The following is a 72,089-nucleotide window of genomic DNA, read 5'->3' on the forward strand; positions in this document are numbered from 1 at the left end:
GAAAGTATGATGTAATGCAGTCAGACAGCCAGCAGGAGGCAGCTTTCACTCTGTTCTCCAGACGATCGTTTCACTGGAAAGTCTCATTAACTCACTCAGCATCTCTATCAGAGCTCAAACACTGATAGTTTTCTAGTATGTTGGAGAAGAAGATAAATATTTCGATCCAACGACTTTGGATCTTGGGTTAAAGTGTCTCTTTGGAACTGACATTTGTCTCAGTGAGGGTAAACATTGGGGAATATTTTATTCAACAAGAATCAAAACATGGAAATATATATAAATTTTCATGCCATGGGACCTTTAATAAGAGTATAGTGTGATGGTGCAGAGAGAAAAGAGTTAATAAAGTAGACTGAAGTCAGTCAGTGCTCAGTGTGTTTGTCTGATCAGTTAAGATGGCTGAGTTCAAGCTGAAAAATATTTGGAATTAAAAACATCTAATGTTCGTCTTACAGGGACAGACCATGCAGTGTTCAGTGAGAGAAGGAGGAGATTATCATGCTGCTGCTGCTCAGAGACAGGCCTGATGTTAATGTGTTTCATAGGTAAACGCACTCAAAGGGTACCTTTCCTCCCACTTTGCACATTAAACAGTCCTAGCCCAAAACACGCTGCTTAGGGTGTTATTATGAAGGATTTTATTGCAGGATGGGAGTGTTATTGTGGCAGACTTCTCTATTGACTTGTCTGTGTGCAGCAAACTCATGGAAAAAAAGATGCACATACTCTGTACCTTGCATGAGCTGACCTGCTTCTGCAGCAGCCAGACGCCCTGAAACAGGAAACTAAATTAAGCACATTGCGTCTCTCTTAAAGCAACAGCACAGTCAGTATTTGAATCTCCAGATCAGATCAGAGTTTAGCCTCAATATTTTGAAGTTAAAATGGTTTTAATAGTAACTTGCTCAAACTGTGTTTGGGGTTAGGGTTATACAACCTGTTCAGGGCCGGACTGTTGCACTGGACAGATATTTAAAAGATTAGTTCATGTTTGACTCACTTCACACTGAATAAATTACCTTATGTGTTACAGGGTTTTGTTCCCCCTAAAGAAACCACTTCCTCTGTTTCAATCACTATTCTCAACAGCTTTGCAGTTTCTCACGCATCAAGAAACCATTACAGGAAGCTTCCTGGAAAAACCCCAGACAACCTGCAAGAGATCACAATGTGTTGTACAAGTACTCAATTAATGTTATGTACTTTTCATGCCACTTTCTACTTCTAGTCAGAGTGAAATACTCTGTACTTTTTGCTTGGTTACGTGTATGAAATTGTGAAGGTGTCCCTTTGGGCTCTGGGTGATTGTGATGCCATTTCCGTGTATATTTTTTTTTAAAGCATCAATACAGGTTACAGGACAAAGAAAGAATTCCAAGGTTGTGCACGATGGCTCTTATTTCTACCATAAACTGGACTGACCGGTGACACTGCTGACAGTCAGCACAAACCAGTGGCCTATGAAACATTGTGTTTATATGATTAACAGATAAAATGATTAGGTAAAGTCTGCCCGTCCACCCTGAAGCCAAGCAACCCCTGTACCTGGAGAAGCTCTAAAGAGACAGAGGAACAAGTTGTTCTGCAGGCACCCCAACTATCCTACACTCCCGAACAGCTCTGTGTACACGTCACAGGCTTAGGAAACACCTGGATCAAACGGGTCTGGAAGAAGCACAATGGGACAGACTGAAAAAACATCCAAGTAAACTTGTTGATATTAATGAACGTCCGTTACATTCAAGCCATTACCAAATGAGTTGCTATAAAGCTAATTCAGACTATCAGCTCCACACAACTCTCTCTGTGTTTCTCAGTATGACTATGTTCAGGAGATTGTGGCAACTTTCACAGGCAGAAATTCGAGTGAAGATAATGACCTCTTCTGAAGAGTCCATCATGTTTTTTCAATCCTCCGTGTCCTCCATGTCTACTAGCAACTGTCTGGAGGAGGGGTGGGGGGGTGTGATCATGGAAGGCTTGTATAATGTGGATGCTCCGATAGTGTTGTCATTACTTAGAATTCCTCATGGGGGCGACAGAAACTATGCACTAAAGCTTTAAAGCTCCATTGTGTAAGAATTTCTCCCATCTAGCAGTAAAATTTTATATCACAACCAATTGGATTTTACTTTGAGCAGCGCTGGGAAGGTGGAGTGTGCCCATTTTACCTACCCTCCTTCATGGCAGGGATAGCTGAGACCTGGACTCATGTAGGTACTCTCTTGTTTAAGATGGAGGCAACAGTTCGAATTTGTGGCACAAAGACGGTCACTGATGAGCCAGCATACTGGGTTTTGGCCAGTAACTTGACCAAGATTTACCCAGAAGAGGGATATAGGATCAACTACACCTCCTCAGTTGCACAATGGAAGACATTAGAACAGCGAATAAATACGAAGTCCACAGCAGCCGCCATAAGGAGTCGGGCACAGAAACAGAAAACTACTCCAGGTAATCTTGAAGATTTGTCACCACTACTTGATACATCACTGCACCATAGCAAGGCCGTTGGTTTGTCAGGGATGGAGAAGTACTATGCACAATACACACAACACAGCTGCTGCACCATCCTCAGCTTTACCTCCTTGTCTGGCAAAATCCCTGTATGATGAAAGCATAGATTTTTATTTATTTTTTTATTTTATTGGTTTATTTGATAGGGACCATGCATATTTATGAACATTGTTGTATAAAAACACCGTGTAAATATGCCAGAATTAGTTAAAGTAACTACTTTCCATCTGCAGTCCCTATAGACAGGTAACATAAAACTAACAGAGACAACCAGCAGTCATGCAGTGCTCATTCACTACTTTAAAAAGGTCCACATAATAGTGACATTGACAAAACAAACAAGTAAAACAAAACAAAAATACATAATGCATGATACATGACAAAGACATTATTCATCCACCTCTATACTGCATTCGATTTACCAGTGAAAGTGCATGGGTAAATAAATATGTGACTGTAAAACATGAGTGCATCCAGTGACCTGTCTGCAGTCCTGCTGACCTGTGAGAAGCACATGAATGCTGTAAGTGTGACTGATGAGCAGGCAGCAGCTGTAGAAGAGTACACCAGGCAACAACATCTGTCGTCTGTGTGGTATGGTTACAGAAGCAGGAAGAATTACAGCATCAAAAATGCATGCTGTATATGCCACCTTTCTGGAGAGGCCATCCCACACAGTTTTGAAAGCGGTGGTTTTTTTTGAACTTTGTTTTATAATAGATATAAAGAGAGAGAAATCAGACTTCACTTTGATTTCCTGTTATAAAAAAGACGTTGACCTGGGCCAGGTTCCACTATTTTTAACAACAGATTGGGCTCATTAAGCTCAATGATTTGGCTTTTGTTATCCATGGCTAATATCAGTGTGTACTTGGCCCAGGTATAGAGTCCCTTTGTGTGGTTTTACCTGGCCGGTTGCCTGGAGCAGAGGTGTGTTGGTCCGGTTGAACGGCATCAGACCTGCATCAACAGGACATGGACACTGTCCAGGTGAGTTGTGTTGCTTCTGCTGCGGTTACCTGAAGCACAGGCATGGTGGGAGTTTCTATATCAACAGTACATAGTAGATAGATTAGATAGAGGGAAATGTTTGCACATGTATGAACAGGTTCAACAGCTTCACTTCTACAGAAAACCAACTTCCTCTTCCGAATCCTCTTCACCTCTTCCCTCTTCTAAATCAGGTCCACCATGGGGGAAGCATCACCATATTGTTTTAAAGGGTAGTTTGGAGAGCTGAGCAACCTTTAAGCTAGGTTTCATGTTTCTTATCGTCGGAGCGCATGGTCGCCGTGAAATGTTTGGCCGTTTATACTGATCGTGGTCAAGGATAGAGCAGCTCAGAGAACTGAATTTGTCTCTTTTGGTGTGTAGTATTGTGTCTGCGTGTTTACAAAAACCTTGAAGACTCTCTGCGCAGTCGTCCAGGCTGCTTGATATATCGCCGTCCGCATCACCCCGACCGCGCTGACTGTAAGAAGCATTAAATAAGTTTGAGTGTGTTTGTGAAATACTCAACATGTTGGACAAAGGTCTCTTCAGCTGACACCAGATACCCTCCATCAGATTCAGATCTCAGGATCACATCTTTCCTCCAGTCTCTGCTCCTCCTCAACACATTTATCATATTAATATAACACACATACACACACACACACACACACACAAAATATGAGGTTGGATATTTGGAGCGGCTTTATTTGTTTAAAAATAATAAAAAACGCAATGAATATATAAAAGTAACAACTTGAAAATCCAAATGTAGCAAAGTAAAGTTTTTATCATAATAAGATAAAAGATTGAAACAATTTACATTACATTACATTACATGTCATTTAGCTGACGCTTTTATCCAAAGTGACTTACAATGAAGTGCTTTCAACTGTGAAGGTTCAAACTCCAGACAACAAGTAGTAAGTGCAAGTACATTAGCTTTAAATAAGCAAAGACATATGAAAGTTTTTTTTTATCCAAGGTGTAGTCGGTAGAGATGTGTTTTTAACCTTCGGTGGAAGATGTGTAGGCTTTCGGCCATCCTGATGTTGATAGGGAGCTCGTTCCACCATTTGGGAGGCAGGACAGTGAACAACAGTTTAAGGCCCATTAAGGTTTCTGAATGTCAAAACTGAGTTATAATCTTCCATCATGTCTCTGATCATTATTATTTCATCCAAATCATATTAAATATTTATCAACTGCTTTCAAAGATCATCACTTTGGTATAGTTCACATTTTATAACATTTCCTTTGACAAACGTCATGTAAATCTATTTCATAGATAATAAATCCAGTTTACGGTCTTATTTAGAGACAGACTCGTCATCAGATTTTATAATTACAACAACAACAATATTCACAATGTAATCAACTCCTCAGTTTAAACCATTCAATGTTAGCTGATATTATATCATTAGCTGAAAATATATTATTCTTAGAAGGCACCATGAGGCTTTATATTACCCAGCAGAAAACAAGCATTCAAAATTCCCTCCATATAAAATGTATTATTACCAAAGCACACAAAGAGATAACATGTTGAAGATCTCTCTACACCTGATTAGAAGATATCTGGTGAGTGCTCCGTCTGCTGATATTTACAACTAAAGAAACATAATTTTCTGTTTAAAGCTAGCTACAGCCTAATATATTAGCGCTGAGTACAGCTGGGCTGAAGTAATGGATTACATTTGTCATTTAATGGAGAAAAGTATTTCTGTGTACTGCTGCTGAGTTTATATTGTCTGAGCATCTCTGTGTTGGCTCTTAAAGAACATTTTAACTGACTTATCTTTTATCTGAGCATAATTTTCAGGTATCAAATAAGTAGACTAACTTTGTTTTTTACTACAATTCATTCATAGTAAAAGTACTTTTAGTTAAGTAACTGTTTCTCTTTAAAGCAACAGTACTTTTTAAAAGATTATTTTGGTTTTTTTTTTCCCTTTATTTCAGAGTGACAGTGCATAGACAGGAAAGGGGGGAGAGAGATGGGGACGACATGCAGCAAAGGCAGTAGGTTGGACTCGAACCCGGGCCGCTGCAAAGGACTCAGCCTACATGGGGCGCACGCTCTGACTGGGTGAGCTAGAGGTCGCCCCAAGTAACAGTACTTTTACTCAAGTAAAATGTTCTAGTTCTCTAAAGGCAGTGACGGACTTTACCATAATGCATTTATTATATTTATTACATGGCTTGGTTGAATTCTAACGTAAAATGCGCTCTGTTATTTCTTGATAACAGACGCTGCTAAGGATAACACACCGTTGCCATGCATAGCAGAGCGTTGCCATGGACACAGTTCTGTTCACTCTGGAGGGCAGCTATCAATCAATCCGCTGAAACTTCTGTCCTCCAATTCAAGCAATGACAATAGATCTGGTGAGCGCCTATCGCCACATCTTTATATACGGTCTATGATCGCTACGCAGTAACTTCAGCCGCTAATTAGTTAGCTTACATTGCAACTTGTTTAACTTTAACTTACAGGTGTGTCAACATGCAGCGGCTATGCAAAAAGGAAACGAGATGAATGAGGACATAAACGTCAACATAAATATTCCCAAAGAAGCCATTCACCGTGTCTCACTTCACCGTCAACGGAAATGTTCAGTTTAATGTGAATTAGAGCAGCCGATAGCCCGCTAGCTCACTACAACGCTTCAGCTAAAAATGTTTTGTCAATTCCTGCAGTGATTAAAACAGCAGCTGGGTATTTTGTCCACCACGGCAGCACCCCATAAAATATACATCTACTACCACAGCCCGTAAGGTGGTGTTGCGTAAGAGACGAAGGGTTGCATTAAACAGCTACAGAGTTAATGTTGCTATGGACACAGGATTCCTACCGTAGAGACGGAACGGACTATTTTCTTTAACACAAGAAATACAATTGTTTTTAAATAAATAAACTACTTTTTAAATCAACATTGTGTGTCAAATTATTGATTTATTTGGTAGGTAGCCATGTAATAAGCGGGATAATGTAGAATGAGGCGGTTGTTATAGCGAATACAACCCAGACAGGGTGATCAGGACTTGAATCAGGTCTTGAATCAGCCTACATTCTCTACATTATCCCTTACTCATTCAAACCTTTTTCATTTCTTTGAAGCAATTTTTACTAAAGTAAATATTCTAGTTCTGTAAAAGGTAAAGTTAATTTGAAGAGAATCTCTCTCCTCCTGCGCTCCAGATAATACATATCACAGACTCAGATATACAAACCCCTCCACCACCACAATGGGTGGGGGGGGGGAGGGGGCAAACCACATAGCAGATCTGCATATGACCTCACACCCACAGAAGTAATGAAAATCAATTTATACATACAGGACATGAGAAACCAGTCAGCTGTTAAGAGCTCTGGGAGTTGTCGAGGAGCTGATCGGCCGAAGCTTCATCAGCAGCAGCAGGTTGTCCTGATCTCCTCTTCTTACATATTTTATATATCACACCAACTACTGCAACAGTTAAGGCCTTTTTATAGTTGTGCGTCGGCTCTTGCCGTAGCCTTAAAAAGTGGCCTGATGTTTATACTTGTGCGCTGGTGTGTGCGTCGAGCCGCATATGTGTGTGTGTAGGGAGTGTGTGGTAGAGAGAAGTGAGAGAGTGCTGGCGATTACCTTCGGGGCTTCCGAGGCGATAGCGACTCTAGAGTCTAGTGGGAAATACGTAGCAGGATAAGTTAACCCTCTCCTTGATTTCATGTTGTTTATGGAGAAGAAGAACCAGGAAATGAGTCGGGAGAAATGCAACACTACCAAGCCACGGCCGAGCTACGTGCGTCGCTGCGACGTGAAGTTACATTTTTCGAGAGGTGCACGTCAGGCTAACCTCTCGTACGCCGGACCCTGCGCCGTCGATTTGATGCACAACTGTAAAAGGGCCTTTAGAAAAAGACCGACACCTGCCAGAACGTATATAAGATAGTCTCCTTTCTTGGAACCTGAAGATGAAACAACATATGAGTCAGTAGATGTGTGGATAGTGGAGCAGCTTTCATCCTCTCTGATGTTTGAAACTGCAGCTACAACCTGATACTCAGAAAAACTCACTGAGAGAGACTCACTCACCTGCTGGCTCTCTAACCTGCAGACGGATGATTCTGATTGGCTCAATGCCTCTCTTTTTACGTGTTGAACCATCAGTTTTAACGCGACACTCGTATGTTCCGTTGTCATCGATGGTCACATTCTTCAGAATTAAAGACGCGTCTCCGTCCTTCAGATCTCTGTCCACCAGCTCCACCCTGTCCTTAAAGGATGGATGCTGGTGGGTTGGATCCAAGTGTCCATCTCTGTAATAGAGGACGTTATCTGGCTTCAAGTCAGGTCTGCTCCACTCTACAGCTCTGATGGAGGAATCAGCAACCTGACATGGCAGAATAACATCATCTCCAGGATCCACTGTTACCTCAATCAGGTCTGAAAAACAATAATGAACAATAGTAATCAATAAAAGTCATGGTATTCCTAAAGACCTCCATCAGGTGTAACACATGTTAATTATTAGAGATATCACAGGACTTTATTACCACGAGGTCAACACATGAAGAAGCTCCTCACTGAGTTACGTGCTAACATGACTCATCAATAGTTCAGATCTAATCCTTCAGGAAATGTTTAATATTAGATCTGATCTCTTTCATAGTCAGTGTCTCTCACCCCTAAAGACCATTTTATGTTCCTGAGTTAAATCTATGCCAATGCTACGTACGTAGGTATGAGATACCAAGCATGAAGTCACCTCTCAATAAATGTAACTACACGTTATGTTCCCCGTTATCTGACATTAAGCATGTTCTGCTTCATCAAGGCATATTGTAAGGAAAAAGCTTAACGTGGTTTTATTATCTAAACAACGATCAATCATCACCAAATTTCTCTCTCATGTTGCTCCTCATAACCACTGAAAACTGTCAAAAAAATCTAACCCAAAGTCTTATTATTATGGACGTCAGCACTCTACCACTATATTTTTGAATTAATTGGACTGTCTTCGATTTTTTGACAGTATTCAGTGGTTATGAAGAGCAATATGAGAGACCAATTTGGTAATCATTGATCATTGTTTAGGTACATTAATCAACGTTAAGCTTTTATCTCGCCATAGGCACCAATGAAGAAGACAACGTTAATGTGAGATAACTTCTATAATAAAAGTATTTTGAAACCCCTACAATGCTTTTCATTTTAAGACTTAGGGCAACCTCATTTCTCTCATCACGTAAGCCTAGCTTAAGCACACAAACCTAAATTGGGCTGGAACAACTGGTTACCTTTGCCTCAATAGCCTAAGCATGATCAAATCTTATGAAATTACCTGAACATTGTTAAATGGTTCAGATGTCAGACGCAGTTACCTTTACACTTAAGACAAATGTGTAAAAGAAAACACGTATTAAACACTGCTCCAAACGTGTTATTGTGATTTACTTTCTGCACTGCCTTGATAACATTTTGTATTGAGTTGCTGTGAAACAACTTTGGACTTGATCTAAAACAACTTACAAGAAAAGTATAAAAATAGGTATAAAAATGCGCTTTTTAAAATTGTGAATGTGGCTAGCAAGATAGTGGGTGTGAAGTTTAGTAGCCTTACAGACATTTTTAACAAACAGATTTGTGTCAGTTGCTGTTGATAGGTATACACGGCATCTGGACAGGCTTGGACACAGCTCAGAAACCAGTAGGTGGAACAACCAGAAGGCACACAACACTGGTGTATCCTTGTTTGTCAAAGTTATTCAATGCAGATGGTCTTCTAATTAATTACTCTGAATTTTTGTCCATTCACATATTTTGGCATTTGCAATGCATAATAAAGCCACAACCATCTTTAGGATTGTCATTCAGATATGAATTCAACAGAATGTAGGCTACAGTCTCTCACACAAATTATGTGAGGTGTCTGATGTGCAGTGGGACAGAAAATGGCTCTTGATAATGTAAACTGTTACTGTAAAGTGTTACTGATACTGCCGATGAAATAGAAAACTGTTTTGTAGTAGACGAAATGCTGTTGTAACCGTAGTATTAATGGACATGTACTCTTGTGTAAGGTGTATCACTTTGCTTTTAGTCCTGTAGGTAAAATATAAACATAAAATGTCATTATGAATGACATTATTGTTGAATTGTGTGAATTATTGCAACTCATTCTATTCTTTTATATTAGATATTTATCAAATAGTAAGTAATAAAGGGGGAGAGCTCTTTGGCTGCATGCTTTCAGTTTTAAATGTTTATAATTCTTTTCTTTGTTTGAATATTTTTTCTCTTTCTATACTGATCCTTTTTCTTCATATTTCTAAATTAATGTAGGGTCAATGCTGAGATACGTACAAGGAGGAGCACATGGAGAAGAGGAAGATACAGACGACAAGCAATCATCTACAAGCAGTTGAGGCACACATCAACCCCAGCAGGTCTGTAGACTCCACACAACACGCAAGACCACAACAGAACATCAGCTGCTAGGCAGCAAGCAGAGATGGTTGAAGCTAGGTAGCATAGGTAGCTAGCAGGTAGTTTGCTAGCAAGCTATCGTAGCTTCTGTATCTTGTGAAATTAACCACTTATAAACAACAATCCGTGTTGATACAAGCATCAATGTTCGCCAACAAAACATGTAATCAAACAAATGCACAAGTAGCCTAGCTGCCTGGCAAGGCTTTACATTGAAATCCAATGTCCGAACATGCTAGCGATTGGCCTGTCAGATAGCTGAAATGTTTGCGTGTTTAAACTAACATATACGGTGGTCTATTTAGTGGTGTATGTGCCCTGACTAAGTTTGTGTGTCATACAAATAACAATTTGTGTTGATATAAGTACCAATGTTCATGTAGAAACATTTTAATCACATACAAATTTTCATGATACAGCTCTGATAACGTCTTCATCAGACTTTTGAGTGGTCCTCATTTGAATAAAGTTAAACTTCCGTCAACTTTGTTTTGCTTGCCTTGGCGATTCGCTCTCTTTTCGCCCAATCAGGGCAAATATTGTCTCCATTCAACCTCAATGAGAGCAAAGTGAATTTTTGCTGTGTGGAAACCTACCGTTTAAACACTCTTGATATTTGTAATTTTTGTAATTGCATGAACTGCTAAATTATTAAGTATGTTATTTGTTATATTTTTAGTTTTTTTACTCTTTCATATTCTATGTACCTCCTAACACCTGGTATATATTTATTTTTGAATTTGTCATTGTACTTGATTTGCAATAAAAACGCACCAGAGGCCTGTACTACGAAGCAAGATCAACATGTCCTGGATTTCTTTCAGTAATCCGGATTCACCTAACCTAACAACCGCGGTACCGCATAAACTGTACTACGACGCTGGTTATCAACTAGTTCAGTCAACTTTGGGTTTCCCAATCCAGCGGCGCGCACGTTCACATAAAAGAGGCGGTGTTTGCGCACTACGACCAATCACAAACATCTACCAGAGCCGCATGTTATATATAAAAAGAGCTAATTATAATTCTCCATAAATATGAAGAACACAGACACGGTTTTACAGGCAAAACGCAATACAGTCGCTGCTTCCTAAAACAGGAAGGAAATCTGGCAAAAAAATAAATAAAAATAGCCGACGCTGTAGATGTTTAAATCACAACGCTTATTAATATCACTTCCCCATCAGTCAGGACCAAGATCTGACCATAATTACACTTGTTGCTTTCCATAAACTGTCGTTGCTTTAGCCTATTATTTCAGTTGCAACCCTGGCAGTGGGAAGCGATCGTTAGAGCAAATAAAACATTTAAAAACATAATTCAAACCGATGTGCGCATTGGCGACATCACACGGCTCAAGAAGCCGATACGTAATTCACTCCCATTAAAATATATAGGCTATATTTCATAAAAATACCCATGTTAACGGGGTTGTTGGTTGTGAGAGCCATTTGGGTTTATGCTGATTATGTGTTGCTGTTAAACCTCCCGCCACTAGGGGTAGCTGGGGCGCTGTCCTTTGAGTTGGAACAGAGGTGATTTAATCAATGCCGAATTGGGCACAGGTGGTGGAAGGAGAAGGGAGCAAACAGTTTTTGACCGTGCAACATATGGTATGAGAAGGAAAAGTGGAATTAATGTGTTTGTGTTTTAATGCTTACACATACAAATGGACTCTATGTATTGGAACTGTCTAAGTGTACAATAAATGCTTACTGGTGAAGCTTGACATTGGCTCACATAGTGCACGCGTCTTAAATAGTTCAATTATCCACCCAGCAATCGTAGTGGACGTTTTTTGAGTAGCAAAGGGTCCCTACATTGGTCTCTAAATATTTTAACTTTTATGAGCGCACCCCTCTCTCTCTCTCTCTCTCTCTCTCTCTCTCTCTCTCTGCACCGAGGTCCGCCTGATCTTCTTTAAGAACGGTGATGCCATTATCAATCGAGTATTGATAACTGCTTTAACACCGGTTGATATCTGATCTCCAACTTAACCTGCTCCCGACCAGGTTAGGTGTTCAGCATGAGTTACCACTGCGATTGAACCCGATAACAACTAATCCACCTTCGTAGTACAGAAAATCCTGGGTTGAGCCTGAAGTTAGCTCGTTAACGCCAAATCCTGCATCGTAGTACAGGCCTCTGGTGAGGTTATATTAATTCAGCCAATCACAACACTGCACTGACAATTACATTTCACACCCTCCCTCCCTGGCTTTTATCACCCTGCTCACCTCATCCTTCCTACAGTCTATGGTCGCTCCCTTTCTCTCTCTCTCTCTCACCTCCTCCACCCGTGTTCACGGATATCGGAAAAACATTTTTCCCAGTGAAAATGTCATCATTCATGTCATTTCCTGTGGTAATTAGATGTTGGAAACTCGGGCTAGATTTTGCTGACAGTTTCCCAGTTGGTGACTTGTTGTTGACAACTGATGTTTGGAGGCGATAATAAATAAACTGTTTATTGTGGTCATAACATGTTTCAAATTATTCATAAATAGGCCCATGTATAAAACAACCGCTTATCTGTGTTTTTTCCCATTGGTTGTCCTGCAGAAAACACACACACACACACACCTGTCGATGTGCTGTTTGGATGCTCGCAATAACAAAACAGCAGCAAATCTTTTGTTATTGTGGCCTCCATGTTTTCACACACCTGATGCTCTCGGCTATGGCCAACCGTTGGTGGCAGTCATGCAAAAAGTCTCTCTCTCTCTCTCTCTCTCTCTCTCTCTCTCTCTCTCTCTTTCTCTCTCTCTCCATGTTTAGGCAACAAGCCGTTGTAAAAAACTGCGCAGTTGGTCAAACAGTCTGAAACAGCCCGATCACTCTATTATATTTCAAGTTACTGACAAAGATGAACACAACACTTACAACAACACAAACCCATTACTGTGTAAGGAAATACCATTAAATGTGCACTATTCATACTTAAATACAAATACATACAAGCCTAAATTTGAGAATTATTTTTAGTCAGACATTTACTTACAAAAAACTGAACTTGACTGTAAATTAAACAGATGATCATAATGATAATACTTTATATCGTTTTAAACACATTCACATTCCTTTCAACAAGATGACATCATTATATATTCAAAAATCTTTAAAGTCTGCATGAATCTTTTCACAATAAAAGCTGATATTTACCCGAAGCAGCTTCAGACAAAAGGAACAGCAGCAGCATTAAAGCAGCCATGAGATCTGACAGAGAGGTGACCTGCAGTCGTCTCTGTATCCCGAGACTGTTCTCTCTGGCAGTATAATATAGTAATATATATTTAAATAATTTCCTCAATGCTAAGACTATCGTGTTTGTCTCCGTCAAGTCTTGATGCATCAAGATTTTGACGCTGCAATAGGGAGGGATTGGTAGACAGTAAGGTTTACATTTGCACAAGAGGGTGTGACTAAGCGCAGGTTACAGGAGGAGCTGAAACTGAAGGAGAATTCAAAGCTAAAGTACTTTAGGACTGACTTGGCACTCTGAATACTTGAATATATTTTGCAAGAGCAGAAACTGAAGGTTAACTTATTAACATAAGAGGGTTATTAGAAATAACTTCTGTAATACACATGATATGATATTCAGGCTCTTAAGAAAATATACGCATTACTACTTATTTATCTCATTGGTATAAACAAGGTTGATAAATACAAAGACCTGTCACTGTAACACAATTCAGTTAAACAGGCACACATACTACATCCTCCAAAACTATTACACAGTTGAATTAACACAAACTGAACATTATTCATGAAAGTTATGATGTTCGAGGATGCATTGCATTACTGTTGTATTAGACTTCATTCTAGCTGTACCTAATAAACTGGAAACTGAGTAGTGCAGTGGATCACTGCTGATAAGAAATACTAATGTTGGCTCCATCTCCATCCTATGGACAGATCTGAAGCTCTCCCTGGTCCACGTGGCCCTCTGCCCTTTCCAGGTTTGGCTCCTTGCACCCCGGGGCTAAGTCAGCTGTACAGCTAACCAAGCAGCTGACAAGTTCGGGATCGGGCTCAGGCAGAGAATCTAAACTCTACCGCTATGACATTTTTTTTTTATGTTGTCTTGGTTAATGTCAAGTTGTCATAGCAAAGACATCGGGGGCAGCCCAGGTGGTAGACTGGTCATCTACCACCTGGAAGGTCAGTGGTCCCTGCAGTCTACATGTCTAAGTGTCCTTGGGCAAGACATCAGTGTGTGAATAGTGTGTTAACCTCTTTGAGTAGTCAATAAATTAAATAAAGCACTATAGAACTGCAGTCCATTTACAGTAACATCTTCATAATGCTAATGTTGCATTACGAGTTTCATAATTTAGTAAATGACACTCAAGTCCAAAGACATGCAGGTTCAGTAGATTCTCAAAGGTGTGGATTCATTTATCTGCATTTATCTTGTGGCTGTCCAGCTGGGCCCCACTCCTCATCCAATAAACTAGATCAGTGATCTTCAACAGGGGGTCAGTGACTCCTACAGGGTCCTCAGAGTCATTGCAGAGGGGGGGCACCAAATTATTGTTGAATAACTTTTGGAAAGTTTCTTCCCCCAAAATTGAAATAGACCCGAAAAATACACTAACATGAATGCAACATTTTATTGGAATAGATAAATCGGCCTATTCGTAAAAAGAAAAACAGCCGATAACTGTTAGCCACTATGGTAGCCATCACTATGGTAGCCATCACTATGGTAGCCATCCACAGATACAGTTCAGCTAAAGGACTCACTGTGCCTTCCACATGTATGTTTGACATTAAAACAAGATGATATATGAATACATAAATAGTAGCTTAGTATTGCAGGGCACCATACTAAACATTATGGTAGGCCTAGTTTATCATGCAACATACAATATATGTAGTCGGAGGTCCCTGCTCGTGTCTCTTTCAGGTTAGGGGTCCTTGGCCTAAAACACACTGAGGACCCCCACTGAGCTAGATGATACTGAGATTCTGATAACAGCTGTTCACAACCTGTTATTGTGTTCATTTTGATGTGAGCTGTTCCATAAGTTTGTTTTTATCTAATATTTTCTGATGTTCGAATACACAATAAAAAAAAACATTTCCTGATAACTCGAACAGTGACACGTGACGAGGAAGGAGGTCGTTACGCTGGGATACAGAACAGACCCAAATGCAATGTTCAACAAAATCAGGTTTATTTAAACAAAGAAAAGGAAGGAGGTGTGGGGAGGAGGACGCCAAAAACAGGAGCGAGGACACAAGGGCTGGGGAAGTATGACGAAGGTTGTTGGTGGTGCTGCCTTCTCCAGAAGGTACGGCATGGTCCAGCCAGAAGCCCGGGGGTAGGGAGTGAGCAGGTCTGCGATGGCCGAACCCGTTGACTGCTGCTGTGGGTGGAGACAGTGGCGCAAAAAATGGGTATGCACTATATGCGGCGCATGGGCGCAGCACCATGGGGGCGCCAAAGCGATGGTAAAAAAAATAAATGTTAAAAAAAAATATATATTTTTTATATGTAGCTTCTTTTGTGAGTTTCTAAATCATATCTGTTTTTCCTCAATGTTACATAACATTGATTCCATCATAGAATATTGACATAGAAGAGGGAGCTAGATAGAAGATATTGAAGCGCAAATTCATAATATCGCGAGCGGGGGCTGTTGGGGGCTAAAAATAGAAAAATAAAGAGTAGCATGTCAATGGATGCAAACAGCAGTTAAATAAGTGGACGGTGAAAGGCAACAGGTAGGATTTAAAGTATGACGTCTGTGCTTGGAGGCTTGCAAATATTCATGTTATCAGACTAGCTAGCGTCTGCTAACACTGGGAATGTAGCAGCCAGATGGGGGTTTATAGCTAGCTTAGAATATGCAGAAGTGAGGTTGCTGAGCTGAAAATTATAAGGTAGCATGTACAATAAATGACAAGAATCTAGAAAACATAACTAATGCTATAACTCTGGTTTAACATGGAACCATTAATATATTTTGTTTTACTATCAGCTGTCAGACATACCGTATTTTCCGGACTATAAGTCGCATCCGGAGTATAAGTCGCATCAGTCAAAAAATGCGTCATGAAGAGGAAAAAAACATATATAAGTCGCACCGGACTATACGTCGCATTTATTTAGAATTTTTTTTTTTTTTCTGTCAACTACACAATAGCACACAGAACAACTAGCTACCAGGGCCGGGCTGGAGTATTAAAGGGCGTTGACCGTAAAGGCAGGGCGCTGCGGCCCCTCTAATTCCTCCAGCTCTGGCCATCTGGCTTTCAGCCCACGATTAGCCGATTAGCTTTCTTTGATTTCTTCATTGCAGTAAGAGTAATCTTTTCGCCAGTCTCCCTCACAAGTTTCTCCCTCATTTCAAACTTTCTTTCTGCTGCTCGATTGCCGTTTTCGGCTGCATATTTTACTACCTGCAGTTTGTTATCTCTTTTCTTTCTCAGTTGTCTTTAGGAGCAGCATTCTATTTGTCACAAGCTAGTATAGAGCGCCCTCTCGTGGCTGTAGACAGTAATGTTTTCAGTATGAATTAACATGTAAAAACATGTTAAATTATATACATTTTGATATATCGCACCTGACTATAAGTCGCAGGACCAGCCAAAGTAGGAAAAAAAGTGTGACTTATAGTCCGGAAAATACGGTACATGCTATAGTTACATCTTTTAGGTGACATGGAAGCTGTAATACAGGACACATCTCTCTCTCTCTCTCTCTCTCTCTCTCTCTCTCTCTCTCTAAAAAGGTCTGTGATAAGTTCATGTTTGTACTTTTCAAAATCCAAAATGTGACTGAAATTTCAACAGGAGCACAACCTTACTGCATAAAAGTTGTGTTATCTGATACCATCACTAGGCTGATTTAAGAATTTAATTTAGGCTGCTATATTTAACAGTGAGTTCATTTTATTCAGGTGTGAGGATGGTGGATCAGGAAAAACAGGGGAAGGCAACAGGTAGGTCTAACATTAGGTGGAAGCGTAGGGTGAGCCACTTGATACCAACTGATTAATTTCTTAATATTACTAATATGGAACAACTAATATGGAAAATCAATTACATAATGCTTGTTTGACAATATGTCTTAGTGGAGAAGAACACAGGCAAGGAGTGAATGAGACAGACATGAGGTCGGTAGTCGGTCTATCAAGTAGAGTTGAAACCAGTGATGACATCAGGTAGGATTTTTATTAGTTAGACCACACAAAACTAAATGTCCAGTATGGTTTGAAGTTCTGTTGACCAATGCATTCACCTCATTCAAAGTGAACAGAAACAAAATAAAACTACCAAAAGCCGTCTTGGTTCATCTTTCCACTGTTCCAACAATCACCACTCTGGTTTGGTTGAAATAAACCCTTAATTCAGTGGTTTCCAGCAAAGATCACAGGGGGGGCGCAAGTCTTTATCTGGTTTGAGGTTGAGGTAAAAAAAAAATTTGCTCATGTTAAACAAATTATGATAATACACTAGAATATATAATGTATACAAAAGTCTGTATAAAAACTATATATTTTTATTCTCGCTTAAAATTGTTGGCTGGCTACTAAGTAGGACAAACCTCCGGGACCTCTTAACCTGGGACCCTTGCTGTCATCAGGTCAGCTGCTAGCTGCTATCTGTCAGCTGTTAGCTGTTAGCTGCTAGCTGCTAGCTGTCAGCTGCTATCATCCTCGTCTTTCCTGCCGCCACAGCATCACTATTTTATGAATGAAACATGGCGGAGAAACGTAAAAGTGCTGATAACTCCTCTGTATCAAAAAAGAAAGTAAGGCTCTATCTCGAGAGTTTCCTCAACTTAAGTTTCAGGGGGGGGGGGCTCAGGTTTTCTTAGACCACTCTTGAACCACTGCCTTAATTCACCCATTTACATGTGGAAATATGCTGGCTCTATACACGCTAAAAGTCCTGATTAGATTGAGTCTGGTGGGTTTGGTGATGGTGATTTCTGAGTTGTTTAATGTTAAACATAAAGGATCTTACTCTTTAAAACTAACCCCCTCGATAAAGCAACAAAAAAGCGCAAAATGTTTGGGAAAAAGCGCCAAAAACCTTGAAAAAAAGTGCCTAAAACGTGTCACACACACACACATAGCAGAAAGAGACAGTTCAGCTTTTATTCTAAGTGCACATGGGCACACACACGTTTCCTAGCAACCTTCCTCTGAACAGTACCATCCATCACTGAGAGTGTGTTGTTGAACTCACCTGTATGAACCTGAAGTGGAGGATCATGTTAGCCACAACCAACATGCACCTGTTGGAGAAGTAACATGGCAGCAGGTGTCTTCTTCTTCTTGGCGAAATACCGCCACCATCTGGTGTGGAAGGTGGATTAGGATAGCTAATATTAGGCTGTGGACAATCGTCAAAAACTAAACTAAAATAATATTTGATTAAACCCATTTTTTTTGTTCTTTTGTAGAATATTTATTAAATCACACTGTATTTATCTTAAGTTTTGAATCAACTGCATTTTTTCTTTCTCATGTTTCTGAATGGTGTTTGATTTGCATCACTTGTGGCTAGTATAAAAGTGTCTAGTGTTAATAAATAAAGATGCCAATCGTGCTGAGGCTTTGAGAAGAAAGAAAGCATGGTGTAATGCAGTCTGACAGCCAGCAGGAGGCAGCTTTCACTCTGTTCTCCAGACGATCATTTCACTGGAAAGTCTCATTACCTCACTCAGCATCTCTATCAGTGCTCAAACACTGATAGTTTTATAGTATGTTGGAGAAGAATATAAATATTTCGATCCAACAACTTTGGATCTTGGGTTAAAGTGTCTCTTTGGAACGTACATTTGTCTCAGTGAGGGTAAACATTGGGGAATATTTTATTCAACAAGAATCAAAACATGGAAATATATATAAATTTTCATGCCATGGGACCTTTAATAAGAGTATAGTGTGACGGTGCAGAGAGAAAAGAGTTAATAAAGTAGACTGAAGTCAGTCAGTGCTCAGTGTGCAGGTTTGTCTGATCAGTTAAGATGGCTGAGTTCAAGCTGAAAAATATTTGGAATTAAAAACATCTAATGTTCGTCTTACAGGGACAGACCATGCAGTGTTCAGTGAGAGAAGGAGGAGATTATCATGCTGCTGCTGCTCAGAGACAGGCCTGATGTTAATGTGTTTCATAGGTAAACGCACTCAAACGATACCTTTCCTCCCACTTTGCACATTAAACTGTCCTAGCCCAAAACACGCTGCTTAGGGTGTAATTATGAAGGATTTTATTGCAGGATTGGAGTGTTATTGTGGCAGACTTCTCTATTGACTTGTCTGTGTGCAGCAAACTCATGGAAAAAAAAGATGCACATACTCTGTACCTTGCATGAGCTGACCTGCTTCTGCAGCAGCCAGACGCCCTGAAACAGGAAACTAAATTAAGAACATCGCGTCTCTCTTAAAGCAACAGCACAGTCAGTATTTGAATCTCCAGATCAGATCAGAGTTTAGCCTCAATATTTTGAAGTTAAAATGGTTTTATCATTGAGTAACTTGCTCAAACTATGTTTGGGGTTAGGGTTATACAACCTATTCATCGGGCCGGACTGTTGCACTGGACAGATATTTAAAAGATTAGTTCATGTTTGACTCACTTCACACTGAATAAATTACCTTATGTGGAGTCTAAACTGAGTTACCGTGACTGTGATACAGGGTCGTTTTTTGTTCCCCCTAAAGAAACCACTTCCTCTGTTTCAATCACTATTCTCAACAGCTTTGCAGTTTCTCACGCATCAAGAAACCATTACAGGAAGCTTCCTGGAAAAACCCCAGACAACCTGCAAGAGATCACAATGTGTTGTACAAGTACTCAATTAATGTTATGTACTTTTCATGCCACTTTCTACTTCTAGTCAGAGTGAAATACTCTGTACTTTTTGCTTGGTTACGTGTATGAAATTGTGAAGGTGTCCCTTTGGGCTCTGGGTGATTGTGATGCCATTTCCGTGTATATTTTTTTTTAAAGCATCAATACAGGTTACAGGACAAAGAAAGAATTCCAAGGTTGTGCACGATGGCTCTTATTTCTACCATAAACTGGACTGACCGGTGACACTGTCAGTAAGAACCAGTGGCCTTTGAAACATTGTTTATATGATAAACAAATAAAATGATTAGGTAAAGTCAGCCAGTCAGCCAATCTCCACCCTGAAGCCCAGAAACCCCTGTGTCTGGAGAAGCTCTAACCCCCTCCCCCCCCATTCCGAGCTCATTCTAAGTCCTATGGTGGCTGAACCCGAAATAAGCGATGACTTCGTCCGTGAGAGTTCCTTACAGTGTAATAATAGTTTTACATTATTTTGGTACCATAAAATTGCTAACATCCGCTATTGGGTTCCCAAATGTGTAATATGTAAGCTAATGATAGTAAAGTATCAGTGCTATTGTTATGTATATTGTACGAGATTAATAGGGTAAGGCAATGTTTACAGCGTAGGAGAGAAGAAGTGGAGGATTGTGTTTTTAATATATTTCTCTGAGCAGTATAAATAATGTCAATGAAACCGAAATGAGCTCTTGGTGTCGCCATTGTTTACTCGCAGCTTTTCTAGCTGTAGCTTGTCAGTGTTACAACTCCATTATGTGAGTTGTCTGCCAGGGAAATCACAACATATATGATTACGTTTATGTTACAAGGTAGACAATCCTTTTTCTTCATTGACACAAGGAAAAGTATGTTTGGCTTTCCATAATATATATAAAGGGAAGTGTATGTTAGTATACGACACATGAGAAAGCAGCATTACTGTAAAAACGTGTTGGACAAAGATCTCTTGAGCTGACACCAATGATTCTGTCATATTCAGATCATAGTCTCTCAGGATTATATTGCCCTGTACACATTTATATCATCCTGTACACATTTACTTTTTCCTGTACACATTTACTTTGTCCTGTACACATTTACTTTCGGTCAACTGTAACTTCAATATGAGGTTGGATATTTGGAGCGGCTTTATTTGTGTTCAAAGAATAAAAAAGCACAACAATGAATATATAAAAAGTAACAACTCAGGGATCCAAATGTAGAAAAATAAAGATTTATTAAAATAAGCTAAAAGAGTTTAAAGCGCATTAAGGGATCTAAATGTTAAAACTGAGTTATAAACTTCCATCATGTCTCTGATCATTATTATTTCATCCATTCATTCATATTAAATAATTATCAACTGATTTCAAATCTCATCACTTTGGTATAGTTCACATTTCATAACATTTCCTTTTGACAAACATCATGGAAATAATACTTCATAGATAGTAGGCTCGTTCGAGATGAACTGTGCCTCGCCTGTAAAGCGGACGAGAGCAGGCGGCAGCAGCCGGGGGCGGAGAAAAAAATCCTACCTGTGTCTACCTGTGTCACAGAACTGCGGACGCCTTGGTCTCGTGAGATTATCGTTGCCCACGTGTGCATGACATCAGAGCAAGTCGGGATTAAGTCGGACACAAATCTAACCGGCATGCATTGGGTGCCGATCGCCGGTGATCAATTCTGCGCAGATCTGGCTCATCTCGAACGAGCCTAGTAATCCAGTTTAAGGTCTTATTTAGAGACAGACTCGTCGCTGTTCCTCTGAAATATTCTGAGCTGCATCAGCTGATTTTATATTTACAATAACAACAATATTCACAATGTAATCAACTATATTCAAGGTTAATTTATTTTAAATCATTAGCTGAAAATATCACATTCTTAGCAGGCAATACACGGCATATGGCCGAGCAGAAAACAATCATTTAAAATTCTCTCCATATAAAATGTATTCTTACCAAAACACCCTAACAGATGTTGAAGAGCTCTCTACACTTGATTATAAGATATTTGGTGGGTGCTCCGTCTGCTGATATTTCAAACTAAAGAAACATAATTTCCAGTTGAGAGCTTGCAGGGATACAGCTCAGTGTAGAGTAGATTATTGTTACATACATAATATTATCAAATTTAATCTATTTAATGGAGAAAAGCATTTCTGTGTATTACTGCTGAGTTGATATTGTCTGAACATCTCTATGTTCTTCATTCAATCATCACTCCGCTGTTAAACATTTTAACACATTTGACTTTTATCTGAACACATTTTTGAATATCGAGTAATTTAGTTTTTACTTGAGGAAAATGTATTTAAAGTAAAAGTAATTTGAAGTGGGTCTCTCTGTCTGACCCTCCTGTGAGACCATCTCCTCATGGGAGACCCTAGAGGATCTCAGAGCTCCAGATAATACAGATCCCCGACTCAGATACACAACCCCCCCACCATGATGGGCGGGTGGGGGGGGCAAACTGACCAAATAGCAGATAAGCTCATGACCTCACACCCACAGCAGTAATGATAGACATGTTGTATATACAACACATGACAAAACAGTCAGGTGTAAAGAGCTCTGGGAGTTGTTAGATGAAGTTATCGGCTGATGCTTCATCAGCAGGTTGTCCTGATCTCTTGTTCTCACGTCTTCTATATATCAGGACACCAACCACTGCAGCAGCTACAAGAAGCAGTCCACCGGCTGCCAGTCCAACGTATCGGCCTACAGGAGAGGAATTTCCTGAAGATGAATAAAACATATGAGTCAGTAAATGTGTGGATTGTGGAGCAGCCTTCATCCCTCGGACAAAAAACTTCCACCACTAGGTGGCGCTATAGCAGAGATACGAGTTTGGCCCTATAACTCCCAAACCATACATCACACATTAAAAATACACATATCCACGCGTTACCTGAAATCCCATTTCCACCTATACTTTTATGCGTGAGAATTAGCAATTTATTGTAAACCTACTTTTTCTAACTCCACCTAGACCAAGCGACCGATCGGCACGAAACTTGGTAGGTAGCATCTCCAGACCGATCTGACAAAAAGTCAAAATATTTTTTAGCGGATGAAAATTGTGCAAATCACGGGCAGAAAAGTTTGTCATACTTTTGCCGTATCTTGGCCAAAATAAATGCTATCCTCGCGAAACTTTAGATTCTTGTTTGTCATGAACCTCTGCGGCTCCAAAACAAATTTGGGGGTGCTACAAGTGGAAAAGTTTATATCTCAGGAACCGCTCATCCGATATTTTCGAAATTTTGAGGGTATCATCAGTCCTAGGGCTTACAGTGGAGTACTGATTCGTCAAAGTGGGGGTGGCCTATGGGACCCAGATTTGGATTTACCACTTGCACTAATGTGAGCAACTTCAAATTAACAGTGTCAATGTACAATGGGTCATGGACCTCACCTACCAAAAATTACACATGTGGCGCTATAATGTTTTTTTCCTTTAACTTCCACATTAGAAAACCTTACATTCCCGTGTTCCTTGAATCAAGCTTCATCACATGATATAGGCCACGCCCATTTTGGCTTAAATCTTTTTCGCAATGTCGCACAAAACCAACTTTTTTGAACTTGTCCTAGGCCGTGCGACCGCACAACACCTGGTACATAGCATCTCCAGATGGACCTGACCAAAAGTTATTAAAATAATTTTGCTATGTTAAAGTATGCGCATTTGACGAACAAACAAATTTTCCTAGCTAGCTGCCACGCACATATCATATCTCGGCCAAATTAAATGTTATCAGCAAATACTTTGAGAACATTGTTCAACATCCCACTGCGATGCTCTGTACTAAATTTGGTGAATATCAGCCATTAAGGGGAGCTATAATTGTTTGTTTTGTCCAATAAATCAATGCATTTAAATGGGAAATCTCTGCCACAGTAAATGCTACCAACACAACTTGTGATGCTTGTTTGTCATGACGATCTTAGGCTCTGTACCAAATCTGGCGAAGATCAGCCATTAGGGGGCGCTATAATCAATGATTATGTGTTTTGGCAGATAACGCATGCAAAGGGGACATTTGTGATTGATTGCAATTTCTCTGCCGTAGTAATTGCTATCAACACAAAACTTAATTTGGCGAAGATCAGCCATTAGGGGGCGTATTAATTAATATTTAAAATAACATTCTGGATGTCTAAAATTAAAATTATGACTATCAACAACTAAACTGTATCTGAAATTGAAGTTCTCCCTCCTAAGAAATCCGTTTTCAAATATGTAAAATTTTATTTCTTGAGGAAGAATAATGTTTTGGATATCTGAAATGATCATCGATCAAAACATTATAATGACAAATTTTTTACTTTATCTAAGCACATTTTTCAAGTGTCAATTTTCAAGTCATTTTGTTGTTACTTGAGGAAAGTTTATTGAAAGTGAGAAGTACTTTAAGTTTAAGGTAACTTGTCTTCCAGTACTTTTACACGAGTAAAATATTCTCTAAATGTTAAGATCTTTTGAACAGATTCTCTCTTTGTCTGACTCTCTGGGACCAACTCATCATGGGAGACCCTAGAGGAGCTGCAGCTACAACCTGATACTCAGAAAAACTCACTGAGAGAGACTACCTCACCTGGAACCTGCAGATCGATGATCGTGATTTGCATAGAGTCAACGGTTATAACTAGACACTTGTATGTTCCTCTGTCGTTTCTGCTCACATTCTTCAGAATTAAAGACACGTCTCCGTCCTTCAGATCTCTGTCCACCAGTTCCACCCTGTCCTTAAAGGATGGATGCTGGTCGTCTGGATGCTGGTCGTCTGGATGCTGGTCGTCTGGATGCTGGTCGTCTGGATGCTGGTCGTCTGGATCCAAATATCCATACCTGTATAAGAAGACGATATCTGGCTCCAGGTCAGGTCTGGTCCACTCTACAATGCTGATGGAGGAATCAGCAGCCTGACATGGCAGAATGGCATCCTGTCCAGGATCAACTGTTACCACAATCCGGTCTGAAAAACAATAAACAATAGTAATCAATAAAATTCATGGTATTGTTATGTGTGACTGCAGCACCACGTTGGTTTAAAACATCTATTTCCTATTGTTTCCACAGCACATCACAGACAAGCTGTTTTAACATTTAGTAGCTATACTGGATATATATTGCAGATATCCGTATTTCAATTCTTCTTATTCAAAAAGAACATGTCGTCATTCTTCCTCGGTCACTTTTGTTATTCATGGTTTTCAATTTCAGATATCCCAAAAAAATCAGATATCCAGAAATGATTTGTAGATTTCTGTTTCTCCTTAACAACAACAACAACAACCTTACTCATCTCTGTCTATGTCTGACTCTCTGGGACCAACTCATCATGGGAGACCCTAGAGGAGCTGCAGCTACAACCTGACACTCCCTGAGAGAGAACCACTCACCTTGGTCTGGAACCTGCAGAAGGATTCTCATGGTTTTGATTGGGTCAGAGTCGGTGTCTCCCTTTGTACGTGTTGAATCACCGGTTTTAACTCCACACTCGTATATTCCAGAGTCAATGATGTTCACATTCTTTAGAGTTAAAGACACATCTCCATCCTTCATATCTCTGTCCCTCAGCTCCACCCTGTTCTTAAAGGATGGATGCTGGTCGTCTGTATTCAAGTCTCCATCTCTGTATAAGAGGACGGTATCTGGCTTCAGGTCAGCTCTGGTCCACTTTACAAGTCTGATGGAGATATCATCAGCATAACATGGCAGAATGGCATTTTCTCCAGGCACTGGTATCACAGTCATGTCTGAAAAACAATAACAATAGTAAAGAAAAGTCATGGTACTTCAAAGACCTCCATCATTATTACTATATACTATACTATATATCCGATTTAAAAATTGTAATGACTTATTTTTTACTTTTATCTAAGAACATTTTTCAACTGTAAATTATTGAGTCATTTTGTTTTTACTTGAGGAAAGTTTATTGAAAGTAAGAAGTACTTTAAGTTTAAGGTAACTTGTCTTACCGTACTTTTACAGGAGTAAAATATTCTCTAAATGTTAAGATGATTTGACCTGATTGTCTCTCTGTCTGACTCTCTGGGACCAACTCATCATGGGAGACTCTAGAGGAGCTGCAGCTACAACCTGATACTCAGAAACACTCACTGAGAGAGACTACCTCACCTGCTGGCTCTGGAACCTGCAGACGGAAGGTTCTGATTGGCTCAGAGTCAGTGTCTCCCTTTGTACGTCCTGAACCACCTAGTGCAGCTCGACATTCGTATGTTCCAGCATCGTGTATGTTCACATTCTTCAGAATTAAAGACACATTCCCATCCTTCAGATCTCTGTCCACCAGCTCCACTCTGCCCTTAAAGGAGTGATGCTGGTCTTCTGTGTCCAAGTGTCCATCTCTGTATAAGAGGACGGTATCTGGCTCCAGGTCAGGTCTGCTCCACTTTACATCTATGATGGCGGAATCAGCAGCCTGACATGGCAGAATGACATCATCTCCATGGTTCACGGTTACCTCAATCAGGTCTGAAAAACAATAATAAACTACTATTATTAATAAAAGGTCATGTTGTTTCAACAGTTCTCTAGAGGTGTGTCCCTACACATTAAACTGTTACATCTGTATTAGGGAAATTAATCACTTTATCCGCTATATATATATACCAACACACATAACTCTATCCAAATCCAAAACCACTATACCTAGACTAGGTATAGTGGTTTTCAATGTGGACCTTGTTCAAAGTTGTCATCATGTAAAAAAACAACAACAGTAAAATCTCCCTTCATTGTATTTTCACAAATAGAATAAACCTTTCACAAATTTGAATCTGTGTTTTCAAGACTCTTTAGCCTCTCTGGGATAATTTTAGGTGTAGTGGTTTTGGATCTGGACCTGGTCTTATGTGGTCTACATATGAAGAAAAACAGTGAAATATCCCTTTATTGTGTTCTCATAAAGACAATAAAGCTTTCATGAATCTGAAACTGTGTTTTAGACATAATTCATAATTTACCTTAATGACTAACACTCAATCAATACAGTAAGAGGTTAAAAAAAATGGAAGATCAGTGACTCAGAAATGGAGTTCCTGCTGAATCGGGTTCAGAATCTTATATATTTACCGGCGCAAATAACTCCGGGGTAACTTCAGTAAATAGGCCGCAAACAAAACATCAGATGAAGTGATTATTTTCTCTAATACAGATTATGCTTAGGTAAATAATAAAATAGTCATGTAAAAAGAAATTTAACCGATGTAGCTATTTCTCCATGAGTCCGCTATGTTAGTGATAATAACATTACGTTACCTAGCTTGTTTGGTAGCTAGCTAGCCTGCTAATTCCACCCACCGTGCTTTAGTACTAACGTTTGTAACGTTTCATTGTTGACAGAAAATGAACTGAATAAAGTCACAACCCATCTGATGATAGCAATGGGTTTTCATCACTTCGATATGTGTGTGAATGAAACATTAAGCTGTTTACTTTTACTAATCTAGCTAGTGTTCACCCGGATGGCTAGTTAGCTAATGTTAAACTAACGCTAACATCAGCTAACGTTAGCTTGCTGAGGCTCGGTTCCGCACCGCGGTGAAGATAGTTTAATGTTTGACATTCGTCAGTTTTCGCAGATGTTAACTTCAATAGCTCTGTGTCAATACTTCGATTTCCCCCAGTTTCAGGGTATGTTTGTCAGGGTTAGTCAGGAAAGACTAGGCCTGGACTCAAATGCAGTTAGAGGTGATTTATTTAAACAAAAAGAGTCCTACACAAAGTGTCATCTGGAAGGTAGCCAGGCAGGGACAAATGGAAAAACAGAATCCACAACAGCACAGAGAAGAACATCCAACAGGAAACACAGCAACAGGAAACAGGGCAAACAGAAAGAAATGATCCAATACCAGACAAAGACAACACAGAGACTAAGGGCGTTTTCACACATACCTCGTTTGGTCCGGACTTTCAGACTTTTTAGTTTGATCCGAACCAAAATTACAGGTGTGAAACCTCCCCCGGACCACGGTCCAGATCAAAAGACCAAATTTTGGTCCGATAAAAAGAGGTGGTCTCGGTCCGGACCAAACTGAACCATGGTCCGGTTCGTTTGTAGCGTGAAAGCATTTTTTGGATGGTTCGGACTTTCGGACCAAATACAAGAAGCTCTGGCAGGCTCCCCTTGTGTTACAAGACCGGGGAAGCTCCCTTAAGGAACAGGTGCTTAGTGAGAGAGAGAGAGAGAGAGTGACTGCGCTCAAAGAAGAAAGCTGTCGGCTATCAGAGCAGAGAATACATCATCAGTTTATTTGTTAAGTGGTAGTAAATGTACAGTGTAGGTTTCAGTTTGTCTCTGAATAAATGCTCCAGAAAGAAAGTTCCCATATCTTGCATCTCAACATCACAACAAAAGGGGAGAGCAGCGGTCAGTTGAAAAAACTCCGACACAGAGAGAGGGACGGGGATGCCCGCCTACAAACCAATCAATTATAATTATCTGGAGACGCAGCTCACGTATGTGATGACGGCAGGACGTAGTTTTGTCACGTATAGATCTTTAGTGCGCTTGCAAAACTGCAGTGTGAAACCAAAACTTACCAGATCAAATGTATACAATGTAACAAAAACATGAACCTTGGTTCGGACTTTCATGTGTGAAAACGCCCTAAATAAACCAGGTAATGAGGACTAACAAGGGACAGGTGACACAAGGCTGGGCAAACAGGTGAAACACATTAGGGCAATCACAGGGGAGGGAAAACTGAAGACAGGAAGTAAACTAGACAAGACAAGGGAGACAAGACGGACTTCAAAATAAAACAGGAAACAGAACATAACAGAACTCACAATCATGACAGAACCCGACAAAGACACCCGAAAAAGGCAAACCGGCCCAGGGAGGGCGGAGGGGGACAGGAGGAGGGACGAACAGATGAACAAAAAAGTCAAATGGGGCTAGGGAACGGTGAGGCCACACGGGACAGGGGACAGAAAGGCCTCCGAGAACAGAGGGCCAGCATGCCTGCGGACTGTGTGGGGGATGGGGATGGGGATGGGGTTGGGTGCCGGGGTGCGGTGACGGTGGTGGCGGGGCCGAATAGGGGCGGGGGGTTTCATTTCCTTGTTTTGGTGACTGGGGCATCGATGCGCGGGCTGCTGCGTTGCCGTTGGCTGGTGGCTGGATTGGACACAGTGGTTGGGGTGCTGGCAGCTGTGGAGTGTGGCTCTGTTTCCCTGTTGGGGAGTCCGGCACTGGGACATGGCAGTCTGCGCTGTTCAGTTTATTGCTGAACACAGAATTTAATATTCTGATGGGGCGTGGCCTCAGTACACAAGGAGGCCCTCTGGCAAGGTTGTCTTGTCCCAAAAGCACAACAGGTTAGCCTCTTTGGTGTGCTGTGCATTTTCTTTGTAAATATGTTTTTACATATTGTTTTAAGTAATTTTTGTTAAATTGATAATCTTTAAATATGCATTTTATGGACTATAGGTCACTGATGAGGATGCTAAGGGATTTTCTAAAGACTTTTTCACAAACTAACAGCTGTAAAAGTTGTGATAAGATGTCTGAAACATTACAGGTGGTTTGATGTCAATATATTAAGAAATGAGAAACGTGTTGAAATAATAACCTTTAAATATGCATTAAATAGCCAACAGATCAGGGATATTGATAAGGTATTTTCAAAGTTTTTCCACAAACTAACAGCTGTGAAAGTTGTGAGAAGATGTCTTAAAAATATTACAGGTGGTTTGATGTCAATATAATCATTAATAAGAAACCTACTAAAATATTTTTTTTAAATATACACTTTATGGACAATAGGTCCCTGCGGAGGATGCCAAAGGATTTGCTAAAGACTTTATCACAAACTAACAGCTGTGAAAGTTGTAAAAAGATGTCTGAGAAATATTACAGGTGGTTTGATGGCAATATATTCAGAAATTAGAAACCTATTAAATTGGTAACCTTTATATATGCATTTTATAGTCAATAGATCAGTTATGCGGATGCTAAGGGATTTGCTAAAGACTTTTTCACCAAATAACAGCTGTGACATTTGTAAGAGGATGTGTGAGACCTATTACAGGTGGTTTGATGTGATTATATTCGTAATTGTGGAACCTACTGAATTGATAACCTTTAAACATGCATTTTATAGACAATTGGTCACTGATAAGGATGCTAAGGGATTTGCTAAAGACTTAAAAACAAAATAAAGGCTGTGCAAGTTTTGAGATGATGTTTGGAAAATATTACAGGTGGTTGGATGTCAATATATTCATTAATGAGAAACGTGTTGAAATAATAATCTTTAAATTTGCATTAAATCAGGTAAGGTATTTTCAAAGGATTTTTCTTACAAACTAACAGCTGTGAAATCTGTGAGGGGTGGTTTTACAGGTGGTTTCATGTCAATATATTCATTAATCAGAAAATGGTTGAAACTACTATCGTTATTGGTAACTATAGCCTACATCTCTATTTATCTTTATATATTTTTACTAATTCAAAAGGGTGAAATGTTTAATGGCTCTCCCTCTCTTTAATGGAAGTGGTTTGAGATTTCTATGTTGTAAAACAAAAAAGTTAATAAAGATTAAAATGAGTGGCGTTGCAATTTTACGATGGTCCCTAACTACCTCTATAGTTAGGGACATAATTCAGTTCTTTGCGCTCTCAAGTGCGTGTCATTTTTGGTGATTTTGAGTTAAAAATAACTGTGATAAGTCTGTCTAAATTAGCTCTCCAACATGCCCTGAAACTGAGTGCAATCTAGGCTTTGACCTATTGAACGTAACATCCGTGAAAACCGACGAATGTCAAACATTAAACTAAATTCACCCCGGTCTGTTCAGCATCATCTGTATTACAGAGAAGAATCTCTTCATCCAATGTTCAGAGAGAATTAAACAGCTTTCCAGACTACTGACTAGAGTTCAGCAACTACACAGAACATATACAACTACTATATCAGCTGTATTATTTCTGTCCCAGTCAATAACTGCTCTTGAGAAATGTGTTTAGACGAAATGTACGCCCATGACGATAAAACATTTAATGTCTAATGTTACATAAAACTTATCAATAAAAGCTGATATTTACCAGAAGTTGCTCCAGAGAGAAATAACAACAGGAACAGAAATGGAGCCATAAGCTGAGAGAACGTAGATCCACCGTTTATCATTTACAGAGAAAAGAGGAAATGCGGCTCCGATCTAGCATCTACTACAGAAAAAGGGAGTAGGCGTTTCTCAAAGTATGGGGGCAGAGGTGTCAAAAGTATTCACATTCATTACTCAAGTAGAAGTATAGATAATAGGGTTTGAAAAGACTTTTGTAGAAGTTGAAGTATCAACTCAAGCTTTTTACTCAAGTAAAAGTGTAAAAGTAATGGTTTCAAAACTACTTAAAGGAATATTTCACCGCTGGAAAGCTGAATATATCTTTAAATTGGGTCACTTATGTAGTAGAAATGTGAAATCTTTTTTTAAATTGGTGCCTTCTAGGCCGAGAAAAGACAGAAAATGTGTTTTGGTCTTATATGGATGAAAAACACCAACTCCCAGAATGCACCTGCTTCGTTGCTTTGAGTCCACTCCCAAGCCACGCCTACCGCTTGTCAGACCCGGACAGACCGACAGAGGCATTCAACTCAACTCAAGCGTGTTTTATTGTCATATCAACCATATACACGAAACAACGTTTCATCGTGACTCAAGTGGTGTTACACATTTAACATATATAAAAACGACATTATATAAAAACGACATACGAAACAGGCTACATTTAGTACACACACGTTATAGGCTCCGTAAAGTTCAGCCAACGCATACTAGCATTAGCGCTTGGTGGGCTGTAAACACCGAGCATAAACACAGCCGTGAATTAGTGTGTAACGTAGAATGGTCGGCATTTAACAGTCACAAACTCCACCAGCAGTTAGCAGTTAAATGGATACAAATCACCACATTTCTGCGCCACTCGGTGTTAACACAGCCCACCTCTTTTACCTGGCGACAGAGCATCTCTATCTCGGAGGGCTAGCAAGCCTGGTAGCTGGACAGTCCGGTACACTATTCAGGCAGGTTTCCACAACAACAAAAACACGGCAGTCTCTGAACTCACGTTGGGAGTGTCGTTGAAGTTGGATGTAGTCCAGTTTGTGGTCTAAATGAGCGGACACTTGCAAGCAGGATGTCCGAAAGTTCAGCTAACGCATACTAGCATTGGTGTAGCTAAACACGGAGTATAAACACAGGTGTGAATTAGCGTGGAATGTCGAATCGTCGGCATTTAACAGTCACAAGCTCCACCAGCAGTTAGCAGTAGCTAGTTGGATTTTATTTCTACACCAGTCCACCTCCACGGGCCGGCGAGAGCAGCCTGGTAGCTGGATAGTCCCGGTTCCGGTACACTGTTGTCCAGCTTGTTGTTTAATGAGCAGACACTTGCAAGCAGGATGGCTGGGACAGGTGGACAGCTAGCGTTAGCTTTCCACCTAGCCGATGAGGATGTCCCCTAGCCAGCTAGCGGCATTGAGCGACACCGCTGGTCTCCGTGCAGGCGAAGCTCACGTAGTGTGCCGAGTATTCCGTCTGTAATAACGTTTCCTCCATGTTCTCCGATCTGTACCGATGTATCCCGGTGGTACACACGTGCGGTTGTTTGAATGCAGATAATTGTTGTAAATGTTTTCTGGTGAAAACCGAGAGCCTGTTTAGCTAAGATTCAAGATGGCTGACAGTCGTTTTCATTCGGAATACCTCGGCCAGACTCGGCAGTCCAACCCCCTGTGGGCGTGTTGAAAACATACGGAAGTAGATCCTACTACTGGCTGTAGTCCTTTGCCTCTGGCCCAAAAATCTTCCAATGACGCAAAAATCGTCATTTTACGTCATCGGAAGATTTTTTTCCAGGCCCCAAATGCAGAAATCTCTCGTCTCAGGGGGACATGAGGGAGGGAGGAACGGTCATTCAGAAATACTATCGGGTTTCTAGTGATACAAAGCTGAATGCTAAATTGGTAAAGTATCCCTTTAAAGTATAAAAGTAATGTAAGGCAGAGATCTTCCAAAGGGGGTCCTCAGTCATTGCAGGGGGGCCTCCAAATTATTGTACATTTTTTAGTCTTAAAAAAAAAAAAAAATTAAAATGCCTTAACATGATTCCAACATATTATTAGCAAATATAAAATCCCACTATAAGTTGTAAAACGAGTCATAACATGAAATTGGAGGTGCCATAAAAGACTTTGGTCCATAGTTCCAGGCAATGACTGATATATTTGAGTACAGGGCATCACTCAATACTATCATACTGAAAATGAAACATTTTTACTGTATAATTTTGGAGAGTGTTGGAAGCAAAGTCCCATACTTGTGCTGTAAAACGAGTCAAAATATGAAATTTGAGGTTCCATAAAAAGACTTTGGTCCATAGTTCCTGGAAATGACTGACATATTTGAGTAGAGGGCATCTTTGACTACACCCATACTGTAAATCCAACCATATTACGATATAATTATGGAGATTTTTGGCAGCAAAGTCCCATACTTCTGTTGTAAAATGAGTCAAAATATGAAATTAAAGGTGCCATAAAAAGACTTTGGTCCATAGTTCCTGGAAATGACTGACATATTTGAGTAGAGGACATCTTTGACTACCCCCATACTGAAAATGAAACAATTTTACTGTATAATTTTGTAGATTTTTGGAAGCAAAGTCACATACTTCTGTTGTAAAACAAGTCAAAATATGAAATTGGAGGTGCCATAAAAAGACTTTGGTCCATAGTTCCTGGAAATGACTGACATATTTGAGTACAGGAAATGTGGGACTAAACCCAAACCAAACATTTGTACTGCTTAAAATGATTTGCTACAGAAATTTGAGAAAATCATAACACTGATCCATAATTCAAGGAATGATACATTTGATTAAATGCCATCTTATTAGTTGTGATTCTCTGAAAAGTTTTATAAAATATCTTTATCTGAACTGCAATTTATATATTTTTCTAGCATTATAGCTTTGTTTATCCGCATTTGCAAATATGAATATTAATTGAAATAAATGAATAAATACTGCTGTCTGTGAGTTCTAGTTTTATTTAAAGTTGATGAAAGGTACAACAAGATAATTGGAATGGAAGATATTTGTCTCCAGATTAAATTATTTAACCTTCTAACAGTAAAAAATTACAGATTTATACATTCCTTAGGCTACCATAAATATGGCAATTTTTGTGAGATTGCCTCAAGACCTTATGAAATCCTTCACAAAAGGCATTACAAGATTCATTTCGACTAGGCTACTTTCTTTGAATTTTAAGTGATTTATTGAACTTGGTCACAACTTGGTTTTTGTTTACAGTCAAAAATATGGAGGGAATATTTATTCATAATTCAAATTGAAAGTACAAAGACAAAACGAAGTAAGATACTTTTTTTTTCAATCATTTTAATTCAAAATAGTATTATTTTACTATGTTACTAGGAAAAATCATGCCATAATTAAATGTGAAATGGAAAAGCTTAAATGGAAATACTAAAATTTAAATCTCAAATAGAAAAAAAATGTATTCTTTTAGCATTTTTTATCTTTTGAATTTTATGTTTTACATTTGATATTGACATTTTAAAATTCACCTTTTAGATTTCTATTTAATATTAAGCTTTTCATTTAGAAGTGACAATTGTCAATTTAAATGAGTAGGCGTGGCCCAACGGCTGGTGGGAGGGTCGGAAACGACTTACAGCTGACAGCGGTTGCTGTGAGTATTACTGGCCGCTTGTAGGCAAGCGATCCCGGCCACCGCCAGCTGGCTGTCACATAAGACTGGAGCTTCCAAGTCCGACAACATATCGGAGAAAATGTGCAATTGGCCATCAATTGTTGTAAAACTCGAATACTCATTTCTGAGACTGTGTTATGCGAGAAATTGACTGTGTACAGTTTGAATATGGGCAGTTTAACAAAACTTTATTTATTCATTTATTTCAATTAACAGCTTTCATATGTAACATAGATAAACAAAGCTATAATGCTAGAAAAATATGCAGATTGCAGTTCAGATAAAGATATTTTATAAAAAATTTCAGAGAATCACAACTAATGAGATGGCATTTAATCAAATATATCATTCCTTGAATTATGGATCAGTATTATGATTTTCTCAAAGTTCTGTAGCAAATCATTTTAAGCAGTACAAATGTTTGGTATGGGTTTAGTCCCACATTTCCTGTATTCAACTATGTCAGTCATTGCCTGGAACTATGGACCAAAGTCTTTTTATGGCACCTCAAATTTCATATTTTGACTCGTTTTACAGCACAAATATGGGACTTTGCTTCCAAAAATCTCCATATTTATACAGTAAAATTGTATGATTTTCAGTATGATAGTATTAAGTGATGCCCTGTACTCAAATATATCAGTCAATGCCTGGAACTATGGACCAAAGTCTTTTTATGGCACCCTAAGTTTCAGATTTGACTTAATTTTACCCTATAAATATGGGACTTTTACTTATCCTAGATCCTAAAATCTCCAAATTTATACTGTTTAATTGCTTGATTTTAAATATGGGTGCAGTTAGAGGTGTCCCCTGACAAAAATCATTGTCTGGAATTATTCCTTGTTAATGTTGTATTCTTGTAAAACTCAAAATATACATTCCTTTCACAATTTACTTATTTTTTGTATAAAGGGCAGGCACAGGTTACATATATTTTACTTAAGGTGAATATAATCCATTAATCTAGTTTTTAAATGTACGTTGTATTAACACCTTATTTTCAAAACCGGAAGTAGTCCCATGTTTAACATCTCCCTAACTTCGCTACTCGATCTGGGCCGTTTGAATGCATTTACCACGCGTACCGTTATAAGAGCGCATTACAAATTTAGTGTCGGCTGATTTGACCACGGAGATCCGAGTGTCGGCTGGCTTGACCGCAGTCTCTTGCAACAGGAGAAATCGGGGCTCCTCTCTCCAAGAGTAGCTATTAGGCTCGTTCGAGATGAACTGCGCCTCGCCTGTAAAGTAGACGAGAGCAGGCGGCAGCAGCAGGGGGCGGTGACAAAAGTCCGCTCTCAAGTCGGACAGTTTTCCAGTTTTTCATCATGTTGAGTCGATTCTGAACCAATCAGCTGTTTGATCAGCTGAGAGGCCGGCGTTTCCCAGCATGCCCTGGGTCCACCTGCGTCCGCCTGGCTCCTGCAGTTGGTGAAAAGCAACTGCGCTACCTGCAGGCTCGTTCGAGATGAGCCAGATCTGCGCAGAATCGATCACCGGCGATCGGCGCCCAATGCATGCCGGTTAGATTTGTGTCCGACTTGATCCCGACTTGCTCTGACGTCATGCACACGTGGGCAACGATAATCTCACGAGACCAAGGCGGCCGCAGTTCTGAGACGCAGGTAGCGCAGTTGCTTTTCACCAACTGCAAGAGCCAGGCGGACGCAGGCGGACCCAGGGCATGCTGGGAAACGCCGGCCTCTCAGTTGATCAAACAGCTGATTGGTTCAGAATCGACTCAACATGATGACGTTTTATATAAACTTTTTATTGATTTTCAATCGGAGGGATTTTAACTGTGATTTGTCTGATTTAAAAGCTTATTCTGTACAGAACACATGTTGTGTGGCTGATAGTTGTGTTTAAAAGTCAGAGAGACTAAATCTGTTCAGATTACGGATCATCTACAGTCTGTTGTTTATTAAAATCAGCAACAGATCACATGTAGAGAATTTTGACAGCTACTTTGTCATAATAAAAACAACTGGAGACTGTGTAGGAGCTGATATAGGGGTCTGATAACATTTTATTAAATCGGAATCGGACCACCGTGTTTCTGTCACTTCCTGTTCAGCCTGAAGGCTGCTGGAGTCAGCTGGAAAACTGTCCGACTTGAGAGCGGACTTTTGTCACCGCCCCCTGCTGCTGCCGCCTGCTCTCGTCTACTTTACAGGCGAGGCGCAGTTCATCTCGAACGAGCCTACAGTCTCAGAACTGCGGCCGCCTTGGTCTCGTGAGATTATCGTTGCCCACGTGTGCATGACGTCAGAGCAAGTCGGGATCAAGTCGGACACAAATCTAACCGGCATGCATTGGGCGCCGATCGCCGGTGATCGATTCTGCGCAGATCTGGCTCATCTCGAACGAGCCTATTATGTCTATGGGCGTGGAAGGCAGGCTACAGTGTTTTGGGTGCGGCGCTCTAATTTACCCGTGTAGAACGTTGCGTCGCACATTAGTTCCGCCTTTGGCGCTCGCGTGTAAAATCATAATAAATCAACACTCTTTTTATTTGGTCAGCACGGGGGGGGGGGCACAGGGGTGGCCAGGGACATTTCTAGGGAGGCACGGGCCAAGGGCCATACAGCTAGGATTGGAGATGAGAAGTTTAACTGACACGTAACCGCGATCAGCTCCGCAGGAAATGAAGAATCAATGCCACCTGTCTAGTAGCCTATAGGCCTAAACATGATGTAGTGGGCTTGGCCATCGTAACAAACTGGATTAATAGAGATAGATTCATTCTATCAGAGCTTAAAAAACAAGTTGCATAACCAGGGAAGAGGTAAAACACGGGTAAATATTGGAGATGCGTGTGGGGGGATAGAAGGGGGGTCACTAAAAGAGGCGTTTTCAGACGCTCCACTTAGCACCAACTGCAATTTTTTGTTTTAAATGAATGTAGCCTACTGGCAGTCTGGCACACGTGGGTGCTCAGTATTTTCCGTGGGTGCTCGAGCTCCTGAGCACCCACGGTATCGGCGCCTACGGTTGAAGACCCCTGATGTAAGGGGGAAACAATGCCATTAAGGACAAAAGCTTAACCCCAAAACGTGGGGACAAAATAATATGACTATAATAATGTTATATTAAAATCATACCTGCAAACTCAGAAGGGCTGAAAAAGGTGACACATCTCTTCTGTGTTTTTCAGACAACGGCAGCTACAGTCTGGCGTCAGACTCCTCTCCAGTGAAATACAGACACACTTTTACACCGTTTAGCGGTCAGCACTTTACTTTTTACTTTTGTTGAGTAAAATAAAGTTGTAACAGTGCTGCTTTTTATAACCATGTATGTTTTATGTTTTAAGTAATAAATTGTATGCTGTAACCGGGTTATGAAAATAGGAATGAATGTATATAACTGCTAATGTCGAGACTGATTTAGTTAACACAGTCACCACCTTTTGTCTCTATTAACTATAGGTAAAGACAGACCCTTCCTCTCCCCCTCTCTTCCTGTTTTTGGTTAAATTGATTAGGTTAAAACCAACTATTATCATATAAAGAGAAACCTTCTGACACACAGCAGGAAATAATCTTCTGCCTCTATCAGTCTCCAACCCCCTGGTACTTTAGTCTGGCTTAGGACAATAGAATGTTAATTCCTGTAAACTTGTAAAGACTCGACATCTGCATGATAGATCCTATTGATCTGTGGGTGCAGAATTTAGAGCATGCCCTTCCTAACTGGACAGTGAAGAAACCAACAAAACGCGTCCAACCTGTCACCATGCCAACAAAGAGCCTATGAGGAAGGCTCTTACTCACGAAGGAGAAAAGTAACCGCCCCTGGGATTGGAGGAATAAAGCAGGGGGGCAACGGTGATTCGGGGCGATATAGATGTGGAAACTTAAGGGTTAAGCAACTATTTCCAAGGCCCGCTGCAGCGTAATTCTCTGTATTTTGACTTATCATTTTTATTAATAAATCTTTGTGTTAACCCTTCATTTGGACCAAGCCTCTCCTTCTTCAGAGATTCTGAAACACGTACAACTCAATACTTTACACTTTACTCCAGCTGCTAGCTAACGCTAGGCTAACGTTACCTGCCAAGGGGGTAAGCTTCGCTTCAGAACTCGAACCTCCTATGGCGCCATTTTGACGCTACAAAGAGATCACCTCCCGTTAGCATTCCAGTGACTAGCACACATTTTGGCGCCACTTTGACAGAGAATAACTTAACATCAGAAATGTTTAAAGACTCTATTTGTCCGTTGTTTAGTTCTAAAGAAACACGACTTGAAATGTATAAAAGGCTCCATTACCTTGTACCTCGCTATATGGCTCCGTAGCAGACGCTTTTATAACAATAGGCTAACGATTGTGTCATAACCACGAGACTTACTGTCGCACAGTAGAGGAATTACCGTATAGTACAGGAGAAGCTCACAGGCAGTTTGGACTTCCATTATCTGTTTAGGTTTAATTACTAATGTTAACTAGCATGTTAGTGATCAGTAATTAGCCTGTGCCTATGTTATCTCCTTACATATACCTACACTCTCCGTCTCTTGATTGATTGGGAATGATTGAGATTTCTCTTGGCACAGCTACCAGAAGATTTCACACTTTCAGACACGTTGCTCACGTCACATTTACGTTGTCTCTGTCAGTTGGAGGCTGCGTAGTAAAGCAAGTGATCACCGGAAAAGTGCTTCTAATGGCCTTCACTGGTCTCTCTCCAGAGCAACGGGGTCTATTGGTCCATTATATATATGTCAATGTTACCTGCTGCCAACTGTAGTGTTAACTAGCGTCCCGTGTGGCGATGTTTTGGTTTCCTCTAACGTCCGTTTTCGGAGCATCAGAGAGAAGCGCAGGCATTTAAGTGACACCTAAATAAGGCAACGAAATCCGTGTTGCTATTCGGTCCGGTAGATAACGGTCGTTAAAGCACCGGTGGCGTATCATCACCGGTCTGTGCATTGACATATATAAAAGGGTCTGTGCAGGTGTGATGGATCACGTACAAACCAATAGGGTGTCAGATCAGCTATGTTTATACTTCTCATCCAACCACAATCAAATTCACTCAATCCGGATGGAGCGATCATCTGGATAGTTTATTTTTGTGTGTGTGTTTTTGAAACATGACGAGCCGGAATGAAAACAAGCCGAACTGAAATATAAGTATCGAGGCTATTTTTAAAATGTAAGGAGTAGAAAGTACAGATACCTGCGTGGAAATGTAAGGAGTAGAAGTAAAAAGTAGGCTGTAAAATAATTACTCCAGTAAAGTATAGATACCCAAAATTTCTACTTAAGTAAGGTAACAAAGTATTTGTACTTCGTTACTTGACACCTAACCTGCCACATTGGAGATCATGATTTAAAACAGTGAAGCAGGAAGTGCTGGTTTTATAACATGGGAGTGTGTGTCATAGTGGGATTCAGCCCCTGTCCTAACATTTGAAACTAGGCCAGCTATTCAGTGAAATATAATAGAGGGTTGACATTGAATAGTTTAATCTTTGTTCTTTATATCTCCTTCTTTCTTTCTCTACTACCTTTTTAGACTCGACCATATTGAAAAGTAGGAACATAAACCTGATAGACAAGATGTTTTGTGAAAGGATCTGTTAAAAAATGTGCGCAGTCATTGTGGCTGAAAGGTTAAGATTTCCACAATAGTGTTAACACAGTGGAGCTTTTATGTCATTCTCACCTCTGTACACACCAGGCCTACTGGTAAATCCCCTTTTACACGTGAGACTCGATGAGGGCGTATTTCAGTCAAGGTTCAGCCTCTACTCAAACATGTTTAATGTGCATTGTGCCACTGTTGGTGTTTTTTTTGTCATGTGAGATTAGCCTATGCTGGTATCTGTATTTTTCCCGCTGATGTAACATGACATCACAAATGGCAACTATCGTAGCTTAGGGGCCTAGGTTTGGTGGAAGAAGTATAGATTCTTTATTTTAGTAACATTAACCATACAATAAAAAAAAAAAATCCTTCATTCAAAATATTTCTTATGGAAAAGTATTTGTTTTGTTATAAATAAGCTGTTAAAAGTAAGAAGTTAATTTGCCTCAAGTCTTAATGAGTTCTCTATTTACTTTGCTGTCACTTTAAGACTCTCAGATAACCACTATGTCGCGTGAGCCGTAATTAGGAAGTGAACAAACGCTAGAAACAAACGGTTCAGTGATTTATGGTTGTAATGTAATGTAGCAAGCCAACTACAGCTACATTTGCCTACACTTATGCCTGGAGTAGCATCGTTGGTATGTAGCTATAGGTTCATAGATCATTAGTTTGATGTCAGTGTTATTTTGTGTCATGTTTATATAAATGTCCGTGATCGCCAGCGTTGGTGCTGTGACTGACGTTGCATGGTTGCTAGGCAACTATAAGTCATAGGACAGGCTACACTCATATACGAGTGTAGCCGGTCCTATTCATATATGAATGAATATTGTTTACATGTAGCCTAAACATGTCTTGAATTATATGGTGTAACGGTAGAAAGGAAATATTTGAAATGATGAAATTACATTCTGAACATTAGGCTATATTGTATATTAAATGCTATCATAGAATTGATTAGTCTGTCAGCAGTTTCACACTTTCCTTGCAACGTCATTAAACCTGTGGACGTGTGAACGACTGTCTTCAGAGTCTTGATGTTAGGAGAGAGTTTAGCTGGCTGTCAGTGTATAGAGCAATACCGAAGACGGCACAGTATTATTCTGTAAATGTAATTAAAGTATCAAAAGAAAAGGTAGTCGCATGCAGAAAAATCGTGATTTGCAAAACACTAAACACACTAGGCCTATACATTAAACACACAAGTATATCATGCTGTCACTTCCTTGCAATTCCAAAGCACTGACTGTCATATTACCACACCTGTGAGCCAATCTGTGAAACCCAGCCATCAGGTGCGTAAACACATGATTGCTTAATAGTAGATACACCAATCAGGTTTAAGCACTAGAAAAATGCAGCAGGTAAGTCTAGTATTTTCTGTACTGTATTTTCAGTTTTTTTCAGATCTTTTTTTTTTAACTGTAATTTTAACCTGTAGTGGATACAGTATTTCATGTTCGTCTGTTGTTTGCTGAGCTAACAGTGTTATACACACTACTGTAGTAGCATGAAAACTGGGACATGTTTTGTTGTGTTTCTCCATGTTGACATGTTGACTGATTTGGGTATATGGAGTGAAATACATTATATTTTCCTCAGTCTGCAGCATTGGTCTTGTGTAGTATTTGGTGATCTTATTGTATTTTTGCATTTTCTCTCTGTACTTCATTAACAGTACTCTAATCACTGAGAAGTAGAATTGTGTTTTAAGTGTTTTAGGTTAGCAACAGCACTGTGTAACTGGTTCAAACAGAATTAAGTCATATGAAACAACAAAATGTTTTTTTTTATAAATTAGTGTATAGTTTTTTGCAAGTGTTTCATTTTGCAAAGGGTCTGAGGTCTTCTGCTAATTGGGTGTGTGGTGGAAAAACTGGTCAATTTTCAAAATAGTGCTTAGGCAATCGAAGGAAAAAAACTGTATTATATGCATTTGTTTATATTAGTCATGCATTAATGTGTAACTTTGGATTGAAATGTTTGAATTGAAAGATTTTTTTATTGCCTTCATCATAGATCAGCTGGAGAATGACAGGAAATGTGGAGAGAAAGAGAGAGGGGATAAGGACTCAGCTTGTATGGGCACACTTCTACCAGGTGAGCTAGAGGTGGCTCCAGGTGGATCTAATTTCAACTGTATATACTGTATACTATATTAAAATGTAACATTGCATCATACATTATAAAGGGATCATATCTTTTGTATGAAAAAACAACTATAGCTGTCAAGTAATCGTAGAGTTGAGTAGCTATAATATTTACCTATTACTGTAAATGTAGAAGAAGTATAAAGTATAAAATGTAAATACTCCAGAAGTACAAGTACCTTGACATGTACACAACTGCCATTACATTTTTTTTAACTAAGGACAACCAGTCTGTCTAAAAATACAGCAAGATAACTAAATTAGATACAGCTGAAGGATTGTGAACACCCATTTCAAAAAGATGACAAAACAGCGAGACCACACACTGACCAAATAATATGTGAGCATTTTCATTATATAAATGAAAAAAATTAAATGTGATTGTAAGAACGGCTGTAATGCCATCAGTGAATTGTAGAGTATCATGCAGAATGAATCAAATTTCAGTCAAAACTAAACTAAACTATCAGTGAATGAGAAAGCCAAAAATATCAGTAGTGGTTTGTTTAGTAGAACCAAGCCAAGCTGTTGGCTAGGCATTACAGTCTTCTTATTGGAATTGTGTAATGCAAAGTAAAATATGTTATTGAAATACTTATTGAAAGGATGCAAGTTCTACAAGACTGTCTATTTCAATTGTTTTAAATGTAACTGCTATGCTGTAGATTGGTTTGAAAAAGAAAGTTAGTTGCTACAGATAATCAGAGTTAGCTTGAGAGAGGATCAGCAACGGTTGCTCTGGGCTCCAGCTTCAGTTTGATGGGATTCTTGGGTGATGTAAATCCATCTGTTCCCAGCTCCATTGGAATCTAGGAAAACAAGAAATGTGTCACAAATGAAGCCCTACCAAAACTCAAATGCGATCTCATCCAATCACACGTTAAAAAAAAGACTATCTTAAGACCACAAATACTGAAAATGTCTTCTCACATCTGTCTCCTTGCACGTGACAAAGCTGAAGTTCTGAAGGATCTCCACTATGGCCAATCTCATCATCAAGAGAGCAAATCGCATGCCAATACAGTTCCTTGGCCCTGTTCCAAAGGGTAGGAAGGCATATGGATCGATGTTGTCTTTGTTCTCCTTGCTGAACCTGAAAAAAAGATTTTAGTTGATTAGCCAAAAGACTAATATTGGATATAATCTGACTTTAGCCTGCCATTAATTCATTAATGTACCTTTCAGGCTTGAAGGCCTCAGGCTCAGACCACAAAGCAGGGTCACGGTGGAGAGTGTAAACTGGTACCATTATGACAGTTCCTTTAGGGATGGTCACACCGTTAATTTCCACAGAAGACTTTGAGATCCTCTCTAATCGATTACCAACGGGGTACAGTCTCATTGCCTCATTAATCACCATGTCCAAGTATTCCATCTGCATCAGGGCTTCATAAGTTGGCCGAACCTGGAGTAAAAAGTATGTTTTAGTTGGTCACACATAATCAGTTGCTGATAATAACAAAATTAATTAATTACAGTTAAAGAATATATATATATATATATATATATATATATATATATATATATATATATATATATATATATATTGCAACCTTTTCTGGGAAGGTTTCATCAATCTCCTCTTGCAGGGTTTTTTGGATGTGAGGGTGGGTTGCCAGGGTGTAGGCTATAAATCCCAGTGTGGTGCTACTGGTTTCATAGCCAGCAAAGATGAATATCATGGCCTGAGACAGGATCTCATGATCAGTCAGTCCTGTAACACAAACACACCATAATTAAACCAGTATCACTGTCACAATATTATAGCTGGTAACTTTGTGGTCTGGAAAGGCTCCTAATGCATAAGCTTGGCATTGGCCATTCATTCCTTCATTCACTCAACATGAACCATTCTGTCCATCTAACTGGACGGTTATTTAGCTCAGTGGGTTGCCACTGGTCTTTGTCTCTCATTTTAAAACTGGAAAAAGATAGTGTCTGTACTGGAAATGATGACAACGCTCTGGAGCTTTTTAAAACAAGCTTGAATATTATTTGCAAAGTTCTGGAACTTCAAGACGGCACATCACATCATGAATCCTCCACCTGATTATTTAACCTGATTCTTTGTTTGACTTCAACAGTTAGTTAACTGCCGTTGCCCAACAAGACGTTATCCTACTTCCTTGCAAAGTCCCATTTTTACTTGTCGGTGATGAAAGTAAGCAAAACATCACATAATACACGGATTACGAAGATATTTAACTTGAGAACATTGAAAAGCAATGGCTATTTCTTAGGGAACAAAGTGACCATTGATTTCCTGAAATTGACCCTTCATCCATGACTACAATGAAAACCATGAACTTTAATTTCTCCATCTGGTTTCTTTCTTTACCTTTGTCAGGGCTTTTATCCTCTTTGTTCTTCTCTGACATCTGAGAGTCCACCATCAACTGCATGAAGTCCACTCGGTTCTGCAAAACAAAAACAAGTAGAAATCCCATTTAGATTTTTCAGTTTGTGTTCAAGGGAAATGTTATGAACACAAAATCTAACAAACAAATCCATTGCAGTTGTACACTGTATATGTTACCTTGTGCTCATTCTTATTCCGGTCTGCTTTGATCGTCTTTAGAAAGTTGAAGAAGAAATTCAACACTTCAGCAGGGAAGAATGACAAACCCATTCCATCAATAATTGGCACCAAGAATGGAAACAGAACTGAAATGAAAACGAATAGAAAATATATTGTTAATTCATGGCTGAAGGTAGACGTACTCCTCACAGAGCACAATGTTTGACATACGTACCCACAAGTACAAGTAAGGGATTCAATAAGTTGAACTTGACCATTCTCTTAATGTTTGCTACAAAAGGATCAGATGGATGGTTGATGGAATCAATGTCCACACTGAAGGCAGTGCTGGTCACAACATCCATACTGTAAGGTCCAAATACTCTGAAAAAAAGTAATGTAGGAACAAGAAAAAATTTAAGCCAACCAAATGTTTGTGATAAGAAATGTTTCTTATTTATTGAACAGCACAAATAACAAAATCAACTCCCGGAACTGAATAATACTAATGAAGAGTCTGTGCCCTCATCACAAACAAGAGCATTACTCACTCTTTAACTTCTATGACTTTATCCGCCTCTACTTTCATGTGAAGGCTCTTGATCAGATTGCTTGAGTGCTGCAACATTATTGTGTACATCTGCCCAAAAGTAAATAACAAAATAATATAAATATTAACATTCTGGAACCATGGACATATTTCTTATTTAAAATATGTTGAAGCTGCAGTGTGCTTTAACATCTTTCAGGCGTCCGCTGGTGAACGATGGAGAGAGTACACTGCGAATCCTCTTCCACTTCTCATCTTCTACTATTGATACAGCGTCACGCAAGGGTCCATTTATGCCCAGATCCTAACCCCCACAAACACATGCACACATGCACACACACACACACACACACACACACACACACACACACACACACACACACACACACACACACACACACACACACACACACACACACACACACAAAAAGCCTTGTTTACATTATTTTCTCCGATTAAGGTAGTGTTGAGGTATTAACTTGTGACATTGCTCGTACAGTGGATTTTTCTCACCCGTCTGTTGGTGAAGACAGAATAACACTCCTTAACCAAGATTGTTTTGATCATAGCTGTGTCCATTATAGCCAGTAAAGGCTGTCTTCCGTCGTACAGTCTTGTAATCCAATAGCAGATATTGGGGCGAGTCAGTTACAGCCTTGGAGCATTCCATGAGAAACATATGGTATAATATATTTTGCACACACACTTACCCCCACACCTTTCCATATTTCTGATAGCATTCTGTGTCAAAATTGTGGATGCCCTAAAGAATAAAATAGGAGATGAGTGACAAAGGTATCAAAGTGTCAGCCGAGATCACTGTACTAATTTAACAAATGTGTCTCACCTTTCTGTACTCCAAAAATGTCCCAATAAAGGGCAAAGGTCTGGGTCCAGGGATGCCTATTTTCTTAAAAAAGCCATATGGAGCATATCCATATCTGAAAATTAAAAGCAGAGACCAAAAATGCAAGTGTTATGTCATGTCAATTAATCTACCCTCCTAATATTTTGTGAAATTCCTCCAGACTTTATTGCTTTCATGCTTTGCCTTTGAATAGATTTTCTATTTTACTGCCTAATGTTTTTTAGCATACGTAAACGGAAAATATACATTAATTTTCTTGACTCAACACAAAAGAGTAGTAGTAAACGGTATATTCAAAAACATTCAATCCTGCAAAACATTATCAGAAGGCCCTAAAATTATACAACTGCCTGCCCTTAAATTGGCAATTTAATTTGTATAGCCCTTATGTGATTTAATGGTTCAATAAGTATCCACGTTATATGTTATGAGTCAAGTTGTGTTTCACATTCCCTGAAATGGTAATCATAAGTTGGTACTCCAAACATAATTTGTAACTACTATATGACCCCCTAGGCTTCGGAGGTGGCTGATCAAAGTTAGCCGTTTCATCTGTTACATAGAAAGCAGCTGTCATCAGCTATAAAATCTTCTCAAATCACAATCTAGTGCTGCTACATAATCAACGTTTGTGTACCCCACGCTGATTGGTTCACCTGCATTGTTTTTGTTGGAGCATACTGACCACAGCATAAAGAGCAGACGTAGCTTGAGAAGTTGCTGGGGTTAATTTGATACTTAAATCTTGTCACCTTAACAAGTTGTTACCTCGAAAAGCTGAGGTAATAGACATTTTTTTACAACATGAAATTTTGAGGTTTCAGGTTTATGTCATTTTGTTACAAAGCTTGGTTCCATTAAGGTGTCCCAATACTTTCAAAATGAAATGCAGCTATCATTAAAGTTTTTAATTACACCTCTGTTGTTTCTACTATGACACGTCCAAATATCTGCTGTGAAAAGGGGTCTATTAAAATGTAATACAGCATTAATTATGTTATTAGCTACATCTGTGCTTGACCAGTCACATTTTGGCTGATTAGACCTCTTCTCAGGACTGTGTGGGAGTGTAAAAATAGAGGTTTACTGGCTTTCCTGTTTGCACTTTGCACCTTTTTAGGTGAGTCAAATTACAGCTTTGTAATACTTATTAGTACATGGAGCCTAGTGACATTGTATGATTGCAATCATAACTCCGCCCAGTTGACAAGAGGTTTCATCAGTCAGAATAAGTAAATGAACCTATGTGGCTTGGCATTCACATGACCAAAACTTTTTACAACCACCTAATGCACTATGGGTGTGAGGAAAAAAAAAAAAAATTGGTAGTTTCACTTTAAAATAGACTAAACCAGTGTGTATGTTTTCATTACAGCCTTAAATAAATTATAAAATAAATGCCTTAAGATGTATTAGTTTATGTAAGCTATGTCAAAAATTATTAGTATTTTTTATTGTTGCCAGTATATGTAAGTATATGTAAGTATATATATGTATGTTGTCAGCTGTAGGCTAATATAACTTAATTGTCAACATTTACAAAGCTGAGTTGTATCGTGTGAATTCAATTTTTAGGTGGAATTTCTTCGCTTTAAAACTGTTTCTAATTTATCTAATTTTTCTAATTTAAGTCAAACATTAAACTAACTTCACCCCGGTCCTGTAGGATGAGGGACACTTCCTGGATTAATTATGGAAGTAATGGGAATAGCACTTCTTCACTGACTTGAATTGCTCTACATTTAGGCTACATAACAAGCGGCAGTTCCCACACTGCACAGCTAACTCGCGATTTCAGACTTCACTTCACATTAACACAAAACAAGTTAAAAAAAAAAAAAAAACCTCACACAGCCAGACGTAACTGTCACAAAAGTAGTCGAAACAATGAAATTAATGTTTAGGCTTTTGTGTGGATTTTTTTCCGTGATTGTTTTGAAACGTAGGCTATGTAACATGTTAAAAGTCTGAGATAAACAACACCACATACTTACACTGCGATTAGACTGATGACAAGTGCTATTAAAGTCCAAGTCTCTATGGAAAACTCCGGAAAAAAGCTCATGTTTGCTCCTGTGAACGATGTCGACTGGAGTCAGTCACTTCCACGTTACAGTTGGAAAACATTCCAGTAACACAACGTCATAGCGGTGTCGATCATTTTTTACTTCCTTTTTTTCTGTTCCCGGAAGGCATTTGGTTACATAAGGCGTAGATTAGGCTACAAGTATGGGGGTAGGAGTGGTCCTTGACTTTGAGAAATGGCTCGCGTGTTTTGGTTTTCCTGCAAGGCGAAGGGATGTGGAAAGTTTTCTTGGAATCCAGTGTAAATAAGGATGAGCTTTTCTGCAGCATGTGCGGACATTTCCCCAGCAGAGCTGACAGCCCATCAGCCAGAGAGGAATTTGTTTGAGTGCTGGCCCTCACAGACGTAACATTTAGTAAAACGGGTTTCATGCTTCTTGTGTTATTATTTAAATTGACACCTGTCACTTCTAAATAAAAAGCTTAATGTTAAATCGAAATGTAAAAGGTGAATCTTAAAATGTCAATGTCAAATGTAAAACATAAAATTCAAAAAGATCAAATGTCAAATTGAAAATTAAAAATTATAAAGGGGAAAGGCTAAAATAAAATTATTAATTTTTTTTTCTATTTGAGATTTTAATTTAAGTATTTCCATTTAACCTTTTACATTTCACATTTAATTATGGGATGATTTTTCCTAGTAGCGTAGTAAAATAATACTATTTTTTGTTTATTTTTTGTGATCTTGCTTCGTTTTCTCTTTGGACTATAAATTTGAATTATGAATAAATATATATATATATATATATGGGGGGGGGGGGGTTGTTTGAAAAAAAATTTCTTATGGATCTTATTTTTATAAAAGTTAATATTTTACTTTCATCATTATGATAAGATTTTTTTGGGGGGGTTAAACTGGCCATTTTTGATTATTGTTAAAACCCCACCATCTCCCAAATTATACATTTGCGCGTATTTGTGGACCAACTCAACTCTGACAGATTGGGGAGGGGAAGTGATAGTGGTCATGTAATATTGATTAATTTGTAATGAATTATTATTATTATTATTGTTGTTCTGAAATTAGTGTTCATAAACGAGTAATTATTGTCTTTCAACAATTTCAAAAGAATATAACAATTTCCGAAAAATATTGTTAAAGCTTGTGTCATCTGGTGCTCCCCACTGGTTGTGAATGATTGGTGACCCTGGGCACTGGCCCACTTGCCCTTATGGATAATACGGGCATGCTTTTATGTCTGCCTTTTAAATGTAAATATGAACAGTACTGAATAGTCAAACACAACAAACATAATAACAATTTTTGACCTATTTATTGTAATCAACAGTTGACAGAGGATGCATGTTATCGACAAGATACCTAGCAATCAATGTATTCAGCTCTGCTTGGCTTATCGGCAGCACTGCAGTCTGTGTAAAATCTAGCTTTGGTTGTTTGCATGGAGTGGTGCCTTCGGCATCCGTAGGGTTGGGGTCTTTCGCTACTAGCTTTATCGAAGCATGTTCAACAGGTGCTTCATAAGATTTGATTGCTACTCTTAGATGTGCATAGGTTCTTTACACCTGCACGTAATTGACAACTCACCACTACATTTTTGTCTTTAATTTCGATGAGCGAAAAATAGGCTGTCTGTCATATACAGTAGTTAGAATGCACCTGCATTTACACTGTGATATATACGGTAGCACCCACAATGTCCTGCGATGTTAGATCAGTAGCAGCTAAACTAGGCCTATTATAGCTGTCTTCTTGTCTGCAAGCGTTCATTTTTCACAAAAGAGAGTAACGTGAGTAACAAACTTATTAAAATTTAATTTTGTGATGGGGAAAACTGAAGTGGATAAAGTGTGGTATGTGTTTGGTTTGGCCTGTGTTGTGGTTGAATAAAGTGAGATGTGCAGTGCCGTCTTGGTTCCAGCATTGGAAGTCTCTATTTTACAGCCAAACCTGAGTCTAGACAATATAAGAAACCCTCCGTTGCATTTATATTGTATTCAGTGCACATTATTTTCTTTTTCCACTGTTGGAGTGTCACTTGTAAACATCAGGTTCCTCCCATTACACTAGGGCGCCATCTTGTGGCGGCTTGTGAAAAGGAGACGTTTTATATTGGCAGTGTCTCTGGGTTAGTTCCAAGGTTACAAGTTCATGAAAGGACAACTAAGCTCCTGGCTTCACTACTTTCTTGCCCTCAGTTAAACTTATACTGCAGCTGTGAGTAACTCTTTGTGTGAATGCAGACATTAAAGGTTGTTTGAGAGGAAAGTCTAGTATTAGTTGTGAATGTTAATGTTTAAACATTTAAACAGTGGGCATTGATTACTGAACAGGCCAACCGGGGAAAGGCTCAGGGGCCCAAAATGTCAGGAGCCTCCTGGGCCTTCACCTGCAAAATGTCACTCAACAACACACCAACTAACCAAGATATAAAACAGAAGTGCTAATAAACAGTATAATCACACAGCTTTCACTACTGTTGGTGCTCGGAGCAGCCATGTTGGATTGTGATGTCTGAGTTGATGAGGTTCTTCTCTTGGTGAGGATCAGCAGCAGTCGGACAGCCAGTAAAAGCCTCCTTCTTCAGCTTTATATACGACTATGTCACATGTCAGCTGCAAGGAAACAGGCTGTTGGATATGAGAGAAGTGAAGTTATGATCACATTGGAACAAAGCACAGAGAGAAAAGATGCTCATCATTTTATTTTATTTGATCTAAAGGGATCAAAAACTTGGCATCAAAGACATGAACAACAACACGACTTACAGCAGACTGGAGCATTACAAGTAGCTCCTAGTTTAAACTTATTTCATCGCAAATCTTTGGACTGAACTGGGCTTAGGTTAAAGTGATGGTTCGGAGTAATTTACCCTAGGGTCCTTTGCACCATGACCTCGAGCCAAACACCCCCCCAGAAGCTTTTTTCACCTGGGTCTAACATTGGGCGAGTTAGCGTAGAGTAGCGTTAGCCGCTGAGTAGCTTAGCGCGGGGCTAATGGACCCACGTTTGTATCTCTTAAATGACCCCACTAATAATGCCCGAAATGATACCAAAGGTCTACACTAGTATATATAGGTTATGCTCTCATAAAATGATGGAATGGAAAGTTTGTAAGTACACCAGAAGTTTATGAACACTTGCCTGCTGGCTTCTGCTCTCTTCTGCTCTCTGTTGCTGCTGCTGCTACCTGCAGTTAGACGAGTGCTTAGGGCCGTCTACAAATTACAACACCGAAAAGAGATACAACAAAAATATGTATTAATTTAATGATTAAATAAGGTAATGTCTCCAAACTTACCTCAATTATTACTTGTCTCCTGCTAGTTATGTTACAGCACTTACTTTAAAAAATAAGTTAAATTAAAAAATATTTTTGTTGCATCTCTTTTCGGTGTTGTAAATTGTATAGATGGCTCTAATCTACTCGCCTCAGCAGCAACAACAACCAGCAAAGCAAGAGAGCAGGCAAGTGTTATTTACATAAACTTCTGGTGTACTTACAAACTTTCCAATCCATCGTTTTATGAGTACATAACTTATATATACTAGTGTAAAACTTTGGTATCATTTCGGGCATTATTAGTGGGTCATTAAGAGATACAAACGTGGGTCCATTAGCCCGCGTATCGCTTCAGCGACTAACGCTACTCTAGCTAACTCTTCGCAATGACCCAGGTGAAAAGAGCATCTGGAAAAAAAAAAAAAAAAAATATGAAAAAAAAAAAAAAAAAAAAAAAAAATATATCAGTTCCGAAGTGATGCTCCGTGGTGACAGCAGGGATTACATCATCATAGTCGTCATCCAATCCCTCCTCAGCCTGGGTGAGCGAGGTCATCACCACGGAGATGGGCAGGTCATTTTCCTACAGTCAGAGCAGGTTAAAAAGAAAATGTAGATAATTGATCAGCTGTTAACTGATCAACAACAGAGTGGTGGTGTGAGATTGATTGATTGATTGATTGATCATAAGGTCAGTGAATGATTCAGATTGTTACCTGTGGTCCTGTGTCGATATAAACACACCATGATGAAAGTGGAGATGCAGTACGGACAGAACACCACCAGGTGGCAGACCAGTCTGACCACAAGGGGGAGGAGGTCTGAGGTCTGGGGTGGAGCGGAGGTTGTTTCAGGGGCCGGTGGCGAGCTCGTAGGAGGGCTTGTGGTCTTTGGTTTCCCTGTAGAGAGAATCAGCTGTCAGGTGAATATCTGGATGAATGAACTCCTGAAATCAAAGGTAACCTCCTCACCTGTGACAGAGACCCAGCTGGGTGGAGACTCTCCAACACTGCTGATGTTGCACTTGTAGAGGCCTTCATCAGACCTGGAAACATGGTGGATGGTCATGTGACCTGCAGGCTCAGTCCTGATGAAGGAGCCATCTTTATAGAAACCAGCTGGGAGGTTGGAGGACGTCTTTGTTTTACAGGTCAGAGTGAGGTCTTCTCCCTCCATCACAGGGAGGACAGGACTCTGCAGGATCACTGGTCCACCTCAACACAGAGACAAACTACAGCATGTCATCCATTCACACACAGCTTCATCAATACTGACTCCACAGTCTGATCTTACCAGTGACAGTGATGGTGATGCTGTTACTGGTTGCTCCCTCTCTGGACTCACACCAGTAAACTCCACTCTCCACTGGGGCCATGTAGCTGATTTTACAGGAAGAACCAGCAGATATTCCCCACCATACACCACACTGAGTCCTGTTTTTTTTTAGTTGTGTTCCTCCTCAGAGTCCATCCAGCAGAGCTGTCGTCCTCCTCACAGCTCAGAGAGACAGACTGTCCTCTAAACATCTGAGAGCTGCTGGGACTCACAGTCAGAGAGGCTGGAGGGAGGAGAATGTGTTGTGGTTTAAAAACTAGTTGTTGAGTTTTACTGCTGTTTTTCCTTCATCTGTTGATCACCAGTTTAAAGAGAAATGGGCAGCTGAGATTTACAACAAACCAAAACGTAGAACTTCTAGTTTGAAGAAAAATTAGTTTGGTATTGAGAAATATGTAAAATATAATCTGTCCAATGTGAAAAGATGTGTGTATGCTGGTGTAATGTAAATATTTGTGGGATGGGCCATTTAGTGGCATGACACATTAATACAAAATATATCATATCAAAGCTACTGTGACAATCACTGCTTTGGACAAAGCCTGGCTTGGCCTCTGATACTTCACATTCATTATCTGGGACACTCAAGGAATCAGCTCATTTCTTTACTCTTGCAATAACTGATCTAAATTGGGAAACCTTCATTCATCTTTGTTCCGAGGACACGCCAATATCTTAACCTCATTGTGTGTGATGTTTTTCATCTTTCTCGCTTTCTACTTTTGCCCACAACAAGTATCTCTACATTAAAGCCACTCAGAGTTTCAAAGGGATGTAGTTAACCATATCTGGTATTCTGGGGGAGTTTCTGGATATAAAGGAGTGTGAACGAGCCGGCGGATGTAGATGTAGGTGAGATGTATCGTTGTTCATGTGCAGGTTTGATGAAAACCAAACTTTTAACTAGAGATGGTCCGATACAATTTTTTTGAATCGGTGCATAAACTCCAGTACTTCCCGATACCGATACCAGCGTTTTAGGCAGTATCGGAGCCAATATCAGTATCGTAATATCTCTACTTTTAACACACTCATTGACAACTTTTTCTATGCATGCTAAATGAGTCCTCTGGCTTCTCAATGATAAAATGCTCTATAATCTCAACTTGAACACTTACACTATCCCTCCACACACTATAAAATTACTCTTAACGCAACCTTTTCTATCAAGAAAACAGTGTACTGACCTTGGTTTGTTGGGCATCTCAGCAGTGAGGTCAGAACTGAAGAGATAAGACACTTTGGTTAGTTGGAGTTTGGTTTGATTCAAAGTTTAATAATAAATGAAAAGAACATGCTAAAAACAGGCTTTAAATCATTTACACAATCTTTTGAGATGACATTATCATAATTGTAAACTGTAAAAACCAGACTATAGATATATCAGTTTTCCTTTCATCTTGTATTTCTTTCTAGGTATAGACTATCATTTATTATCGGGACGTTTTTTGGCAGTTTGCAGATCATTGTTTTATTTCCCTGATAACCGATGAAGTTATTTAAAAGCATTCTACTTTGGCTCGGCTCCAGCTCTGTATGTATGTAAATACCTTAAACGGAGAATTCAAGAAGTATCTAAAAACGCCCTTAGACCTAGTGTCACTCACCACTGAGTGTGACGTAATGTCCTGCCTGGATTATGTTGAACGTTTCTAATTTATTTAAAATTGCTTAAAGCATTCATACAAAGTTTTGTGTTGGAGTTTGTAACAATCCAAAATTTTATTTTGACTTTTCATTTTAACTGTAAATGCAAATCAGTTCCAAATATCAGTTACATGAACTACTAATAATCGTTATCGGCCATGAAAAACCAGTATAGGTCGATCCCTATTTCTTTCAGCTGATATTTTTCAGAAACACAGTTTACTCACAGAGCAGCCAGAGTAGAGATGTTTCCTCCATCCTAACTGTTGGTGAAATGGTGTCGTGACTTTTTTTTTCAGTGTATATCCGCATCAAGTTAAAAACTATCTCTATGTAGGTGGCAGCAGTTTATTTGCAAGTAAGTGAACGCAACACCAACTCGCCTCTTAAACCACTGAAAAGGGGATCAGAAAGAGACTCAAATAAACGGTGTAAACTACACATCAAAAATGCCAAGTAGGTTTTTACAAAAAAGTAATTTGCCTTTGTGTTTTAGTGTGTTACGGCCAAAATAAGAATATGTGCAAAATATTTGCTTTAAAGTTGTTGTCCGTAAGATTTAAGTTGTTTCTAGCGGCAGCTTTGGCGTTAGATGTAATTTCAGGTGGGCCTCTGGGACTTCATCTCCCAGAGTTCCTTTCAAACACGTGTTGACTGTATGATGTCAGTAGCTTTATAGCTGCCTTCAAGCACGGTGATCATTTCCTGAATGTTCTTTGGTCTGAACTTGGCTTTAAACATACTGTTATGGATTTGGTTTGTTGTGTTGTTACCAACATTTTACATTTTATGAATTTCGGCATCTACATTTTGATGGCGTTAATAATTAATGGTCTATGTGACACCCTGACATGTTTACATCGTGACTTGTTCCTCTTGCAGTTAACAAGTCTGCTTATACTGCAGCAGCGCCCTGGGCGTGAAGCGTTAAGAAGAATAAAAAAAAAAAGTTTAAACTGTATTTCCCTTTAACTAGTGCACTTTTGACACTTCTGTGATCAAATACATAAAATCAAACAAGAGCTATGGCTGTTTTTCTTTGTCTCCATCACTTAATGGTGATGAAAGAAAACTGTAACGTTTCATATACAAACAGTACACGGACAACTGATGTTTCATACATGCAGATTCCGTGTATCATACTACTTCTGCAAATGACTGAGCATGCCTGCAGACAGGCGCTCTACACATCACTGTTACACACTGGTGTTATACACGGTACACAGTGTACACACTACCCAAACAACATTAACTACTTTTATATGGACACATTTAATTACAGAAAATGAGATAGAAAGAAAAAAAAAGAAAATAAGAGGATTTCCCTCCAAATGTGGAAATATAATGAGCTATTCCTATGAAAAAATTATAACTACAAAAGGACAAAACACTGACTATGTTCACATGCACAAAATACTGTTTTTTTGTCTTCATTCTGAAGATTATTTACATGGAGTCTGGTGGTGATGGTTATGGTGAGTCCTGTGTTTTCTCCTTGACTTCTTCAGGACATGAACACCTGTTTCCTGGATGAAAGTCTTGTGTTTTCTCCTTAACTTCTTCAGGACATGAACACCTGTTTCCTGGGTGAAAGTCTCGTGTTTTCTCCTTAACTTCTTCAGGACATGAACACCTGTTTCCTGGGTGAAAGTCTTGTGTTTTCTCCTTAACTTCTTCAGGACATGAACACCTGTTTCCTGGGTGAAAGTCTCGTGTTTTCTCCTTAACTTCTTCAGGACATGAACACCTGTTTCCTGGGTGAAAGTCTTGTGTTTTCTCCTTAACTTCTTCAGGACATGAACACCTGTTTCCTGGGTGAAAGTCTTGTGTTTTCTTCTTAACTTCTTCCGGGACATGAATTCTGCTCCCCGGCCTGTGTTTGTGTGCTGCTGATAGTAATAAATATGTGGAATACATACTAATTACAGTGCTTTACTTTTCAGAGAGATATGTACAAATGCTTCATAAGAACAGCCTGAGAAAAACACAGTAACCAAATATAAGTTACAGTTAAATTTACAGTTACATTATTGTTACTGTAAATAAAAACAAAGCACAAAAATACTGATTTTTTTACAATAAGTTACTTTTCAATTGCTGCCAGAAATGTACTGTGTGCCCTTGATTTTAACCTTCCTTAGTTATGTATGTAGACATGCAGATAGTGTAGTATATAACCATCTGGATGTGTACAACCTATCAGCATTTAATATGAATTACAACACAAACTACCTCTGTCTGTCTGTATATCTATATCTCTCTCTGTCTGTCTGTCTTTCTGTCTGTCTGTCTTCACACTTTAGCAGCTTATTTACATTCAAAGTACAAAAGAAATCCCAATTTATTTTCATAAGTGTTGAAAGACTAAACTCCCACCTCTTCCCCCTGCGGAACAATCACGGTGAAACACTATTTGCCTATCGCAATTTAGCATAAAAGTATCATAAAATCTGCAATTGTGCCGCCACTCGACACACACACACTCAACTCCAACTCAGAGATGTGCTGACGTGTTCGGAGACCCATCCAGAAACGATTGTCTCTTCTTTTATGTTGTTTATCACAGACGGAAGTCCAATAATCCGGACGCAAGAACTGAACCTTAAATTTAACAGCTGAAAAGGAAGTGACGTTAACTATCAGCAGGGTTAGGCATAAGGAGTGAGATTGGTTAGGGTTAGGTTAAGAATACCAGTTTAGGCCAATCAGAGGTGAAAGGCAGAATAGGGCAGGACATGCCTTCGCTATCCTAGAAAACCCAAATTCCCGCCACCACAGGAGTTGTTACTCTGATAATATGTATCCTTAGTTTTAATCATCTATCATCTCTCCCTCTGTTCCTCTTCCTCAGGTCTTCCTAACAACAGACATGTCAGTCAACTCCTCTTCCACCAACGCCACCCTTCATTTAAAGTGGACAGAAACAACACACACACACACACACACACACACACACACACACACACACACACACACACACACACACACACACACACACACACACACACACACACACACTCAGACCTGGAACATCAACCACAACACACTGATGGTCAGACACAGTCACTGAGTTGGGTTATTAAAGGGGAACCTGGACCCTATTTTCCAAAGTTTTAAATGACTGATTGGATCAACAATATTTGAAACTGGTCCAGTGTTACGCTAGAAAGAAGCTGTAATGTAACCCTACAGGACACATGTTCAAAGTCGACAGAAACCAAATAAAACTACCAAAAGCCGTCTTGGTTCATCTTTCCACTGTTCCAACAATCCCCAGTCTGGTTTGGTAGAAATAAACCCTTAACTCACCCATTTACATGTGGAGATATCCGCCCATAAACATTAAAAAATTTTTTTTTTTTATAAAAAAAAAAAATAAAAATCTATACACGCTAAAAGTCCTGATTATTTACATGGAGTCTGGTGGAGATATGCTGGCTCTATACACGCTAAAAGTCCTGATTATTTACATGGAGTCTGGTGGAGATATGCTGGCTCTATACACGCTAAAAGTCCTGATTATTTACATGGAGTCTGGTTCTTACTCTTTAAAACTACCCCCTTGATGAAGAAACAAAAAAGCGCAAAAACTTTGGGAAAAAAAGCGCCAAAAACTTTGAAAAAGAAGTGCCAAAAACGTGTCTCACACACACACACACATAGCAGAAAGAGACAGTGCAGCTTTTGTTCTTAGTGGACATGGGCACACACGTTTCCTAGCAACCTTCCTGTGAACTGTACCATCCATCACAGAGAGTGTGTTGTTGAACTCACCTGTCTGAACCTGAAGTGGAGGATCATGTTAGTCACAACCAGCATGCACCTGTACCTGCACCGAATTACCGCCACCATCTGGTGTGGAGGGTGGATCAGGATATCTAATATTAGGCTGTGTACAGTACTCCAAAACTAAACAAAAATAATATTTGATTACACCCATTCTTTTGAGTCCTTTTGTAGAATATTTATTAAATCACACTGTACTTTTATCTTTGTGAAGTTTTGAATCAACTGCATTTTTTCTTTCTCATATTTCTGAATGGTGTTTGATTTGCATCACTTGTGGCTAATATAAAAGTGTCTAGTGTTAATAAAGAAAGATGCAAATTGTGCTGAGGCTTTGAGAAGAAAGAAAGCATGGTGTAATGCAGTCTCACAGCCAGCAGGAGGCAGCTTCACTCTATTCTACAGAGGATCATTTCACTGGAAAGTCTCTTAACTCACTCAGCATCTCTATCAAACACTAATAGTTTTATCAGCCCAGTCTCACTGAAAAGCGTACAAATACCACGGGTTTCTACCTGTGAAATACGTGCAATGTGTACGCGAAATTGAAATTGTGCGTACAGCAGATACGCGGAGCGCTCCAATTACAGTAATGGAAACCACTGCGTTTATAGTATGAAGGGACATGTGCCCGCGTAAGGAGGTTAGTTGGGGTGGTGGATGGGTAAAACACAGGACTTTCACCCAGGAGACTATGGAGCTAGATTTGTTTCTTTATTACATGCGAGAAAATAAATGATCTGAGAGGAAAAAAAAAGTTTGAGAGCAAAAGTTATCACACTGATAGCAAAAAAGCATTTTATGAGAGAAAAAAAAATATTTGAGAGAAAAAGTTTTCATACCAACAGCAAAAAATAATAATATTTGAGACTAAAAAAAGTTTTGAGAGAAAGTATTTTCTCATAGAACATAAAAAATATAAATTTGAAATTTTTAAATTATTTCTGAGAAAAGAAATCTCTCTCAAAATACTTTTTAAACTCTCAAATATATATTTTTGCTATCAGTGTGAAAACATTTTCTCAAAAAAAAAAAATGCTCAAAATTTTTTCTTCTTGCCTCAAAACCTAAGTCTTTGCTCTCGATGCAATTTCTTGCTCTCGTGTCAGGATTTTGCTCTCGCTGGTGAAAATAATGTCGTGGGCGGGGCCACGTTCCTATTGGCCAGTCGGGTGAGCACCGTCTTGTCTTGGGAGTCGAACTGAATCATTACACTGGCTGAGCAATGCCAGCCAGGGGTATCCAGATACATTGCGCAACAAGGAACAATGGCTGCCAGGTCGACCAGAGAGACCCATAAATGTAAGTATTTTCGGCTTAAAGAATTGATTTAAAAATTACGACAGTCTTGTTTTGTGCTCTACACAATCATGTACATAGATATTTGTAACTATATTTGTAACTGAAACTTTTTAAAAATCGCTAGCTTGCTATGCTAACGTTAACGTTAACGTTACATTGCTGATTTGCACAACAGTCCCGCATTTCTCTGCCTTGACTGCATGCATGTCTACATTGTTAACTAAACTCCATTAGCAGCGAAATTAGTTTGATATCAGTGCATAACACTACTTGCTTTGGAGACACATGCTTTACATATACCGTCCTGTATCACACAGGGACGCCGGAGGAAACCCAGCAGCTGATCCACTTTCTGGCTGAGAACGAGCAGTAATCATGTGTAATTCATTCCTGTTCATGTACCTGTACATTGTTGTTGGTTATGATACAGGACACTAATGAAAGAAATGGGGTTGGAGGGAAAGGTTACTGGCCAACGCGGCATCACACTATGGTCTGGAATTCTCAGAATAGCTGTAGTTTTGTTTGTTTGTGGTCTTGTGTGTCTTTTAGTTTTATACATTTGAGTGCCTTTTTAGTGTGACATCTAAGTTATTGTTCTAATAGTTGATAATGGTTCTCTACATTTTTTCTATAATTTTTTGCATGTTATGTTTATTTTTTTGGGAAATAAAGACTTTTTTAACAAAGTGTTTCTGAACATCAATGACATTCAAAACAGTGATAACTGAAACAGATAAACACACCATGCAGTGTATAGAAATATTGATTGCAAACAGACCTAAGTATATATGGGATGTACCCAAGTGGGCGTCTCATTTCATGCGTATGTTTTCAACAACCATAGTGTGCAACAACCATACAAAGACTATTTTACACAAAACTAGGTGGGACACTTTCAAACGGTATATCAATCACTATCTAACGCGTTTGGCTAGCTATAGGGTTGCCACCTTCCATGCAGACTAGCTGAAAGTTGTACAGGAGGTTGTATATGATGATCAAGCAGTTACTCTTCAGGTGCTTTGAGGCTAGCAAGGGCAAAGGTAGAAACTAGCTCACTAAATAAGGAGTGAAACTATCTAAATCAACATATTCATTTGGCATTTGATTTAAAAATGGTACAAACCAGGTGAGTTTGCAAGTTTACCTAGCATGATGGCTAATTAGTGATTAGCTTTTCTAGCAATTAGCATGCTAATAATATAATACACATTCATAAATATGAGTGCTATTCTTTGTCCATGTCAATCTGACAAACGCATCAGTAATGGCAAACTAGCTTACATTTAGGGTTAGCCTATTTAATGTTTAATCTTCAGTGATGCTGAGCTTGCTCAGCCAGTGTAATGATTCAGTTTGACTCCCAAGACAAGACGGTGCTCACCCGACTGGCCAATAGGAACGTGGCCCCGCCCATGACATTATTTTCACAGCGAGAGCAAGAAATTGCATCGAGAGCAAAGACTTAGGTTTTGAGAGCAAGAAGAAAAACGTTTTGAGAGAAACACTTTTTTTTTTTTGAGAAAATGTTTTCACACTGATAGCAAAAAATATATATTTGAGAGTTTAAAAAAGTATTTTGAGAGAGATTTTCTTTTCTCAGAAATAATTTAAAAAATTTCAAATTTATATTTTTTTATGTTCTATGAGAAAATACTTTCTCTCAAAACTTTTTTTAGTCTCAAATATTATTATTTTTTGCTGTTGGTATGAAAACTTTTTCTCTCAAATATTTTTTTTTCTCTCATAAAATGCTTTTTTGCTATCAGTGTGATAACTTTTGCTCTCAAACTTTTTTTTTCCTCTCAGATCATTTATTTTCTCGCATGTAATAAAGAAACAAATCTAGCTCCATAGGAGACCGGGGTTCGCGTCCCGTGTTTGGCGATTTTAGGCCGTTTATTAGCGAGTTTATGTGGCGCGTTTTTGCGACTTTGTAGTGTTTTTTTGTTAAGCCTTTCCCAATGTTTCTTCCCTAAACCCAACCGTTTATTAGTGTGTTTTTGGCGCGTTTTTGCGACTTTGTAGTGTTTTTTTGTTAAGCCTTTCCCAATGTTTCTTCCCTAAACCCAACCGTTTATTAGTGTGTTTTTGTGATTTTCTTGTGTTATTAAAGCCTTTCCCTGCATTCTTTCTCTAAACCCAACCATATCTATGTTTTTGTGTGTGATGCTGTTCTCGCGATAACACACAACGCGGTAACGCTGAACGCTGCGTGCATATAAAACACACCGGTCCCCATGACTTCAATTGAGCGCTCGCGTATGTAATGCACGAGAATTTACCCTTACAGCATTAATATTGCACGGGTAGAAACCCGTGTTATTTGTACGCTTTTGAGTGAGATCGGGTTGGTTTTATAGTATGTAGGAGAAGAAGATAAATATTTCCAACGACTTTGGATCTTGGGTTAAAGTGTCTCTTTGGAACTGACATTTGTCTCAGTGAGGGTAAACATTGGGGAATATTTTATTCAACAAGAATCCAAACATGGAAAGTTAAATATATATATATATATATATATATATATATATATATATATATATATATATATATATATATATATATATATATATATATTTTCATGCCATGGGACCTTTAATAAGAGTATAAATAGTGTGACGGTGCAGAGAGGAAAGAGGTAATAAAGTAGACTGAGGTCAGTCAGTGCTCTGTGTGTTTGTCTGATCAGTAAAGATGGCTGAGTTCAAGCTGAAAAATATTTGGAATTAAAAACATCTAATGTTCGTCTTACAGGGACAGACCATGCAGTGTTTATCAGAGAGAGGAGAAGGAGATTATCATGCTGCTGCTGCTGCTCAGAGAAAGGCCTGATGTTAATGTGTTTCATAGGTTAACACACTCAAAGTGTCCCTTTCCTCCCACTTTGCACATTAAACAGTCCTACCCCAAAACACACTGTGTATGGTTTTTATTATGAAGGATTTTAATGGAGGATGGGATTGTTATTGTGGCAGTCTTCTCTATTGATTTGTCTGTGTGCAGTGAACTCATGAAAAAAAAAGATGCACATACTCTGTACCATGCATTAGATGACCTGCTTCTGCAGCAGCCAGAAGCCCTGACACAGGAAACTAAACTAAGAACAACATCCCGTCTATCTCTTAAAGCAACAGCACAGTCAGTATTAGAATCTCCTGATCAGATCTGAGTTTAGCCTCAATATTTAGAAGTTAAAATGGTTTTATCATTGAGTAACTTTAGAGCTCAAACTGTGTTTGGGGTTAGGGTTATACAACCTGTTCAGGGCCGGACTGTTGCACTGGACAGATATTTAAAAGATTAGTTCATGTTTGACTCACTTCACACTTAGTAAAACCTGGTTTCAAATAAATTACCTTATTAGGAGTCTAAACGGAGTTATTGTGACTGTGACAGTGGTGCTGTTTGTCGGTGTTTTGTTACCCCTAAACCAACCACTTCCTCTGTTTCAATCACCATTCTCAGCAGCTTTGCAGTTTCTCACGCATCAAGAAACCATAACAGAAAGCTTCCTGGAAAAACCCCAGACAGCCTGTAAGAGATCACAATGTGTTGTACATGTACTCAATTAATGTTATGTACTAACTTTCTTTTCATGTCACTTTCTACTTCTAGTCAGAGTGAAATACTCTGTATATACTTTTTGCTTGGTTACGTGTATTAAATTGTGAAGGTGTTCCTTTGGGCTCTGGGTGATTGTGATGCCATTTCCGTATATATATATATATATATATATATATATATATATATATATATATATATATATATATATATATATATATATATATATAAGAATTCCAAGGTTGTAATTTGGCTCTTATTTCTACCATGAACTGGACTGAACGATGACACTGTAAAAGGACAGTCAGCAAGAACCAGTGGCCTTTGAAACATTGTTTATATGATAAACAAACAAAATGATGAGGTAAAGTCAGCCAGTCAGCTAATCTACACCCTGAAGCCCAGCAACCCCTGTGCCTGGAGAAGCTCTAAAGAGGCAGTGGAACAAGTTGTTCTGCAGGCACCCGTACTATCCTACACCCCCAGAACAGCTCCGTGTACACATCACAGGCTCAGGAAACACCTGAATCACACAGGTCTGGAAGAAGCACAATGGGACAGACTGGAAAAACATCCAAAAATCCCAGGTCACTCTCCTCCTGCTCTAGGAAGGCTAGCTGCCTGGACACAACCACAGGTGTCCATGGAGACGTAGCACCAGCCCACCCAGCACGCCCCGCCAGGTCGTTGCCAAAAATCATAACAACAGCATCAAAATGGTAAGGCAGGGAGCATCCCTGCAGGGACAACGCACTGTACCAGCCCCCAATCTTAAAGCTTTAGTGCGTAACGTTTTAATATTAATGAACGTCCGTTACATTCAAGCCATTACCAAATGAGTTGCTACAAAGCTAATTAAGACTATCAGCTCCACACAACTCTCTCTGGATATCTCAGTATGACTACGTCCAGAAGATTGTGGCATGCAGCGACTTTCGCACACAGAAACTTGAGTGAAGAAAATTAACTCTTCTGAAGAGTCCATCATGTTTTTTTATCATGGAAGGCTTGTATTATGTGGATGCACCGACAGTGTTGTTGTCATTACTTAGAATTCCTCATAGGGTCGACAGAAACTACTAAAGCACTAAAGCTTTAAAAAATATGTCAGTGTCATGCAACAGTTTATTCAGAACGCGGTACCCGAGATGCAAAAGCATCTGCAATAAATAGCTAGAAACAAGAAAAAAATGCAAAGGCAAACACTGCTGAGGCAAACGCATTGGAGACAATCACAACAGAGTCAAACCTGACAAAGGCAAACAAAATGGAGGCAAACACAGCAGAGGCAATCACCGATGGGGAGCTTATTCTTCTGTTGAGGAGCCAGGCAGTCTGTTCTCATGAAGCATTCATACATATATCTGTGAAAAGTAAAGCTCTGTAACTGGTATTCCACATATTTATTACTGTCAGCAGCACATTGACTGCTGCTGTATAAGAGCGTAAGGGGGGATGTTTGGCTCCTAAAACAGGAAAAAGAAGAAGAAGTTAAGGAGAACACTCAAGAAAGGAAACAGGTGTTCGTGTCGCAGGAGACTAAATTTAGTGGCTACCTCATTTTTAGGAAATTATACATATTGGTGTGCATACTGAGGGAGTAGCAATAGTCTAACATTAATTAAGTAATATATTATAATTTGGTGAAGAATTATTAAAAATCTGCAAATTATCTCATAATTTGTGCTAAAATTGTCTAAATGTTTAGTTTTCAAAAACAATTCAAAAAAACTTGTCATGTCTATTTTTATATTTCTGCGCAAGTTCAGCAGCAGACAGTGAGGTTCGGATCGGATGTAGCTTGTCGGTATACTAGGCTAGCTCCAAGTGATCTGAAAGTGTGAAAATCATTTCCAGTAAAGGACAAGGTTGCAACAGTCGTTGTTTAGGTACCTTAAACGTGCACGAACGGTCTCAGAGTCATCGCTGAAACCAGGAGATGAAGGAGAGCTGAGATCCACAACACCAGCACATCTTGTCTCAGCCACCCCAGGACGCTAGCGCGGTTAGCGCGACCAGCGCCGGTGCTAGTGCCTCTGTCTCTGACTCGCAAGTGGATGATATAGCCCCTATGGATATAGCCCTGTGGATGTGGATCGGTCTTCCGTGGATGAGCTCGCAACTCAACCAGTGCTAAAGTATCCGGTCACTTCTTCTGCTTTAGGGAGTTTAATTGTGTAGGACCGCCAGAGGATAACAGAAAGGTATGTGAAGACTACTCTGCCTGTATTGTATTATGTCGTTATATGAGATATATGGATAAAAATAATCAATTCATAACCCGCTACAGAGCTAGAGGCGCAATTCTATTTCTATAACAGCTTGTTACTGTTGTCAAGTTGTTTTTCCCTCGTGGTTTTCTCTTGTTATGGCCAATAATGCTTTAGGGCTTGTTAATGCGATTTATTTATTTTTGTTAAACATGTTTATAACATGAATCATCACAATGAAGTAAGGAAATAACTTGAGTCGTGTTTAACATGACAGATGACATTGTCAATGAACACGTTCTGTGGCCGAGTATTGATTGAAACTGTCGGGCAGTGTTGTTGATTTGTATATTGTTGAAAACTTAAAACAATTGAAAAGAATTGTGAAATATTCGGCCTCATGTTATACGAGCAGAACTAAACTATGTTTTGGGGAAATATTAGATTCCTTACCACTTTTACAGTCTATAGGCCTTAGGTTAGGACAGATGTGCTATAGCACAGCCAGGTATGGTGCATAATGGAGATTACAAAGCGCTCTTCTTTTGGGCAGAACCAAGGAGAACGATCGCGGATAGGTCCGTCCTTTGCACCGAAACTTTTTACAATGCAACAACATCTTTAAAGAGCATCAAGCTATTACAATCTTTATTATGTAAGCACATATAATATATATAATATAACAGTATATTAACCAGTCATTTGTATTAGGTTAAACAATGATTTGATAACGTTTTTAATTTAAGGCCCACCCACAATTGGTCTGGCCCATCCAAAACTGGAATCCTGGCGCCGTGCCTGCCTGGGAGCCAGAGGTAGATTGACTGGTTTTTAGATAATAAGAGCAGAGAAGAAGACAGAAAGGAGCAGAGGGGAAGCACATGAAAAATGGAGGACGCTGAGAGTGAAGAAGCACATGATGGAGGACACAGAGCAAAGGAACCACAGATGGAACGGAAAAGGCAGAGGAGCAGACAGAGAGGAGTGGATGGAGAGACACAGAGAGCCACAAAGGAGGCCTGAGGCTACACCTGAAAACTCAAACACCGATTAAAACTTCTCCTTCCCGCGTAAGTCTCTTTTAAGACCGGTGTTTGTTGTTGTGTATTGTACGAAGCGGTGGCACTTTTAAAGGACGTTTGACTGGCCTAGAGTTCTCTTTTTACAGGCTATGCCTCAGGAGAAGAGCCAAACAACAAATAAGCTGGTTGCCAGCGGAAACCTGGCCATTTTAATCTCCAACTCCTCTCTGCTGTGCCATTTATTTTAGCTTGATTTTAGTTGTTTGAATTTTAATTGTTCTATGCTTTTTTTACACTGGTTTAACTGCTCTCCCCCGGATAATAAGGACCTGTTTTAATCTTTTATCACAAATTGGAAATCTTTGTAGTTTTTAAGAGGTCCGAGGCCTCGAGCAAAAACCTAGGTGGCGTTGTTGGCCCCTCTACACAAATTTTATTATTCACACGCCCCTGGCCCTTCTTACATTTACTTCATCCTTTGCACTGTAAAACTCTTGAGTGTTACCAGAGAAACAAACTGTAATGGGAGCTCTGTTTTTAACAAAGACCTTTAAAGAGGAAAACGATAATGAGATGCTGCAGGTTCAGGAGGAATAACAGTAAAAACTCCTTTCTTCAATGTGCAATGTCTCGGCTTAATTTAATCTAATGTAGGTTTTATTTTAGAGATTTCTCCGGGCGTGTGTAAATTTGTTGTGTATATTGTATGTATTGGAAACATTCTTGCACTTTTGTCTTTGTTTTGTTGTCTCTTTGTTATTTGTACGGTGTTTGCTGTATGTGGTTTTTATCTTGCGCTCCTGATTGTAGATCAGTTTTCCCATCTGGGATAATAAAGGGAATGAACTGAACTACAGGTGAGAAACACAAAGACACAGGGGATTGAACCCGGTCCGGCGGTTACCTGGAGCAGGCGTGTCAGCAGGTTCAGCAGGCCCAGATTCACTTACTGCACCTAACCCTATAATAACACATCTTAGTTCATAACTCACAAAACATCCCCAGATTGTTTTTTAAAGGTCAGTTTGGAGAGCTGAGCAACAGTTGAACTTGTGTCTCATGCTTCTTACGGTCAGCGTGGTGGACGACGAGCAAGCTCCAATGGTCTGGGAGTTGATACTGATTGTGGTCAAAGGTAGACCGGCTCCAAGAACAGACTTCTTCTCTTCTGTAGCCAATCACTGCAACAGGCCATGTTGATACAAAACCTTGGAGGCTCTCTGTGCAGCCGGCCAGGCCGAGGTTGGGATCTATCTCCGACCTTATCGCCCCGACCGCGCTGACGGCAAGAAGCATGAAACCAGTGTGAGAGTGTTTGTTAAATCCTGGACATGTTGGACAACGGTCTCTTCAGCTGACAGCAGAGACCCTCCATCAGATTCAGATCTTAAGTCTCTCTGGATCACATCCTCCCCCCAGTCTCTGCTCCTCCTCTACACTGTTACAATATTAATATAACATATACACACAATATGAGGGTGGATATTTGGAGTGGCTTTATTTGTGTTCAAAGAATAAAACCCACAAAAATGAATTTCTAAAAGTAACAACTTGAGGATCAAAAAGTAGCAAAATGAAGTATTTATTAAAATAAGATAAAATAGTAAAGCAGTTTAAAGCGCATTAAGGTATCTAAATGTTAAAACTGAGTTGTCAACTTCCATCATGTCTCTGATCATTATTATTTCATCCATTCATTCATATTAATCAACTGCTTTCAAAGCTCATCACTTTGGTATAGTTCACATTTCATAACATTTCCTTTGGAAACATCATGTAATTCTACTCAGTAGATAATAAATCCAGTCGAAGGTCTTATTTAGAGACAGACTGGTCCTCTATGTCCCCCTGAGATATTCTGAGCTGCATCAGATGATTTTATAATTACGATAACAATATTCACAATGTAATCAACTCCTCAGTTTAAACATTCAATGTTATTTGATTTTAAATCATTAGCTGAAAATATAACATTCCAAGCAGCACGAGGCTTTATATAACCCAGCAGAAAACAAGCATTTAAAATTCCCTCCATATGAAATGTATTATTACCAAAACACCCAAACAGAAGACATGTTGAAGAGCTCTCTACACCTGATTAGAAGATATTTGGTGGCTGCTCCGGCTGCTGATATTTACAACTAAAGAAAAATTTTCTATTAAAAGCTTGCAGAGATACAATTCAGTTTTGAGTATATTATTGTTACATACTATTATATTTAATCAGTTTAATGGAGCAAAGTATTTCTGTGTATTACTGCTGAGTTGATATTGTCTGAACATCTCTGTGTTCTTCATTCAACCATCACTCTGCTGTTAAACATTTTAACTGACTTGCATTTTTGAAGTATCAATAAAAAAAAAATTACTTGAGGAAAATGTATTTAAATTTAAAGTACTTTGAGTTAAGTAAAATTAGTTTTTCTCTGATGCAACTACTACTCGAGTAAATGTTCTAGTTCTCTAAAGGTAAAGTTTATTTGAAGTGAATCTCTCTCAGTCTGACCCTCCTCTGGGACCATCTCATCATGGAGACCCTAGAGGAACTCAGAGCTCAGATAATACAGCTATCAGACTCAGATACACAGACCCCTCCACGACAATGGGGGGGGTGCTAAAAGACCAAATAGCAGATCTGCATGACCTCACACCCCCAGAAGTAATCATGTTGTATATACAACACATGAGAAAACAGTCTGGTGAAAAGAGCTCTGGGAGTTGTCAGAGGTACTGATCGTCTGATGCTTCATCATCAGCAGCTTGTCCTGATCTCTTCTTACGTCTTTTATATATCGACACCAACCACTGCAGCAGCTACAAGAACAAGTCCACCTGCTGCCAGTCCAAAGAGGAGGCCTACAGGAGAGGAGATTCTATCACCAGAACCTGAAGATAATAAAACATATGAGTCAGTAAATGTGTGGATAGTGGAGCAGCTTTCATCCTCTCTGATGTTTGAAACTGCAGTTACAACCTGATACTCAGAAAAACTCACTGAGAGAGACTCACTCACCTTTAACCTGCAGACGGATGATTCTGATGATTCTGATTGTGTCAGAGTTGGTGTCTTGTGTTGAATCACTGGTTTTAACTCCACACTTGTATGTTCCAGCGTCGTGTCTGCTCACATTCTTCAGAATTAAAGACACATTTCCGTCCTTCAGGTCTCTGTCCACCAGGTCCACCCTGTCCTTAAAGGATGGATGCTGGTTATATGTCTCCAAGTGTCCATCACTGTATAAGAGGACGATATCTGGCTTCAGGTCAGCTCTGCTCCACTTTACAACTCTGATGGAGGAATCAGCAGCCCGACGTGGCAGAATGACATCATCTCCAGGCACTGCTACCACAATCAGGTCTGAAAAACAATAATAAACAATAGTGATCAATAAAAGTCATGGTATTTCAAAAGACCTCCATCAGTCAGAACTGCAGAGATAACACAGGACTTTATTACGACAAGGTCAACAGATATTGTTGAGACACATGAAGCTGATCAATTTCTAATCAATAGTTCAGGTCTAACTATCTACATGTCTACATCTCCTTAGATTAGAACAGCTGATCTGGGGCCTGTACCATGATGGTAGTTGAACAAACTCAGGGTTGCAGGATTGGTTTAGAGTTGACAAAACCAAACCGATGCAATCAGGCTCTATTGGTACCATGACGCAGCTTATCAACTTTCTCTGTTAACTCAGGCTTTGATCCTCAAACTCTGATTACTCCCCGCGCGCGTGCACATAAAAGAGTGACGTCGGCACCGAACAACCAATCACGTTCGATATGGATAGAGCGAGAGCAATATATTTTTCCGCGAAGGAGCAAGAAATTATTTTAGAATATAAAAATGTTTTTCAAGCACGCAGGAAGATTGCTGATTGCGTTAATGCGTAAGTTAAAGAAATACATTCTATAGGCCATTAATGTAAAATTATGAGTATAGGCTAATCATATTAAAAATTTATTAAATAAAATGAAAATGTGTATATATATATATATATATATATATATATATATATATATATATATATATGTATATGTTTGTAAAATGTGAATGTATTGGCTTTGACGTCCTAAGAAAGATTAATATTAATTGATTTTTAGATGCAACCCCAACTCCAAATGTTCTTGGCAGCAGATCAAGACAAAATATAAAAATATAATTCAAAGTTGTGAGTATTTATCCCAACCTTTTATTATTTTTGTGAACATTTTATCACAAACACTTCTTTGCAGCAAAAGGTGAAGCCATTGCAATGATTGCAACAGAGAACAGCAGCTGGGAATTAATTACGTCACCTATATGTTTCTTTGCTCACCGCTGATTGGTCAAACTTCAGACTGAGATCTCAAATCCAGAACATAACCTGCCCCGGAGCAGGTTAGCCGTGCAGCGTAAGATACCATGGCAACGAACACCGATTAAAGCCGAGCTACTTTCATAGTACCTAAAACCCAGGGTTGGTGGAAACTAAACTGAAACATAGCTGGCTAGCCACCTAAACCAGCTTCATGGTATAGGCCCCTGATCTCTTCCTCAGTCAGAGTCTCTAAAACCAACCCGGTCTCACTCGAAAGCATACAAATAACACGGGTTTACACCCGTGCAATGTGTACGCCAAAGTGAAATTCTACGTGCATTACATATGCGGAGCGCTCCAATTGAAGTAAGGGAGACCGGTGCGTTTTATATGCATGCAGCTCGCGTCACCACGTTGTGTGTTATCGCGAGAACAGCATCACACACAAAAACATAAATATGGTTGGGTTTAGAAAAATAATGCAGGGAAAGGCTTTAGTAACACAAGAAAGTCACAAAAACACACTAATATACGGTTGGGTTTAGGGAAGAAACATTGGGGAAGGCTTAACAAAAAAACACAACAAAGTCGCAAAAACGCGACACATAAACACGCTAATAAACAGCCTAACAAAAAAAAAAACACATGCTGAAAACCGCCAAACACAGGATGCGAACCCAGGTCTCCTGGGTGAAAGTCCTGTGTTTTACCCATCCACCACTCCAACCAACCTCCTTGTGCAGTCCCACGTCCCTTTATACTATAAACGCAGTGGTTTCCATTACTGTAATTGGAGCGCTCCGCGTATCTACTGTACGCACAATTTCACTTTAGCGTACACATTGCACGTATTTCACAGGTGTAAACCCGTGTTATTTGTACGCTTCTCAGTGAGAGTGGGCTGCTAAAACAGAACAACAGACTCAAGGTGTCCTGCTGTAGGAAATGTGTGTTATATATGTGTGTGACTGCAGCACCACGGTGGTTTAAAACAGCTGTTTCCTATTGTTTAAATCCACCAATCACAACACAGCACATCACAGACAAGCTGTTTTAACATTTAATAACTATACTGGATATTTATATATATATATATATATTGCAGATATCCGTATTTCTATTCTTCTTAGTCAAATAGAACATATCGTCATTCTTCCTAGGACAAATGACGTCACTTTTGTTATTCATGGCTTTCAATTTCAGATATCCCAAAAAAAAATCAGATATCAAGAAATAATTTGTAGATTTCTGTTTTTCCTTAACAACAACAACAATAACAACAACAACAACCTTACTCATCTGTATATCTGTGTATA

General features: G+C 39.3%; 4 protein-coding genes and 1 pseudogene across 4 annotated transcripts in view; all 5 read right to left on the reverse strand.

Moving 5' to 3' along the window:
- Positions 1-7,185: 7,185 nt before the first annotated feature.
- On the reverse strand, positions 7,186-13,327 carry LOC120572924 (coxsackievirus and adenovirus receptor-like). Its single transcript, XM_039822448.1, has 3 exons — positions 13,149-13,327; positions 7,593-7,943; positions 7,186-7,465 (listed from the first exon to the last, which is right to left on the reverse strand). Exons 1-3 carry the CDS (start codon positions 13,195-13,197, stop codon positions 7,344-7,346), a joined length of 522 nt encoding a protein of 173 aa, XP_039678382.1. The 5' UTR covers positions 13,198-13,327; the 3' UTR covers positions 7,186-7,343.
- Positions 13,328-21,022: 7,695 nt separating this feature from the next.
- On the reverse strand, positions 21,023-30,962 carry LOC120572785 (coxsackievirus and adenovirus receptor-like). Its single transcript, XM_039822223.1, has 5 exons — positions 30,892-30,962; positions 25,956-26,312; positions 25,214-25,570; positions 24,406-24,786; positions 21,023-22,543 (listed from the first exon to the last, which is right to left on the reverse strand). Exons 1-5 carry the CDS (start codon positions 30,938-30,940, stop codon positions 22,389-22,391), a joined length of 1,299 nt encoding a protein of 432 aa, XP_039678157.1. The 5' UTR covers positions 30,941-30,962; the 3' UTR covers positions 21,023-22,388.
- An 11,202-nt stretch (positions 30,963-42,164) lies between these two features.
- On the reverse strand, positions 42,165-48,484 carry LOC120572772 (cytochrome P450 3A27-like). The gene is made up of 13 exons (XM_039822201.1): positions 48,265-48,484; positions 46,250-46,343; positions 46,113-46,165; positions 45,916-46,015; positions 45,593-45,706; positions 45,404-45,492; positions 45,088-45,236; positions 44,871-44,998; positions 44,673-44,751; positions 43,888-44,048; positions 43,513-43,739; positions 43,265-43,427; positions 42,165-43,143 (listed from the first exon to the last, which is right to left on the reverse strand). Exons 1-13 carry the CDS (start codon positions 48,333-48,335, stop codon positions 43,042-43,044), a joined length of 1,530 nt encoding a protein of 509 aa, XP_039678135.1. The 5' UTR covers positions 48,336-48,484; the 3' UTR covers positions 42,165-43,041.
- A 3,612-nt stretch (positions 48,485-52,096) lies between these two features.
- LOC120572611 lies at positions 52,097-58,383 on the reverse strand (annotated as a pseudogene).
- Positions 58,384-68,025: 9,642 nt separating this feature from the next.
- LOC120572612 (polymeric immunoglobulin receptor-like) overlaps positions 68,026-72,089 on the reverse strand; it is a 22,477-nt gene continuing 18,413 nt past the window's right edge. Inside the window, exons 10-11 of the mRNA XM_039821933.1 lie at positions 69,483-69,827; positions 68,026-69,355 (exon numbers count right to left, since the gene is read on the reverse strand). Coding sequence (XP_039677867.1) covers positions 69,255-69,355; positions 69,483-69,827 — 446 coding nt within the window. The 3' untranslated portion in view covers positions 68,026-69,254. The remainder of the gene's footprint in view (positions 69,356-69,482; positions 69,828-72,089) is intronic.

Source organism: Perca fluviatilis, chromosome 14 (genome assembly GCF_010015445.1).
Source record: "Perca fluviatilis chromosome 14, GENO_Pfluv_1.0, whole genome shotgun sequence".
NCBI lineage: Eukaryota > Metazoa > Chordata > Actinopteri > Perciformes > Percidae > Perca > Perca fluviatilis.

Coding starts and splice junctions, on each gene's coding strand:
- LOC120572785 (XM_039822223.1), bottom strand. CDS start 30,940: ATGGCTCCATTTCTGTTCCTGTTGTTATTTCTCTCTGGAGCAACTTCT. Junction 26,313..30,891: donor TCTCTCTGGAGCAACTTCTG/GTAAATATCAGC, acceptor ATTGTTTTTCAG/ACCTGATTGAGGTAACCGTG. Junction 22,544..24,405: donor CATCGATCTGCAGGTTCCAG/GTGAGGTAGTCT, acceptor ATTCATCTTCAG/GAAATTCCTCTCCTGTAGGC.
- LOC120572772 (XM_039822201.1), bottom strand. CDS start 48,335: ATGAGCTTTTTTCCGGAGTTTTCCATAGAGACTTGGACTTTAATAGCA. Junction 44,752..44,870: donor GGAATAAGAATGAGCACAAG/GTAACATATACA, acceptor TTTGTTTTGCAG/AACCGAGTGGACTTCATGCA. Junction 43,428..43,512: donor GAGGCCTTCAAGCCTGAAAG/GTACATTAATGA, acceptor TCTTTTTTTCAG/GTTCAGCAAGGAGAACAAAG.
- LOC120572924 (XM_039822448.1), bottom strand. CDS start 13,197: ATGGCTGCTTTAATGCTGCTGCTGTTCCTTTTGTCTGAAGCTGCTTCG. Junction 7,944..13,148: donor TTTGTCTGAAGCTGCTTCGG/GTAAATATCAGC, acceptor ATTGTTTTTCAG/ACCTGATTGAGGTAACAGTG. Junction 7,466..7,592: donor GCAGGTTAGAGAGCCAGCAG/GTGAGTGAGTCT, acceptor TTTCATCTTCAG/GTTCCAAGAAAGGAGACTAT.